The 53,206-nt window shown below is 38.9% G+C and overlaps 1 protein-coding gene across 1 annotated transcript; it reads right to left on the bottom strand.

Annotated features, from left to right (window-relative positions):
• Positions 1 to 5,426: 5,426 nt before the first annotated feature.
• Positions 5,427 to 44,740, bottom strand: GARS1 (glycyl-tRNA synthetase 1). Its single transcript, XM_063605667.1, has 17 exons — positions 44,525 to 44,740; positions 40,776 to 40,877; positions 39,627 to 39,729; positions 38,476 to 38,617; positions 36,547 to 36,635; positions 36,097 to 36,173; positions 29,935 to 30,080; positions 27,426 to 27,575; positions 23,604 to 23,766; positions 22,383 to 22,547; positions 18,166 to 18,278; positions 17,209 to 17,349; positions 13,353 to 13,438; positions 10,815 to 10,924; positions 7,954 to 8,047; positions 7,058 to 7,248; positions 5,427 to 5,724 (listed from the first exon to the last, which is right to left on the bottom strand). The coding sequence occupies exons 1-17, from the start codon at positions 44,738 to 44,740 to the stop codon at positions 5,599 to 5,601; spliced, it is 2,214 nt and encodes a 737-aa protein (XP_063461737.1). The 3' UTR covers positions 5,427 to 5,598.
• Between the last annotated feature and the right edge of the window lie 8,466 nt (positions 44,741 to 53,206).

The following is a 53,206-nucleotide window of genomic DNA, read 5'->3' as shown; positions in this document are numbered from 1 at the left end:
CAACCAAAAAGAGTCCAGGACCAGATGGATTCACAGCTGAATTCTACCAGAGGTACAAGGAGGAACTGGTACCATTCCTTCTGAAACTATTCCAATCAACAGAAAAAGAGGGAATCCTCCCTAACTCATTTTATGAGGCCAGCATCATTCTGATACCAAAGCCAGGCAGAGACACAACAAAAAAAGAGAATTTTAGACCAATATCCTTGATGAACATTGATGCAAAAATCCTCAATAAAATACTGGCAGACCAAATCCAGCAGCACATCAAAAAGCATATCCACCATGATCAAGTGGGCTTCATCCCTGGGATGCAAGGCTGGTTCAATATACGCAAATCAATAAATGTAATCCAGCATATAAACAGAGCCAAAGACAAAAACCACATGATTATCTCAATAGATGCAGAAAAAGCCTTTGACAAAATTCAACAACCCTTCATGCTAAAAACTCTCAATAAATTAGTATTGATGGGACGTATTTCAAAATAATAAGAGCTATCTATGACAAACCCACAGCCAATATCATACTGAATGGGCAAAAACTGGAAGCATTCCCTTTGAAAACTGGCACAAGACAGGGATGCCCTCTCTCATCACTCCTATTCAACATAGTGTTGGAAGTTCTGGCCAGGGCAATTAGGCAGGAGAAGGAAATACATGGTATTCAATTAGGAAAAGAGGAAGTCAAATTGTCCCTGTTTGCAGACGACATGATTGTATATCTAGAAAACCCCATTGTCTCAGCCCAAAATCTCCTTAAGCTCATAAGCAACTTCAGCAAAGTCTCAGGATACAAAATCAATGTACAAAAATCACAAGCATTCTTATACACCAACAGCAGACAAACAGAGAGCCAAATCATGAGTGAACTCCCATTCACAATTGCTTCAAAGAGAATAAAATACCTAGGAATCCAACTTACAAGGGATGTGAAGGACCTCTTCAAGGAGAACTACAAACCACTGCTCAAGGAAATAAAAGAGGATACAAACAAATGGAAGAACATTCCATGCTCATGGGTAGGAAGAATCAATATCGTGAAAATGGCCATACTGCCCAAGGTAATTTACAGATTCAATGCCATCCCCATCAAGCTACCAATGCCTTTCTTCACAGAATTGGAAAAAACTACTTTAAAGTTCATATAGAACCAAAAAAGAGCCCGCATCGCCAAGTCAATCCTAAGCCAAAAGAACAAAGCTGGAGGCATCACACTACCTGACTTCAAACTATACTACAAGGCTACAGTAACCAAAACAGCATGGTACTGGTACCAAAACAGAGATATAGATCAATGGAACAGAACAGAGCCCTCAGAAATAACGCCGCATATCTACAACTATCTGATCTTTGACAAACCTGAGAAAAACAAGCAATGGGGAAAGGATTCCCTATTTAATAAATGGTGCTGGGAAAACTGGCTAGCCATATGTAGAAAGCTGAAACTGGATCCCTTCCTTACACCTTATACAAAAATCAATTCAGGATGGATTAAAGACTTAAAAGTTAGACCTAAAACCATAAAAACCCTAGAAGAAAACCTAGGCATTACCATTCAGGACATAGGCATGGGCAAGGACTTCATGTCTAAAACACCAAAAGCAATGGCAACAAAAGACAAAATTGACAAATGGGATCTAATTAAACTAAAGACCTTCTGCACAGCAAAAGAAACTACCATCAGAGTGAACAGGCAACCTACAAAATGGGAGAAAATTTTCGCAACCTACTCATCTGACAAAGGGCTAATATCCAGAATCTACAATGAACTCAAACAAATTTACAAGAAAAAAACAAACAACCCCATCAAAAAGTGGGCGAAGGATATGAACAGACACTTCTCAAAAGAAGACATTTATGCAGCCAAAAAACACATGAAAAAATGCTCATGATCACTGGCCATCAGAGAAATGCAAATCAAAACCACAATGAGATACCATCTCACACCAGTTAGAATGGCAATCATGAAAAAGTCAGGAAACAACAGGTGCTGGAGAGGATGTGGAGAAATAGGAACACTTTTACACTGTTGGTGGGACTGTAAACTAGTTCAACCATTGTGGAAGTCAGTGTGGCGATTCCTCAGGGATCTAGAACTGGAAATACCATTTGACCCAGCCATCCCATTACTGGCTATATACCCAAAGGACTATAAATCATGCTGCTATAAAGACACATGCACACGTATGTTTATTGCGGCATTATTCACAATAGCAAAGACTTGGAACCAACCCAAATGTCCAACAATGATAGACTGGATTAAGAAAATGTGGCACATATACACCATGGAATACTATGCAGCCATAAAAAATGATGAGTTCATGTCCTTTGTAGGGACATGGATGAAATTGGAAAACATCATTCTCAGTAAACTATTGCAAGAACAAAAAACCAAACACCGCATATTCTCACTCATAGGTGGGAACTGAACAATGAGAACACATGGACACAGGAAGGGGAATATCACACTGGGGACTGTTGTGGGGTGGGGGGAGGGGGGAGGGGGGAGGGATAGCATTGGGAGATATACCTAATGCTAGATGACGAGTTAGTGGGTGCAGTGCACCAGCATGGCACATGTATACATATGTAACCTGCACAATGTGCACATGTACCCTAAAACTTAAAGTATAATAAAAAAAAAAAAAAAAGAAAAAATTTTCAGGAAAAAAGCATGAGAGTTATTATAAAGTTGTTAATTTCCTCATATACATAATAAATGAATACCGTGATTCTATATATTTTCCCTGATGGCTAATCTAAAAAAATTCTTAAATAATAGTTAAAAGCAGAAAAATAGAAAATATCTAATTGTATGTTTTTGTATTAGATGCTGATCATACTTTAATTCTATAATTCAAAATAGTATCACCCCATTTCTAAAATGACACTCTGTAAAATAATTTAAAGTGTTAATTATATGAGAAAATTACACATACATGTCTTCTTTAAACTTTTTTAAGTGGCTTTGTTTTCATTAGACTGTATTATTTTTAATCAGTATAGTTTAGTAAAGTTATTTTGAAAATAAAGAATTTTTGTTATCCTTTGTTTTTCTCACGTTTAATGTCAGTCTTCCAAAGAAAAATAAAATTTAGCACTAAGCACAAGAAAAAAAAAAAAAAAAGAAGCTGACCTTCCCCCATCATTATTTTTGGGAGAAGTAATAAACAGGAGTAACTTCTCCAAGATACAATGCTATTTATCTCGCTCTTGTTAAGCCCACAGTCCAGTACGTACAGGTATATAAATAATTTAAAAGGCCTCAAAGAGCATTAAGCCAGAAAGACCCATGCTTTAAATACACATTGGGCTTGAACAGAAGAGGTGTGTGCGTATGCATATGCAAACTCGTGGGTAAAGAGTCTCTTCATTTAGAAAACAGCACTTCAACTGCTTGTTCTTAAAATCAAGCAAACATGGTACAGACAGAACCAGAGAGCTCTGCTGCCGGCCCATCTCCCTCACTCAGGTATCACTTTAGAGACCTGCTTTAGAGCAGGTGAGCCAGGAGAAATCATGCATTGCTACCCAGGGGAAGGAACAAAAGAGGGCTTGCAGATTCAATATCCAGCCTCTACCTCATGACAAATGTATTTGCCAATGAAAAGGGAAGTGAGGCTTGGTTCCAATCCCTTTCTGATCCAAAGTATTAGGTTGGTGCAAAAGTAATTATGGTTTTTGTCCTTACTTTATTTATTTACTTTTTTGAGATGGAGTCTCACTCTGTGCCCAGACTGGAGTGCAGTGGCACAATCTCAGCTAACTGAAACCTCCACCTCCCGGGTTCAAGTGATTCTCCTGCCTCAGCCTCCCATGTAGCTGGGAGTACAGGAACGTGCCACCACACCTGGCCGATTTTTGTATTTTTAGTAGACGGGGTTTCACTGTGTTGGCCAGGCTGGTCTCGAACTCCTGACCTCAAATGATCCGCCCGCCTTGGCCTCCCAAAGTGCTGGGATTACAGGCGTGAGCCACCGCGTCCAGCCTGTCATTACTTTTAATGGCAAAAACCGCAACTACTTTGGCACCAACCTGATGATAGGTAACTCTCACTATGTATTTAATGTATCTTTCCCTATTAATGAGCTTAAACCAATGTCTGAGGCTGTGGTGACTGTTTGACTATGGAGGTACCTGCTGTAAAAGCAGCAAATAAATGCAAAGTTAGGGCAGCCCCCTGCCAATGTAAAGCTGCTAGAACATATGCCCAGTTACAAGCTATATTATATGGAATTCGAAGTGAGAGAAATCCCTAGAAAATGAAAACTCAGTTTATTTAAAATCTGGCTCCTAATTTAATAATGAATGCTCATAAAAGCAGAGACGGAAGAGAAATATGCTTCAGTATAAGGCTTTCCTCCCAAAGAGGTTTGTTCAAAAAAGAAGTCTATTCAAAAATTCGAGACTCATCCAAAGACTATTTATGGAAGACCTACTATGTACAGCACTGCAGTAGGCACCATTGGAGATGAGATACAAATGAGGGAAATCCCTGGGAGATTCCTACTTTACATCTAAGAAATGACAACTTCAATTGTTCTTCATACTAGAAACAAAAGGGCACACTGGAGATCACCACTCCTCTATCCAATACTGCAGGGGAGGAAGTGGGCACACTAGATAAGGTCATAGCTCTGCAAATAAACAGCTGCTCAAATTCACACAACCTGGAATTTTGCCTTACAAATAAGCATAGTGTTCTGAGTTTTCTATTCAAAAACATAAAAGAAGTAAAGTACCTTAAAACCTGAGCCAAAAACTGCTAGGCTAGAATCAAGACACTGCGATGGTCAGGAATTGCTAAATCAGACGAGACAGATGGGTTCCCCTAGCATCAGGAGCTTAATGATTTCCAGGCTACCAGTGGAGCTGAGTGCAAGCATGCCTTAAGATAGAAGGCAAATATGGCAAGGCCCTCCCCTCCTGGAGAATCTGCAAACAGTGGGGTTAGCAGCCCTAAAGCACCACTCCTGCCACCCCATCCTCACCTCAGGCTTTTCCAGAAGTCATTTCACCTGCTTGGAGACTGCTGTCACAGTACCTGCACACTGCGTCATTTTCTCAGAATAAGATAAAGAATAGAAAAGGTAAATCAATAGACATAAAGTAGAGGAGTGGTTGCCTGGGCTGAGGTTAGAATGGGAGTGAGGTAAATGAGCATGAGACTTATTTTGGAGTGATGAAAATGTTCTAAAATTGGTTTGTGGTGGTGGTTGCACAACTCTGTAAATATACTAAACATCATTGAACTGTACACTTAAGACAGGCTATTTTTATGGTATGTAAATTATACCCCAATAAAGCTGTTAATTTTTTAAAAAGTGTTAACTGTGTTTAACATTAAGCCATGAGCATGTCTACCCAAACGTGGGAGAAACAGCCTTGCTGAAAATGTAAAAACACAAGCAAATAGATCACAAGTTTGTTCAGGATTCCTTCAACTTTAATTGTGGGGGTAAAATCAGGCAGCCACTGAAGATAAAATACGGTCCCTGGGAGTAATCACAATGCTGTTTTCTTTTGTAAAGTGGACATAAGAGTTGTTTTTTTTTTTTTTTTTAGCGCAAGTGGTCAAAAGTTGTCAAAATTGTCCTCATTCCTCGATTGTCTCTTTTTTACCAGTCTCTTGCCCTTCAAACAGAGGATACCTGGCCTCCACATCAGCCCATGTGATGTTGCCATTGGCTAGGTCTCGGACTATGCTGGGCAGCTCAGAGATCTAGAGACAAGGAAAGAGAAGCCAAGTATCAACCAACTTGTTCAGATTTTTAAGAAGATTCATCCTGAACTCAGGAAACCTTACACAGAGCCAAACAATGTCATGCCAGGCATGGGTTCATGCTCTTCTAGCCCAAAACGCCCACCAGTTCCCCCAGACAACTCAATTCTGCCACAAAGCCTTTCCTAACTTTTCTAAATCTCCATGTCCCTTGAAGTTACTTCATGTGTATTAAATTTAACTATTAGAACAAACAGGACTCAGTCAAGTAACTCGTGTGAGGGAATTACATAAGACTGGCAAACTGGAGAGCTCTGACCAAGGCTACTGTTCCTCAGCCAAAACCAAACACTGGCTGCCACATAGCAATGGTTCTCAAACTTGAGTGCACGTCAGAATCATCTGGAGGTCTTGCTAAAACTAAAAAAGTTCTGCCTGCCCCCTCTGCCTCTCCACCCCCAGTTTATGATGCAGTAGGTCTGGGGTGGAGGTTTTGCTTATCTCATACATTTCCAGGGGATACTGATGCTGCTGGTCTAGGGACCACACTTTTGAGAACCACACCCAGATGGGGACACAGCTCCAGAGTAGCCAGATGGTCTCTAAAAAGTCAAGCTAGAAATTCACGACTTCTGGATTAGACTATAAACTCCTTCAGAAAAAAAAGCAGTCTTTTGCTTCTGTTTTCCCTATTACTTCTGTATCAAGCTAAGCACAGAACAGGCACTTGATGTATGTGCTCAAAGGTGATAAATTAGGCAGGCAGATGTCAATTAAAGCAGCTACTCTTTCCTTTCCCTTATCACTCATCCTTCCCCTTATCACTCATCCTTCCCCTTACCACTCATCCTTCCCCTTCTGTGCTTCTACCATCTCCATTACTGCCTTCCTATTGACCAAAACTACTGAAACATGATTCACTGTTTTGAATATATGAACACAGAAAAGCTTATACATACACATGTATACGTGTCTGTAAAAATAAAACATTAAAATGTCTAACCCCCCAAAGCCTACCAATAAAACTATGGCAACAAATTCTTAGGATCATATTTCTCTTGCCCAATAAACAAACAAGTATAAAAGCAAACTGCTGGAGAATAAGCCTGGAGCAACACAAATGTTTATAAAATATTAGAGAAGTGCTAATGGATATTTTCATAATTAAACCAGGGGGACTTGAGAATCTGGGCTCTGTCTGATACAAGCCGTTCATTAAAATTAAAAAGAAAAAAAAAGGAAAGGGAGCATAAACACATCAAAATCCAACACAAATCAGTAAGAAGCAGTACACATTTCTAAGGCTAAAAATGCCAAAGAGAAGGCCAGATACCTCTGCTCTTATCTGCCGCATTGAGTCACGGTCCCTCAGAGTTGCAGTGTGGGGGGTCTTGTTCACTGTGTCAAAGTCAATGGTGACACCAAAAGCCACGCCAATCTCATCAGTCCTGGCATAGCGCCTTCCGATTGACCCAGAGGAATCGTCTACTTTGTGAGATACTCCATGCCTGGTCAGGGCTTCCGCTATCCAAAATAAACAAAGTAAATTAAAAATAAAACAATGGAGTTAAGCCCAGTGTTATCTAACTACTGTCTTACAAGCTCAGGAGACTTATAAATGGGACCAAGACAAGAAAGCAACAAGTTGAGTTGCAAGAGAAAGAAATATCCCTAAAGTTTAATAAATCCCTTGCGGGAATCCAAATCTTCACTCATACCTCCATTTGATACAGCTATAGGGGGAACAAATATGGGACCAAGAGCCAAGGCCAGAAGGTGAGTCCTGACTCCACCACCTCTATTTTTATGGCTCTAAGCAGGTCAATGGACTCTCCCCATTTCCCAACTCTGAAATAAGTGGATGTGCCAGATGACCACCAGGATTCCTTTCAGGGCTGTGGATTCTGTGGCTGTAGATCCATTATGGTTGCTACACTCCACTCAGGTTCCCTCAATGAACTTGGCACCAAGGTCAGTATGAGAAGTAAATAATTTTTAAATCTGACTCTTGGGTCCTACCTTGACTCACTCAAATGCCAGAATAAAACATCTGAGCAAGCATATCCTCTCTCTTAGAAATAAGAGTACAGGCTAAAATCATGTACTCTTTATAAAATCATTTATATTCTTTATTCAGTCTATATTTTTATTGAAATAAATGATACATTTCCTAAAATTCAGTCTCCCTGATGGTGTTCCCATGGAGTTTACCCAATTGAATTTGCTTACATAATTCCTTGACAAATGGCATGAACTCCTGGTTTTGGCTCAGTGGGAGGACGGAACATTTGAATGGAGCGACTACAGCAGGGAAACTGAAGAACTGGATGGTTTAAAAAGAAAAAAATCCAAATATGTTAATTTGTAAATATCTAAATGCTAATATCCCAAACCAAAAGAGGTTAATATTCAGCAAGTGTTCAAGCATAACGTCATTACCAAAATGCCAGAAAACATGACATGAAAAGCAGTATGGCAAAAGAGAAGCAGAACCAGCATCAGAAACACCTGGTTTCAGCTCCGAATTTAGGCCAAGTCATGAACTCTTTCTGAACCTTAGTTTCTCCACCTAAAAAGCAGGTCTCTACCACCTGCTCTGCTTGCTTCACAAGCCCGTTACTAAAAAAGTCAAATGATGTGAAAGCATTCTGAAAGCTACTGTATATAAAAGACGGTAATTTTTTGGTTCCACAAAAAAGACTTTCTGTGGAGACTACCTAAATATTCAAACAAGTGGCAGTGACCCAAACCAAAGCCCATTCTGTCTTTTAAGAGAAAAACCTATGAACCTTAGTGACCAAGTGAAACAGAAAAGTTTAATTAGCTCACAAACATATGTCCAAAAGAAATAGTACAAAACAAAAAAAGATGTTCCATATACCTACACTAAAAAGTACAGCCTTCTTAAACTGCCCTGAAATAGTTTCTGAGTAACTCAGAAATCAAAGAAAGCAAAAATAAGGCTGGACACAGTGGCTCATGCCTGTAATCCCAGCACTTTGGGAGGCTGAGGCAGAAGAATTGCTTGACCCCAGGAATTCAAGACCAGCCAGGGCAACATGGCAAGACCCCATCTCTACAAAAACTAAAAAATTAGCTGGGCATTGTGAGGCGCACCTGTGGTCCCAGCTACTTGGGAGGCTGAAGCAGGAGGATTGCTTGAGCCCAGAAGTTTGAGGCTGTAGTCAGCTGAGACTGTGCCACTGCACTCCAGCTGAGCAACAAAGCGAGACCAAAAAAAAAAAAAAAAAAAAAAAAAGGCGAAAATATTCTGTGGAAGGCAAACCAATCAACCACTTTAGGTTGGAAATGGTTCGGCAGTTCTTAATACTTGTACAAAAGGTTCACTTGAAGGCAAAAACACAGAATAAATTTGTCCCATAAAAATAATGAATGACACAGGTTCCAGTTTAGCCTCTCACCCAAAGTTCAATTAACCTTTATTGCCAAGCAATGAATATCCCACTCTAAGTAAGGCCTGTATTCCACCAATATGGCTGCTCACATCACAGAAGGTTCAGAATTCTATTCCCTTCCTCCATCTTGTGATATTTCTATTTAAGAGAGTAATAGGGACCCGCCTTTATAGAAAAATAATTTTTAAAATTTCACTAGCAATGTTTTTATACCAAATTTATAGGCAAATGGATTGAGGAACTAGGTGCTAATAATTTAGAAACATTTTTGGCTTCCCACAGCCTAATCAAATTTCTCTTCATGATGGGAATTCATGCAATTCATAAAACACTGTGACTAATTTATTCTTGTTTAGCCCTTACGAAATTTCTATTAAAGCTCTAGTTATATTAATATTGCTAGATTCAAAGGAACAGCTAAAAGATTTTCTAAAACCTTTTTATTAGAAAAATAAGCAGACAAAGCTTGAAGCAGACTTGACATCTAAAAAGAACACATGCAGTTATGTTTGTCATCATTTCTCAAAAAGAACCAAGCCTTATGTTTGCGCACCTGGGGCCTAGCCCAGGTTCTTACAATCTGTTGAATGAATAGGGCTGCTCCTTCAAGGTTGGGAAATGAAGATGCAACTTTAGGGCAGAGAGTACCATACTAACTTTATTAGCTATGTATTACAATAGTGTGTCAGACTAAAGTACTGGTGCCGAGAACTCACTAGTTCATTCTTCGAGGTTAAATGTCCTAGAAAGAACCACAGGGTTGATGTCTAACATTACGTACACTCAAGCTTTAGAATGGCCAAGTGGATGACGCTGTTTCTTTCAATTAACCTGACATATACAACCTCTCCTTTCTAGCCATTCTTCTGGTTGGCTTTCCTAGTAATCTGCCCAGGAGTGTAACTTCTGCAGGCAGAGGTGAGGTAAAAATGGTGAAGTAAGGCAAGGAGATAAAGAGGAAGAAGGCAAGGAGCAGTGATTCAGAAGCATCAGACCGAAAAGAAAATTTGTGGGAGCTGATGAAGACTTCTTATAAACTTCTATCTTCAGCAATACTTGAATGCTAGGAAAGGCTATACCCCAGACAACTATTATCCCATTTATGATCTGTCAAGCTTTCACAGTGAAATCACCCAGGATTCTTATTTTTTTAAAAAAACCCCCAGATCCCTGGGTCTCAGACCTAGTGAATCAGCATCTCCGGAGTAGAACCTAGGAATTCACATCTTTACCCCAAAAGTACCCCAGACAAGTTCATGCAGTTTGAGAGGGTTCCCTTTGATACTTTACCAGAGTACAGATACAGCTTAGTGGTCTGGCTAAATTCTATGAGTTATCTCGTCCTTCCCAATTTTCTGAAACACAGCATATCCAGAAAGTACCATTCCTTCCATTGACATATATAGATTGTTCCCCAAAGTAATAGGTTCAGTCTAAGAATAGAGAGCACCAGGCAACTAAAACAATAGCTTCTAGAATAACCTAAAGCTCAAATAAGATAACACAGGAAACTGGTTTGTCTATACACACTTAAGCAAAGATGAGTGTTAATAGCACTAGATTATAGTAATAACTAATTGACCATTCTAGAGTCTTATTAATGTACTTCACAATGTAATTCAGAAAATTTTTATTTTCTGACACTATAACAGCACACTGTACACGACAACTTACTGTTCTCTGTTCATCTCCTTCTCGTACATGGAATGTATGTTCAAATACCGTATACATGATCCTACCCAGGCCGAAGGAAGGTTCAATTACATTTGGAACAACTTCTTCCACTGCAAAAGAGATAGAAATAACATTCTCTCAAATACCACATAATGCATTTTAGATTCTCTCTAAACAATTCACCAGCTGCGGTGGCTCACACCTGTAATCCCAGCATTTTGGGAGGCTGAGGTAGGTGGATCATCTGAGGTCAGGAGTTCGAGACCAGCCTGGCCAACATGGTGAAACCCCGTCTCTACTAAAAATACAAAAATTAACTGGGTGTGGTGGCAGGTGCGTGTAATCCCAGCTACTCGGGAGGCTGAGGCAGGAGAATTGCTTGAACCCAGGAGGCGGAGGTTGCAGTGAGCCAAGATCGTGCCATTGTACTCCAGCCTGGAAGACAAGGGCAAGACTTCATCTCAAAAAAAAAAAAAAAAAAGAAAGAAAAGAAAAAAATTCTTAGCACTAAAAATATCTCTATTCTAGATGGATTTTTATCTCTGTATATCAGAACAAAGAAACTAGAACATACCTAAAAACTATTTGCTGATAGGAAACATGCCTTTGAAGAGAAAGCTGGAGTGAAAAAACCTTTCACCAAATTCTGTTTATACTGTGTAAAAATGAAACCTGAGGTACTAGAATATTCCCTCACCAGTCGGCAAACTACGAATAGCAGCAGCTACACTTTATCTCTATTACCTGCCTCGGCTACCCAGAAAGCATAAAAAATCTAAGGCTTTTAATAAGATTTTGCTAGAATTTAAAATCTAACACAGCTGGCAAAATTCACAAAAACAATTCCTACACGCAAAAAGTATTACATGGTTTGTATTTGTTTAACTTTTTAGCTTGTTATCTTGATAAGAACTTGTTCAGAACCAAATTACTGGCATTGTATCACCAAGGTTCTGGGGTCAGGACGCCCTTAGGGGAGAGTTTGCTCAAAGAACAGCACTCCATCAAAGACATCTTACAGGGGCTCACAGCTCTTCCTGTGGGTAAGACAACACCCGTGGTATACAAAGGAAATATACTGATAATTATTACTTATTATGTGGAAAGGAAGAAGCACTGCTAAGCAATGTCCAGGTCTAAGATAACTGGTCATAACTTTGGAAGAGTTTATGTTTTTTGGGAAATGAGATCATTGGTACCAAAACTCACACACATACGGGAAAAGAGAGCCTGTTTGTCTATGATAAAGAGTTAATACTTTAGAAACATGATCAAGGCATTTTCCTCCCATCTTTCTGTGGTATCTGAGTAATGGTGATGTGCAGCTCTGAACCAGCTGCCAGGATCATGGCTATAAAGCCCCAGAGTATGATGGAAAAGCCCCAGAGTGTGATGGAGAAGCCCCCGCTTACTCCTAACATTGCTCACTGAAGCCTGGCTACAAGACAAGCCAAGAACAAAAGGAAAGGTATGCTCACTCTTTCCACTGGCAGTAGCTTCTCAAACACCCACTACTACTCCGTTTCCAGGAATTTCAATTCAGCCACAAATAAACTTCAGCATCCTTCATACGTGCTCCAAATTACTCATTGCCTAATTCACAGAATTTGTTCTACAAAAAAACATCTTCTTAACTTTTAAAAAAGCATGCAACAACATCACTGGTCTAAATTACTTTTTTTTTTTTTTTTTTTTTGAGACGGAGTCTTGCACTGTCGCCCAGGCTGGAGTGCAATGGCGTGATCTCAGCTCACTGCAACCTCCACCTCCCGGGTTCAAGGGATTCTCCTGCCTCAGCCTCCCGAGTAGCTGGGATTACACGTGCGCATCTCCATGCCTAGCTAATTTTTGTATTTTTTTTTTTTTTTTTTTTTTTGAGACGGAGTCTCGCTCTGTCGCCCAGGCTGGAGTGCAGTGGCGCGATCTCGGCTCACTGCAAGCTCCGCCTCCCGGGTTCACGCCATTCTCCTGCCTCAGCCTCCCGAGTAGCTGGGACTACAGGCGCCCGCTACCACGCCCGGCTAATTTTTTGTATTTTTAGTAGAGATGGGGTTTCACCATGTTGGCCAGGTTGATCTTGAACTCCTGACGTCATGATCTGCCCGCCTCGGCCTCCCAAAGTGCTGGGATTACAGGCGTGAGCCACTGCGCCGGGCCCCTAAATGACTTTTTAACAAGTTATTTTGCCAAAGAAGACAGGGAATGAGGGCCAGGCGTGGTCGCTCATGCCTGTAATCTCAGCACTTTGGGACGCGAAGGCAGGTGGACTGCTTGAGCCTAGGAGTTCAAGATCAGCCTGGGCAACATGGCAAAAACCTCATCTCTACAAAAAATACAAAAATTAGTTGGATATGGTAGCCTGCACCTGTAGTCCCAGCTAATTCGGAGGCTGAGACAGGAGGGAGGAACGCTTGAGCCCGGGAGGCAGAGGTTGTGCCACTGCACTCCAGCCTGGGTGACAGAGCGAGACCCTGTCTCAAACAACAACAAAAGCTTTAAGGAGCAGTGACTTTTTGTTTATTATTTTTACAAATTTACCATATAGTGTTTTCTGGAATCTCTTCACATTGACCATGTCTTTTGTTAACTGAAATGTTTTCCCTTCAGTTTCAATTGTGAATTCCCTACAAAGAAACAAAACACATTTTGTATTAGTTCAAACAGGCACCCCGTGCCTTAATTTAAAGGAATTTTGTAGATTGCTAAATTGTTTTTTATTTTTATAACTTGATCGACTCTCCAGATATATTAAGTGATGTCAAATTTAAATTATTTCATAAGAAACACCAAATTAAGCATTAGTCTAACAATGGCACCAAAAAGTACTCTGAGGAGTTACACCAAATTTTGACTAGTTTTATAAAATTCCACAAGTGACTTAATGACAAATTCCTTTGGTTTTGAGATCAAGGTAAAACCAAAAACAACTTTTTGAAAATTCAGTTTTAGAATAATAACAACTTTGTCAGAAATAGGCCTGCTGGTAAAAACACAAGGGTTCTCATTACTGTCCCAACAAATGTACAAATGAACCAGCATGCCATCTTACAGAAGTAATTTTACGATCCAATACCCACACTATTTTCAAAATAAATTTTGACATTTGTGTTGATGAAGATCAGTTTAAAAGAAGTTTCATGTTTCTGTTTCATATGGCAATATAAAATATTATCCCCCTCAAAATCACTGGCTGCCATGTATTTGTGTCCTGAGATATGCCCATTCAGTTTCAGGTTATAAGAATTCATCTTTATAAAGAGCTTCACGTAATACCTGTATTTCAGCTTAGGAGGTATTTCCTCACATTTTGAATATCAATTTGGATTTCTCTTCCCTCCCAAGCAATTCAGTGCTAGGATAGAGAGCCCTCATGTGGTTGTCTCAGAAGCTAGATAGTTGGCATATGTTACAACTGTATTTTGCTAGTTTCCACCTGTGATAATCTCATGCCTCATCTGACTGTTCACTGAATTCTTCCATTTTTACTATTCTGTCTGAAGTCTGTGTGTGCATGCATTCAAGGTTCCATTACATACACAGTGTCACATGCATCCTCTCTGTGAGCACAGTCTAAGTGTATCATAGTTAACAGCTATAAAAGAGTTGCAATTGGGTCAGGCGAGGTGGCTCACACCTGTAATCCCAGCACTTTGGGAGGTCAAGGTAGGTGGATCACCTGAGGTCAGGAGTTCAAGACCAGCCTGGTCAACATGGTGAAACCCCGTCTCTACTAAAAATACAAAAAATTAGCTAGGCGTGGTGGTACACACCTGTAGTCCCAGCTACTCGGGAGGCTGAGGCAGGAGAATTGCTTGAACCTGGGAAGCAGAGGTTGCAGTGAGCTGAGATCGCGCCACTGCACTCCAGCCTAGGTGACAGAGTGAGACTCCATCTCAAAAAAAAGAGTTGTAATTGACAAGGAGACAGCCATTATTTGAGAATAATTAATAAAGCAAACTGTGATAATGATAAGGATATTTAACTAGTAATATAACTTAGTCCATTTTAATGGGATTTGATATTGTTTTAGTATAAATAGATGTTAATTCTGGAAGACCAGAAATGTTTTTAAATTTTTCTGAAACAGGTATCTTCAACTTGCAAGAGTTCATCTTTGTCCCATCTGTTCTTTGTTCCTTTTCCTTTTCTCCCACCTTCTTGTGGAATATTTTTTCTTATTCTACTTTATCTCCACTATTGGTTTATTAGTTACACCCCTTTTTTGTGTGTGTTTTTTTTCCAGGTGATTGCTCTAGAGTTCATTCTATCCATTTTTTAACTTATCATAGTTTATCTTCAAGTAATATTACACCATTTCACATATAATGTATACACCTCACAAGAGTATATTCCCAATTCTTTGCTCCCACCCTTTGTGCTATTGATAGCATACATTTTACTTCCATGTTATAAATTCCATATTACTTTAAATACTCCATTATCTTTTAAAGAAATTAAGAGATGAGAGAGAAAATGCCATTTCTATTTACCCACATATTTATCATTTCTAGATCTCTCAAGTCCTCTGGGTACATCTAAACTTTCATACTTCTGCCTGAAGAAGTGCCTTTAACAATTCTCATAGTGGAGGTCTGCTGGCAATGCACTCTCAGAGCCCCGGACTGTCTAAAACAGAGGTGTTCAATCTTTTGGCTTCCCTGGGCCACACTAGAAAGAACTGTCTCGGACTGCACATAAAATACACTAACACTAACCACAGCTGATGAGCTAAGAAAAAAAAAAATGCAAAAAAACCTCATAATGTTTTTTGAAAGTTTACGAATTTGTGTTGGGCAGCATCAAAAGCCATCCTGGGCCACATGCAGCCTGCAGGCCGCAGGTTGAACAAGCTTGGTCTTAAAGTACTTCCTCTTCATTTTTGAAAGATATTTTTGCTGGGTGTAGGAATTTTGTCTTAAAGCACTTTAAAAGATTTCATTCCATTATATTGTGATCCGCGCAGTTTTTGATATGAATTCTAATCATTCTTATCTTTGTTTGCTTTTATGTAATGAGTCTTTTTCCCCACTAGCTGCTTTAAAGGTTCTTCTCTTCATCCCTGGTTTTTAGCTATTTGATTCTCACGGGTCTTCATGTGGTCATCTTCGCGTTTATCCTGCTTGGGGCTAAGCTTCTTGATCTGTAGTTTTAGCGTTTTCATCAAATTTGGAAATTTTCTAGCTACTGTATAACATTTTTTCTATACACCCTCTCCAGGACTCTCAATTACACATGCATTAGACTGCCTGATATTGTCCCACTGGACATCTTTTTCCCAGTCTCATTTTTTTCTATGCTTCATTTTGGATAGTTGCTATGTCTTTAAGTTCAATGACCTTTCTTTTGTAATGTTTAATCTACTGTTAATCCCATCCAGAGACATTTGCATTTGAGATATTGCCTCTAAATGTTTCATGTTGTTTATATATATAAAAAACATGTGTTTATATCCATATTACACATATATTTTTCCATTTCTCACCTCACATGTTAATGTTTTCCTTTACACCCTTGAGTACATGAAGCATATTTATAATAAGTGCTTTAACATCCTTATGTACTTACTGCATCATGTTTGTTTTTTCTGGGTGTTTCTTTTGACTGACTTTACTTCTCATTTTCCTGCTTTTTCATATATATAATAATTTTTATTGTTTGCTGGATATTGTAAGTTTTACATTGTTCAGTGCTGGATTTTGTTGTATTTCTTTAAAGGCTTTTCTCTATTTTTTTTTTTTTGTTTTTTTTTTTGAGACGGAGTCTCACTCTGTTGCCCAGGCTGGAGTGCAGTGGCACGATGGTGGCTCACTGCAAGCTCCGCCTCCCAGGTTCACGCCATTCTCCTGCCTCAGCCTCCTGAGTAGCTGGGACCACAGGCGCCCGCCACCATGCCCGGACAATTTTTTTGTATTTTTAGTAGAGACGGGGTTTCACTGTGTTAGCCAGCATGGTCTCGATCATCTGACCTCGTGATCCGCCCACCTAAGCCTCCCAAAGTGCTGGGATTACAGCCGTGAGCCACTGTGCCCGGCCTTCTCTATTGTTTATATTCATGCTTAAACAATTACAGAGAGTATTCTAAACCTCCAAAAAGGAGAGAGAAGTGACCTGAGAGATAGTAGATGTAGTTTCTAACCCTTCCTTCCTCAGCCTGGCTGGACAAGTCTCTTTGTTTAAGACAGTTACTAGGAAAAAAAAAAAAGTATATTCTATTTCAAATCTTTTTTCAGGCTATAATGTCAAAATCTCAGCAAAGACAGTCTTTTAAATGCAGCCAAGATACAGTACTTACCTGCAAAAAATCTTAAGAAATTAATCTCATCCTAACTTTCAGAACCTGGCAGATGACACAACTGACTGGAGCCCATGGAAGAGTAAACATCTGATATCTTACCCTTTCTCATTCAGCAGCATCTCCATTTCTGTAATGTAGCACTCATCACAAATGGCAAGATACTCCATCACCAGTTTTGCATCCTTCTTATACGCCTTACCAATTGCTCCCTTACTGGGTTCAAACTGAACAACATTGACTGTTTTGTATGAAGTAGTCAAGGAATCCAAAACTACAGCACTGCCTCAGTATTTCAGAAAATGAGCCTGAGAACAATCAATCATCAACTTAAAACCACGCCAGCTCTCTATCAGTACTCCAGATCCTGTTTATGCTGATTTTAAGGCAAGATGAAACACCTGTCCACAAAATCATTCAGACAACTCTCACCCAAAATTAACACCATCAATAGAAACTTTTCCAGTTACAGTGAGAAAAAAGAGATATTATCTAATCAGCAACGACCCAACCCATAGCATAAGAACTTCTGATAAGTATTTCTAAAATGCTCAAAACAAGATCTATTTCCTGTCACTGACCTACCCCTAAGAAATCAGCTCATAACTTCACTGCCTAGTAAAGAAAGAAAATTTCTATTTTGCTGATTTTCAGACCAAGCGAGCTAAATTATTATTTCAGCTACTATCAAATGGCACTCATCTTTTAATGGAAAAAGCTTTCACCAGGTACCCTTTATTTAAAGAGCATGTAGGTAGGTGCAGGTGTGAAGTGCGTTTTGGAAACAGCTGAGAAAAACTATTAACATTCTGAAAGATATTCAGAGCATTTTTCTAAATATGCTTCTTTTAAAGGCCAAACATTGAGTGGGCACACGTCAGACTACAAGTACAGAGAACAGGAAAGGAACAAAGGGATAGGTAAAATAATACTTTTAAACAAGCATTACTACAGTGTCTAAAACATCTCCATTTATCCATAGAACAAGGTAAAGACTTGGACTTATTCATTAGCAAGATGTTCACATGTGAATCCTGAGTTTTTGGAGTGACCAGAAAGGATATGGGTTCTTTCAGAGGTTTCTCAGCTACAAGTGGGACTTTGGTGGCTCGTGCATGACAGGAGAGGTCATAACAGGAACGATCAGCACATCCAACAATCTCAATCCAACCCTAAAAAGATATAATCAATAAAAACATTACTTACTTATTATTACTTATATTGGGTTCATTCACAAATGCATGCAGATTATAAACCTTTCATATATTCAATGATAATTCGATGACATAATCTTCATTCAAATTTTATAAATATTTGAAATGGGAATAGCCTCATATATCAGGCAGCTAATAAGCCTATAAAATATAATTCACACTGATCTGGGTGTGATGGCTCATGCCTGTAATCCCAGGTACTTGGGATGCTGAGGTGGAAGGATCACTTGAGGCCAGGAGTTTGAGACCAATCTGGGCAACATAGTGAGACCCCATCTTAAAAAAAAAAGAAAGAAAGAAAAAAATATATAATTCACACTGTACACAAAGTAGTCTTCCTTTCTGGATGGATTTATATTGTTATACTGAGTCTGTGGGGTAAACTAATATATTCTGGAATTTAATTATGGAAATTAAATGTGAACCTAGACAAAGCCTGTAAATTTGGTTCAAATTTGTGAACAGAAATCAAAATGAATTTGGCAGAAACCACTATTCTTTAGATGAAGTACCTACTGTTCTCACAACTTGATATCAGATGGCTGACTAAACACATACTTCAGCTGGCCATAAATGTGGGCATTTGGATTCAATTCACTTTCTTCACTGAACAAAAGAAAACTCAGTATAAGAGTGGGTAAAGTTCAGGTCACACAATAAAATTATATAAGAGCATTATGATCACATTGATGCCAGGTTCCCTTTCTTATAAATACACACATAAGATACTTTTAAAAAGCGAAATTTAAATTATTTTCAAAGAACCTGCAATGAATTGAATGCTTGTGTCCTCGACAAAATTCGTATATTGAAATCCTAACTCCCAATGTGATGGTATTAGGAGGAGGTGCCTTTGCGAGGTGATTAGGTCATGAGGATGGAGCCCTAATCACTGGAATTTGGGACCCCAGAGAGCTCTCTTGCCCTCTTTCACCATGTGAGGATACAAGAAGAAGTTGGCAGTATGCGACTGAGAATGGGGCCCTCACAAGGATCAGACGATGCTGGCACCCTGATCTCTGAATTCCAGCCTCCAGAACGGTGAGAAATCAATGTCTGTTGTTTATAAGCCACTCTGTATGTGGTGCTTTCTTATAGAAACCCCAACTATGACAAACTCTTAAGAACCCGTTATTTCAATAAGAACAAGAGTTTGTAAAGAGCTTATTTTGGTAGATACCTAGTTAGTCCTTCTCAAGAAGATTCATTTTTTTTTTGCCCTTGATCCAAAGAGTTTGGGGAAATTCAACCATCAAAACTACTAAGCTTGGCCAGTAGTTCGTGTCTCTAATCCCAGCACTTTGGGAGGCTAAGGCGGGTGGATCACCTGAGGTCAGAAGTTCAAGACCAGCCTGGCTAACACGGAGAAATCCTGTCTTCATGAAAATACAAAAATTAGCTGGGTGCAGTGCCATGCATCTGTAATCCCAGCTATTCGGGAGGCCGAGGCAGGAGAATTGCTTGAACCCAGGAGGCGGAGGCTGCAGTGAGCCGAGAGTGCACCACTGCACTCCAGCCTGGGTGACAGAGTAAGACTCTGTCTCAAAAAAAAAAAAGGAAAAAAAAAAAAAAAGAAAAAACTACTAAGCTTTCCAAGCACATGTTATCACATGGGGTGTCTGTAATAAAGCAAGCAAATATAAAACTCATATGAGCTCAGAAACTCCAACACAAAACAACAACAAAAGGAATTAAAGAACAAAGCCTAAAAACATGTAACCTGGCAATCTGACATTCCCTATACATGTCGACTGGTTAAGTATACTTATATTCTTAACCATATAGTTTGGTGGTTATAATTTACTGCAGATGTCAACTAACATTTATGTACTAAAAGGTAAAATTACAAAAACGTGCCTGAGAATAACAACGTTGGGATAGTGGTTACTTCTCTGGATGGAAAGAGAATTGGTGTGGCATTAACTGCAATGGTAAATTTTTTTATTAAAAAAATATATAAAGCACACAAAAAGTATTAAACTCTCTAAAGGAGTTCTCCCCTCTCCTTAAGAGCCTCTGGGACTCTGGAGCTTCTTGTTTCATTTAGCCCTGTTTTCCAGTGACTTTCCATTTTCTGATCCCTAACCCTCACAATGGCACTTAGATAAGGACGAGCAGGCATCCAGTGGGGTTTATAAAGCAGTACAGCATAACTGTTAAGAGCATGAGTCTGGTGTCAGACAGCCAGGTTTATATCCCAGCCTCACCACTCACTGGCTGTGAGACTTAAGCAAATTACTTAACTGAGACAGCAAGAACAACATCTGGTTTAATCTGAAATCAGAGTCAGAGCAAACTAAGAGAAGGAGCTGGGTATGAAACAAAAAGAAAAGTAATAATCTTTTCTCATACAAAAGGAAAAACATTTTATTGGTTTGATCTGAAAATAAAAAGAAGTCCCAGAAAATCTAAAAAGTGTAAAGAAATTAATGATCACCCATAATCCTAAAAATAATTACTATTATCATTTTGACATATGTCAAGCAAGCTTGCTAAGAAAATCCTAACAGATTACAGTAATTCTTTCTAATTCCACAAGGGAAAAATAATATATTAAAAACAACATCATTAATAGCCATTTATAAACATATGCATATTATTATGCATTTATGCATGCATGTGTTAGAACACGTAGAAAAATCATCTAGAGAAGGGAGACATACCCAAGACCATGGAGCTAAGCATGATCTTTTTTTGTCTGTTTGTTTGAGACAGGGCCTCACTCTGTCACCCAGGCTTGAGTTCAGTGGTGCAATCATGGCTCACTACAGCCTCAACCTCCTGGGCTCATGTGATCTTCCCACCTCAGCCTCCCAAGTAGCTGAAACTACAGGGGTGTGCTATCACACCTGGCTAATTTTTGTATTTTTTGTAGAGACAGGGTCTTGCTATGTTGCCCAGGCTGGTCTCAAATTTCTGAGCTCAAGCAATCCTCCCACCTCGGCCTCCCAAAGTGCTAGGATTACAAGCATGAGCCACCACACCCAGCCAGTTTGGACATTTTTTAAAAGCTGTTTTTTACAAGCTGTAAAAAACAACAAAGTTATGTGACAGAGACTCATAAAGCTAAAAATATTTACCATCTGGTCCTTTATAGAAAATGTTTGCTCAATACAGAGAAGAGACATAAAACACCTGGGGAGAGGCATATAAATGGAAGTTTAATTTTCTACATAATAGTCTTCGGAATTATTTTTTCCTTTTTGTTTTAAAAAAAGTAGTCATTACTTTTTAAAATATGACTAATTTTGATTTTTAATTTTTAAAAATCCATAAAAAGAAAGCCATTTTAAAAAGTAAAAACTGAACCAAGGGTATACTGGAACCAATGACCCTGGACTAAAGTCTCTTTCTATGTAGGTGAGGAAGCCTCTCTAACACCCAATAAGAGAAATGCCAAAAGACTCTCAGCCTTGTTTTAGATGCCACATTTCCTCCTGCCACCAATATAGACAGCATCTCCTATATGCAAATGCCTTTCGTCCCTCCGCTTCAATACTGATGTTCATGTTTGGTGGTGGAGGCTGGAGGGGTGACAGGGCACAGGGGCAGGAGGGTACCTGGAGATCGTCTGTGAATTTTGAGTTAAATACATAACATTTGAGGAAGGTAGTTCTTAAGCCAGAGATCAGAATCAACTAGTATATTCCCCAAAGCTACTACATAGCTCATTGAGCTAAGAGCACTATGACTTTCTTTATTCAACCTCTCCACCATTTCCACTGTTTGCTGGGACTCTTGCCAGGAAGGAGAGGCCAATGTGTCTTAGATCCACTCCAGGATATTGCCAGTAATGCTGCCAATACACTGTACAGCAGTGTACACATCCGCACTGTCCCATCATACACTAACTCTCTCTCTCAGCTATCTAAGACTACAACGAGCTCCTTAGGACACTTATAAAAAGGCAGGAGGCAACTGCTTTTTCTGTTTTGCTCAGGAAAAGATCTCTTTTCTTTTCCCTTTGTTCCTCTGTGACATAAAGTGCACAAAAATTCATTTGGTACCTGTGCTCCTAAGTTAACAATGTGAAAATCACATGGTAAACAGCACTCCACTTACGTAGGATGTTTTGGATTCTGCATCCCAACAGTCACAGGCATAATGGGCCATCTCATTCTCCATGTGCTGCCGGAAGCGGAGTTTATCTGGAGATATTCCAACCTTCGTGAGGTAGAGGTAGATGCGGCCAATGAAATAGCCTAATACTGTGTTATTAATCACACCCTAAATCAACCAATAAGCAAGCATGGAGGAAGAAAAGAAAACACACATTAATACTCTTCAAAGCCAAGATATCAGTTTCCATTGACTCACTCTACTGAAAAAGATTTGACACCCAACGCAAACTATTTTATCTTGCTTTCAAAACAATTTCAAATACTCAGAATGAGATCTTGGTTATTTTTTAATGGGTTAATGTCAAGATGATGATAATGGAGTTATTCAAAATCTGTCCAACATACTTACTGGGTCGGCAAAAATTCAGCCCAGTACCTCATACCTCTAAATCTATAGTACTAAAAACAATATTCATAATTGACACTAAAGAATGGCAAAGACATTCCCCTCTGAATTAACCAAAGTAATGACACATTGAGGGGATTTTAATGTATCCTTACCCACTGAAATTTGTGAACCCCGTAGAGTACACGTAATCATTTTAGTGTTTGCAAGGACCTTAGAAAACATCTAGCCCCATCTCCATACACTGCAGAGGTCTTCTCTGCAAAGTGGCTGACAAGCTATCGTCCAACCTTGCCAGGAGTATTTTCAGGGCCAGGAAGCTCACTGCTCCCTAAGGCAACTCATTCCACTAGTGGACAGCAGCTACTATTAGCAAGTTTTCACGCACTCACTTCTCCAGGCAAATATTTACAAAGTGCTTATATGCAAGGCTTTATTCCACTGCTATGGGTAATACAGAAGAGTCTGAAACCCAGATGGCTTGCTTTCTGTGGGTCCAATGCTGTCTCCCCCAAAGTAGTACATACTGTTGAGTCAGATTGGTGAGGCACAATGCAAACCAAGATCTATTTTCCAAGTGCTCTGCTAAACATTTTTTTTCATGCTAGCCCCAAGGCCCACAAATTGAGATGTTCAGGTGATTTTTCTCTTACTATAATAATACTGTATAATAAATTCTGTACAAAACCAAGTACTGTAAAAAAGCAAATGACTGCCAAAATAAAAATATCTTGTCACCCAGAACACATAGAATTTGCTAATTGCTGCAAACCCTGAACAGGCACAATCTAAGTTAAGTCACCTCCAGAATCCTACCTGTTCAACAGCATCTCCCAGGCGCATTTTCCGAGCGGACTGTCCGCTGACCTGGGCTTTTGCTGAATACAAATAAAGGTGAAGGTCTGCCACATTCTGGAACTTGGGGTGGTCTTTCTCACTGGGATCTACAAAGTGCTCAATTTCTGCCATTGTGAATTCTCTGAAAGCAAAAACGTAAGCGATAAATCTGTATATTTAACTACAAAAAACAAACAAACAAAAAACAAGGCCCCTATTTTCAACTGCATTCTAGTGATAAAGGCTCCATACTGTAGTGGTCTTTTTCACTAAACAGAAAGTTGGTTTCCTAAGGGAATGGCCAAAATAATTTTGAATTAAATTTGTCTGGGTAGTTGTTATTTTTATTTTTTTGATGTATTATATTTGTACAAATTTATGGGGTACATGTGAAGGTTATTTTTAAACACATTGATGAAAATTTTATTACTCACTATTTAAAATAAACATGATCTAACTTCTCTGAAGTATTAATTCCTTCCCTCCAGCTACATCCAAAAAGATTATTACTTTTAACTGAAAATAACTTGTTAAAGGCAGATTAATATAGTTTTTTAAATTAGGAAAACATACGCAAAAATCACATGAAAAATAAGAAATAAGATATTGAATAGTGACATGCAGATAAAATGGTTTTCCTTAAAGCATTAGCAAGTCTTTATAAGTATACACTAAATGAAGTTTCTTCATCCCATTTCAAAGAATGGGAAATTAAAAGCGAAATGAAATGGTTCTTTAGCTTTCATAGCAGTTTGATTTCTTCTTTTTTACTGCTACAAAAAAGTAAATGACTGATAATGGCATCATGCAGTTGGTTTCTTTGGAGCAAGAGCTTCTTAAATAAAGTGTTATTCAAGGCAAAGGATATAAGGCATGAATTGAACAAGCTAACATCAAGCTAATTACCTAACGATGAAGTGCACATAGTAATGGTTTCCCAAAGAGATTTCTCTGAATGCAATTTAGTAGCTATTTGCGGGGGAAGTGTTTCAAGTTAATTTTATGAGTCAAAATCAATCTCTCTTCTTTCAAGAAAAATCACATTTTCTGGTGTGCTTCCATGATTATCTCAGATGTTTTACAAGTAATGTAAAATTGCTTAAATGGATCCTAAAAATACATGAAATACACTGCAAAAGAGGTTTAATTTTTTTTTTTTTTTTTTTTTTTTTTTTGAGACGGAGTCTCGCTCTGTCGCCCAGGCTGGAGTGCAGTGGCGTGATCTCGGCTCACTGCAAGCTCCGCCTCCCAGGTTCACGCCATTCTCCTGCCTCAGCCTCCCGAGTAGCTGGGACTACAGGCGCCCGCCACCACGCCCAGCTAATTTTTTGTATTTTTAGTAGAGGCAGGGTTTCACTGTGTTAGCCAGGATGGCCTTGATCTCCTGACCTCATGATCCGCCCGCCTCTGCCTCCCAAAGTGCTGGGATTACAGGCGTGAGCCACCGCGCCTGGCCAAGAGGTTTAATTTTTAAATTTTATTTTTTAATAGTGTCTCTTATTTGGTCCTGCTGCACCTATGTTTTAGTTGTCTTTCAACAACTAGGAAACATCTTCTGCGCCCATATAAATGTGAGAGAAACAAACATGGTGTTTGTCCTCACATAGCTTATAATTGGGCTGACAGCAACTGAACATCTACAATGTGGGACAGGATAAATTACGGGCCCTGCCTAGAATCTCCAAAATGCTGCTGCCAAAGTCTTTCCATCTGTTCCGTCACAAATCTCAGCACTGTGTCTATAGTTAATGATTCACTGTATACCTGAAATCCGCTCAAAGAGTAGATGTTAAGTAGATCTCACCACTAAAAAAAAAAAAAGTAACTATGTGAGGTGATAATTATGTTAATTAGCTTGACTGTGGTAATCATTTCACAATATATAAGCATATCAAAGCACCACACTGTGTGACTTGAAATCATACAAATCATACAAAATTTACTCATCAATAATCTCAGCTCATAGATAGGAGGCAAGAATCATCAGAATTCTGAGTAACTGTATCTCAGTTCAGCAACTGTACCTGAAACTGTAGAGAACTAAAATACACACAGGCTAGGAAGACAGACAAGTCAATCAAAATAAAATAAATTTTAGAAAATCTTCATATGAACAATCTAATACCCCTAAACTAACAAAAGGAAATACAGCTATGCAAAGATTAATCACCAGAGAACTCTGCCATCAAGAAGAATCAGAACACTAAATAAACCAATCCTAGTCCTACCATGGAACAAAAGCCAGGAGGATGCTGACTCATGAAAAAATTAGTGGACTTCTGGTCAGAAACTTGCAAGGGACATAACAAAACTAGCCAGAATTCAGACATGACACTTTGAAGTGAAAATGACCAAAGAATCCACTGTTGAGAAGCCCCAGAGCCTTTCTACCAGTTAACCCCTGGGATCACTCCCAAGTTCCAAGCTGGTTTCCCTACTCACCACTTTTTTACTGCACAGGCCCCAGACACTGCCTTACTTCTCAGTCCTTCTCAATAATCTTCCCATAGCTACTCTGTGTAAACCCTCTTCGTAACACTGGCTTCAGACAAGGTCAGCCTTACGCAGCTTCCTCAGTTTGGGAAGGCATACTTGCTAGATATTGAAACGGTGAAAAACAAAAAAACAAAAACACTCAGACACTGGGAAATAAAACAAAGACTCAAATCTGACAAGTTTGTCATTGCCATCATACCTGGCTGAAGTTTCTGATGACCTCCTCTTTTTACATGAAAGCTCAGAGGGGTCATTCCCCCAACTTTCTCTAAGTTGGGCACATTCTTTCCTCTGTAAGTCCCTCCTTCCTAAACCGTAAACCTGAAGGGCCTAGAGATACAGTTTGCGCAGAACATAGGCATCTTCTCCCAGATGGCATCATGGGAACTAACAAGATGAGGCAGGTGCTGTGGATGCTTTGATCCAGAGTCAGTGACTGGGCTATGTTATGACCCAAGTCTGTAATTACAGTGAGTAAGAAGAGAAGACAGGAAATGGGTGGGCGTTGGGGCTGGGAAAACACTTTGGGGCCTTAGAAAGTTATGTTTAGCTACACCTCGTATTTTATATGGAATGTATTACTCTAAGAGATGATACCAGGAATAACATGTATAGAAATCACAAAAAACTGAAGTCATAAACAGCTAAGTCATAATAAATTTCTAAAGAAATGTGGAACTCACCAGCCCCAATATGCCTTCCCACACATCCCTGGATAGATCAGACAAAAGTAGGCTATTTGAATAGAGGCCAAGTGAGTGATGAGGGTAAGCTTGCTTGCTGGCCTTTCTGTCATATAGGCCCCCCAAATACCTGGACGGAGGTTGTTTCCAGAACTCCAGTTGGTTACTGATACATCCTCACCCCAACTTCAGCAATGTTGTCTGCCCTAGATATCTAGAACAATCCTTCTGCCACAACTTTCACCCTACCCCCACCCGACCCCACCCCACACTTTTATACACATCACCATTGCCAGTATTGCCTTGGTTTAGACAATCAAGATATTACCATCCTCAAAATATATGATGAACGAGGAAAAAGGTAATTTTGGAGCAGGTGAGACTCTTAAGACAGTCTCCACCCTCCTTCCTTTCCCTTCAAGTTCACTTTTGTCACTCAAAACTGCCTGTCATCCTGGAGATTACATTTAGAGATTCCAAATGTAAAACATGATTTTTGGAGAAAACAAAAATAAATTCATAATCAGGATTATGGAGCAGAATTGTTTCAAAACAGCAAGCTTTCATTTTCAATGCAATGCCAAGGTCATTCACTAATTTGTAAGAGTAACCTGAGCAGTACCTGACTCTGATCAGTCCAGATCGAGGGGAGATCTCATTTCTAAAAGAATTTCCAATCTGGGCAGCAGCAAAAGGCAACTTTCCTTGGTTGAACTCCAAAAGTCGTTTGAAATTCAAGAAAATCCCCTGTGCAGTTTCTGGTCTCAAGTACCTATAAATTTAAGTAAGTCAGTCTGTTACAAAGAAAGAAATTGTTTTCCAACAATCCTGAAATTCTAGATACAAATCCTAAAAGTCCTAAATATACCATTTTCACAACAAAGTTGAACAGGCCCTAAAATGAAGTTTTAGAAGTATTTTCCTCGGTAGCAAACATTTTCATAGCACGTATTAGAAAATGTATTAAGTAATTAGTGTGGCAGTACTACTTTGGCAATGCCATTTCATTTAATTACACCAGTGAGTCAAAACCCCACTTCTCAAAAAGCAGAAATAAAAATAAATTTAAAAACACCACCTCAGGCCGCGCACAGTCGCTCACACCTGTAATCCCAGCACTTTGGGAGGCTGAGGTGGGCGGATCACCTGAGGTTGGGAGTTCGAGATCAGCCTGACCAACGTGGAGAAACCCTGTCTCTACTAAAAACACAAAATTAGCCAGGCGTGGTGGCACATGCCTGTAATCCCAGCTACTCAGGAGGCTGAGGCAAGAGAATCGCTTGAACCTGGGAGGCAGAGGTTGCAGTGAGCCGAGATCACACCATTGCACTCCAGCCTGGGCAACAAGAGCGAAACTCCATTCAAAACAAACAAACAAAAAACACCACCTCTCCCATAGTGCCCCTTAAACCCCTGATGTCTTCTAAGTCATCATGTACATGGAGGCAGATGACAATCTTAGGTCCTTTGGAAAATAATACCCATGCCTATGTTTAACCCACATATTAAAACTTAACTGAGGGGCTAAAAAGAAATCAGTATAGGCTCACATTTAACATCAGCACTCACTTATCACTAACTATCACTTCACCAAGCCAGGTAATTTTCAATGTTTTTCAAATCATTTTATTATCTGCTGTATTTTATATTTTCAACCAGAGGCTTCCGCATTTCTCTGTATTTTAAAGATATAGTCAAGCAAATACACTACTATAACCACTGCCCTCTCAATTTCCTAGAAGATATTCTGTGCAAAACATCCACTAAGGAAGCGCTCCCAATGGCCTACTTCAGAATTAGTATTTTACTAAAATAACTTTAAAACCAAGGGCTAAAAACCCTAAAATTGTACCCTCTTCTTACTTAACAGACCAACTCTTTTGATTTTTATGGCCCTTTCCAGATTTCATCCAAATGTAAGTAAAGTTTATACATATATTTACAGTTAGTATGTATAAAATCATGTATTACCTATTTTATACTTCCCATTTTCTAAATAAAGGCACAAATTTCTCACATTTAATAGTGACAGAATATTATCCTAAACTAATCCACTTTACCATAATTTGTTTAACCACTCTCAAATTACTGAATAGGTTATTTCTACTTTCAATTTATATACTTCTTCTAAGTATAATTTCCTTTCCTTCTGAATTATTTCCTTAGATCAATTCCCAGAAATGGAATGTCTGGGTCACAGGTTATGTCTCATTTTATGACTCTCTGTACATATGGCCAAAATGAAAGGCTTGCCGCTGGCCTCGTTCCATGAAATATTCCAAATCAACCTGATGTCTCATTAGAATAATTAACTGCGACACATTTTGTCACAATTAATTTTTCTTATTCTTCAGTCCCTACTCTGGGAAACACGATCTATCTAGCTCATGTAGGAAAAACTTACTCTCTTACCCTATCATAGAAAAATATCTAAAGCTATGAAATGGAACACTGGCTAAGTCTGTTAAACAGTGGACAAGGAATCAGAAGATAAAGATTCCAATTCTGAATCATACTGTAAACTAACCAGATATTCTTTATCCGTGAAAACCACATCTTTCAAATCAACGGGCTATACCTATGCTGTCCAATATGGTAGGCCACCAGGCAGATGTCTATTTAAATTTCAATTAAGATGAAATAAATTTTAAAATTCAGTGCCTCAGAAGAACTGGACCCATTATGAGTGCTCAAGAGCCAAATGTGGCTGGTAGCTAATCATACTGGACAACACACATTACAGAACATTTCCATCACTGCAGAAAGTTCCGTTGGACAGTAGCATGCTAAACTAAATGGTTTCTAAAATATCCTTCAGCAATAAGTTCAACGGCTTTTAAAACCATTCTTCAACTGTCCCTTCTACCCTATGCAGCTATAACTAGAAGATATAGTGATCAGAGACTTTATTTTATGCTAAAAAAATACATATATACCAAAAAAGAAATTATATTCAGAAAGAATTTTTTAAAAGATTTATTTCTGCCATTATTTCTCCATAATACATTCATCTGTACTTCTGTATATCACTTTTTAAAAATTTTTCCTTCATAACATTGATATTTACCTTTTAATATAAGCAATTTTAAAAACTTCATTACATAAACAGGTAAACAATAAGTGATACATACCCAGGCATGTTTCCTCCAGGCCCAATGAAAGTCTTGAACATTAAGTTAAAAGACACTGGAGGGGATAGATCATTTCCAGTAATGGGAGATTTTACATTATAGTTCACAAAAAGATCCGCAAGTTCTTGCTGTCCATAGTTATCAAGCTAAACGACATATAAAGAAATTAGTGTAAAAGACAGAGAAAACAAGGCATAAGATATAAAGTATTATATATAACCCTAGCCATCCACTGCTACAATCACACAAAATTCAGGAACATCACAATTAACCTAACCTTCAGGACACCCACATTAAAACCATAACCAATTTATTCACTTTCCATTTATCAAGAGAGAAAAAAATATCCTTCTGGGACCTAAAACTCATATAGTCACTGTTTCAAAGTGAAAGATAAAGCAAAATACCTCTTATTCAATTATAACAGTTATTAGTTGGCAAGAATCTGAAATTACCTAAATAAGTTTTCAAAGCTGAATTTTACTACTCTGAACATATTTAAGGTGCATTTCTGCATTTCTCTGTATTTTAAAGATCCAGTCAAGCAAATGTACTATTAATAGCCACCACCCTCTCCTCAATGGAGTAATTAAATGTGCATTGAACTTTCCTTTCCCATTAGATATTAAGCGCCTAGAAGACAGAAGCTGTATCTTATTCACCTCACCATTTTCCAGTGTATTGCACATTCTATACATTGATCATCAGTGCCAAATCCTGTAAAATGATGTATGCCCTCCAATTTAAGAATTTCAAGTGACTATGACAAACCATCTAATAGTAAGCAATATTTAAAACTTAAAAGTCTCCTAACAGAAACAAAATAATTCAGTAAATCAATTAATGGCCATAAGAACTGAAGCTTTGAGTTCAGAAAGACCTGGGCGTATCTCCCAACTCTACACCACTTATGGGTTGTGTGACTAAAGATTAAGTTCTTACCTAACCTCTCTAAGAACAGGGGAGAACAGCTTCTACCTTGCTATGCAGGAATATGATGAAGATTAAACAAAACATGTAAAGTATTTAGCACAGGCAGGACCTGGTACATAATACCTACTCAATAAAGAGCAATTATATTTGCTACCCTCATAAATCCAATGGTATTTCCACTCCATAAAAAGGCAACCCACTCACACTAACAACATGTTCCAGATTTGAAGGTGCAATTTAAAATATTAAGCCTTCTAGACTCTATTTCTACAGAATTTCTAGGAGGAATCCACAAAATAACATTATACAATTACCCAAGAGGCTGGATCAATGAGGAAACGGTTCCAGTGAACTTCAAGACATGGGTACCATAAATATAAGCTGGTCCTACTACAGTAGAAAGTTAAAGAGCCTGAGGAACATCTATTTCCCAGGTAATTCAAGAATATATAGTGTTTTCCAATAAAAGGCATAATTTAAAAAGAAATCAGGAGGAAAAAGATTCTGCCAATACAGATAGAAATCAAAACCCCTGGGAAAGGGAATCTGGCAATATCTAACATTACTATATTTGTATTTATCCTTTGTCCCATTTCTAGGCATCTATCCCAAAGACACAATAGCAAAAACATGAAAAGATATAAGCACAAGATTATTCAATGCAGCACTATCTGTAATGTTAAAGATGGGAAATAACCTAAATGTCCAGCAGTGGCCAACTGGTTATGTAAAATATATCCACACAATGCCCAATTATGTAGCTATAAAATGGAAGGAGGCAATCTCTATATACTATGAGGGACCAATCTCTGAAATATTTTGTTATGTGAAGAAAACCACAATGGAGAAAAGTGTGTATGGAATGCAACCATTTATCTAGAAAGGAGGGCATACAAATATCTATATGTCTTTGTTTATATTCTATTTTTTTTAAAAAAGGAAGTTGTTTTAAGTTAAAAACTGCTCAGGAAGCAGGGAAGTGGAAGGAGGGAAGGTAAAGGGAAGAGAAAGATAGTAGACTACTTAAATATACCTTGTTTTTTAGATTTGCCTTTAGAGGTATAAAAAATGCTTTATATGATTATAAAACAAATTTTAACTTTTTTATTATACTTTAAGTTCTAGTGTACATGTGCACAACATGCAGGTTTGATACATAAGTATACATGTGCCATGTTGGTTTGCCGCACCCATCAACTCGTCATTTACATTAGGTATTTCTCCTAATGCTATCCCTCCCCCAGCCTCCCACCCCCCGACAGGCCCAGGTATATGATGTTCCCCACCCTGTGTCCATGTGTTCTCATTGTTCAATTCCCACCTATGAGTGAGAACATGCAGTGTTTGGTTTTCTGTCCTTGTCAGAGTTTGCTGAGAATAATTGTTTCCAGCTTCGTCCATGTCCCTACAAAGGACATGAACTCATCCTTTTTTATGGCTGCATAGTATTCCATGGTATATATGTGCCACATTTTCTTAATCCAGTCTATCATTGATGGACGTTTGGGTTGGTTCCAAGTCTTTGCTATTGTGCTATATGATTATAAAACAAATTTTTAAAAAGGAAACCCTGAATACTGAAAATAAAATGAAATATATGGACTAACTGCATATCTAGCTGATGGCATAACCGCACAGAGAGAATGACTCCAAGTGACTTTAAATACAGTTATCAGACTGTAAGACTACACAGTGCTGGCATATCCCTAAAGAAAAGAACAATAAAAGTGTTTTTAACTGTTTTCAACATTCATATTGCTGATGGTGGTGTTGGTATTGTCATTCTGAGACTGTTAATGTATACAGTGGGAGATAAGGCATGTCAATCATTACGTTTTGTTGCTGAGAACTGTGATTTTTGGTAAGGGTAAAGGAGAGAGATTTAAGATTAATATAGTAAAAACCCCATAAACCTAACTTTAAGTTAACCATTAAGTATCTATATTAACTCATGAAAAGTTTATCTTTTAAAAAATATCAACTTCCTAGCTCAGATCACTGACAAGGTTTATAATTAGTGATCAATACCATCCCCACTAATAAGTACCAAGTACCAGGGCTCCTTGGAGAAATGTCTGATTCCAAGTCTGGGACAGGAAATGTACAAGATGAGATGGCAATATCTTGTCATATTAAAGGAAGTTTTCAGAGACTACAAGGGCTGTGTCAAAAGGACTCAGCAGAGAACTCCTAGTCACCAAAGACTGGACAATTTTAACCATCAATAAGATAACTGCAACTGACTGAATATCAAATATTTGAATCTAAAGTTCACAACAGTAGGAGGAAAAAAGGAAAAGGCAGGCAGGAACTCGTGCATTTCTGAAGGATGTTAGGGAACCAGCTAATGGAAAACAGGTTTAAAAAGACAAGGGGTGGGAGAATGGATGAAGCACTTATTCTCACCTTTCTTTACAAATCGTGTCTCAGTTAAATCAAATAGTTGATAGAAAAAGTTTTTTCATATAGAAAGTCTAGCTAAAAAAAAAAAAAGAAAAAGAATAACAACGACAAAAATCACCATTTTGAAATCCCCTCATCAGTTAATGCATCTAAACAATGGACATCAATGGCCACAGCCCACAGAAGAGCTAACCAGGTACTATGTAGCTCTGGACAGAAGTCCATAACACCACTTAACCAAATGTCTCGCCAAAAATACCTGGTCAAGCTTCTAAATCTAATAGAGAAAAAGATGAACATGTGTAACCTCACTACAATAACATAATTAGCCAAATCCAGACAGTAGAAAACAGTAAGGAACAAATGACTCAGCTTCTTGAAAAAAATTTTAATGAAAATGCGGGGGGGAAAAGGGAATGAAGGAAGGCCATACAGATTGGAAGAGATTTAAGAAACATATCAACCTATCACAAAGTATAGACTTTATCTGGATCCCAATTCAAATTTTAAAAACTGGAAACATTTAAGACAGCCTAGAAAACATGAACACTGATCAAATATTTGATGATATTAAATTATTAACATTTCCCAAGGTAAGAGGATTGAAAAGGATTTTTTAAATCTTTTATTTTTAAAGGATTTTTCTCTTTTAGAGATAGATAATGAAAAATTTACAGGTATAATAAAATAATGTTTGAGATCTGCTTCAAAAAAATTCAGGCTGGGCACCATGGCTCACATGTGTAATCCTAGCACTTTGGGAGGCCCAGACAGGAGGATTCTTGAGCTCAGGAGGTCCTGGCTGCAGTGAGCCATGTTCGTGCCCCTGCACTCCAGCCTGGGCTACAGAGTGGGGCTCTGTCCCCACCCTACCACACACAAAGAATTAGGGGAAAGAAGTCAGGAAAGTGAGAGGGGAATAGATACAAAAAAAATCTAACAGTGAAGCAGGGTGATAGGTACATAATTGTTTATGTTTTTATTTAACATATAAAATTTCGTATGTTTTGAATTTTTCATAAACAAGTTAAAAATGGTTTTTAAAACTGGAACATCCAGAGATGGGCCACAAAACAGACAGAGAAGAGAAACAAAAGAATTCGTTCTGAGCTGTTAAATCCACATAATAGGAGTAGAGGTCTTCCTACCACAGAAGGTGAATCAGGGCCTTTTAAAGAAACAATGATGCTTCATAAAGCTGAAAAGGAGTCAGACACTAAGGTGCAGAAAACGCTACTCTTGTGCTTAAGCAACAGATGGGCTTTCAGCCAGTGAATCCACCAGGGCCATTTCTGAGTGCTACACCATTTCCCATGGGTCCCTTACTTTTCATTGAAGATTATATTGACAGCTGTACATGCATCTGATATGGCAAGTCAAAAAACAAATTGCTCTCCTAGAACACAGACCTGAAATAAGAGAGAAGGCCAATGCTCAAACAATAAATTGACTTGTCAAATCAACTAGTTACTTCCCAACTCTGACAATGTACTTGGAAATGAATAATACTGTTAAGATCAAAAACATATACACAAAACCTCAGTAAATCTAAAATTCTGAATGGAAAATTTTAGGGATACTTAGAGGCATTTTCCATTTTTTCTAATAAAGGGCATGTCTTTGGAAAAGAAAATGAGATGAACGTGTGGCTTCAACAGTATCAAAATGTAAGAAATAATTTTCTAAACCATGAGTAATTACTAAAACAATGAGCTTCAAGCAAGGGATAAAATTACACTCCACAAGTATCCAAATAAATCAGCAGATGATTCAACAGCCAAATTAAGAAAGTTTTCAATGTAAATGAAGAAGGAGAAATTATTTTAGCTATGTTGGAAAGTTAACTATCACAGAGAAAAAAAGCATGCTAAAAAAAAAATTAGGACAACAGTGGAAAAGTATCCAGTAATTCCCATGAAAAACAACATATTAGGGAGTTCTATATTCAGGCAGTGAGAGAGAGAGAGATCGGTGTAAAGAAAATAGGTATAATCACAGTACTGGTTTTTTGTTTTTTGCCCAAGGAAGTAAATAAAATTGAAGAGGTGAGCCTCAGTAGACCTCATGACTAAACATGGTGTTGGAGAAATGTACTTTGCCTAAATGGAATAGCCAACAGATGAGGTGAGACACCAGCAACATATATACATGAGCACATGCATCTTCCCAGGGAGACGTGCAGTTTTGATCACATTCTTAGGGTGGTCTGTGACCCAACAAAAGGATAAGAACTACTTCTAATAGAGAAAGTATTCCTGCAATTGGTAAAAGGTCAGAATAAATTATCTCTGTGGTCTCTTTTTTGTCTTCTCTAAAATTTGTCAGCTTAAATATTATACAAATTATAAAACTTTAGGCCTATAGGCAAACTGAGAAAAGCAAGGACAGAAAAGTCAGGACCTGCTCATGAGGTTCCAAGAATAATAGCATGAAATCAGGCTCCAAGCAGAGGCAGATCAAGTAGCCAGTGAGAAAGTGCTCATCAAGTTATCTGCCCCGAAATCTCCACACCAGTGCTGAACACTACCCATCATCAGTCACTCCTGTGGTTTTAGCTATTAAATCCAGAAAAGTAGTTTCCAAGGACAGACAAATTGAATGCCTATTAACACCGACTTGTTAGTTTGGGCTGAAATAAAGGCTTAGTCACAAAAGAGAGAAGAAAATAAAAATGCAAAAAAAGATATGCTATAAAGGACAGAATTAACCTCTGCTTCGTTACAATGTGGCCAGGGTCAGCATAATGGGAAATGCAACAGTCACTAAACACTGAAAGAAGGACAGCGACCACCTAGGTTACTCTGATAACATCTCTAGAGTACTCACCTGGGCCAAAACACTTTCCATTTCTGATTTCTTTTCGACAGAACACTTCTTATCAGACATCAATTTCTGTAAATGAGCTGTAAGAACAGTGTTGACATATATCAATCAATGGGAAAAAGGACAATGCACTTTTCAGTTTCAATGCTAGACAATTAAAAAGTAAATCCAAGGATAAAGTTCTTAATTTACATGAATCCCACGGTTGACTTTACAACAGCAGTCATGGTATTGTCTTGATTCATTTGCTAATTAGAAAAATTATCTGTATATAACTAATTATCTACATATAACTTTTTTAAAAAATAAGGGACTTGATCTATATACTTAAGATCTGTGCACTTTGCTCTTTGAATGTTATGCCTCAATAAAAAATTTAATGAAAAACATCTGAGAGAAAGTTTAAACCTTTTATTTTGATCAATCCTACCTGAAGGAGATGAAGAACCTCACCTTTTAATAGATGGTCAGCACGAAAACATTCTCCATTTTTTACATCTTTCACCATGAAGTCAGCAAATTTGTCTACATGGCCAGAGGTCCTAAATTAACAAATGCCAAACCAATTTGTCATTCTCATACAAATTACACATAGATATTACCTTATAAGATAATTCCCCATCGATGTTTATATCCATCTGAAAGATGGAAGCTCCCATATCTATAGTAATGATGTATCCATGACAGTAATGTATGCCAGAGAAAATTCTTCCTCAAATCTATTTCTCACCCTCTCCCACATTCTTCCTTCCCATAAGAAAAAAGACATTAACTAGACAATAAAAAGACAATTCTTTTCTACAAGTTGTCATGAAGTCTGTACTATTCTTCAGGATCAATTAATCCATGCCTATGCCATTATTATTAGTGATCTAAGCAAAGGCCAAAATCACTGGGAATTTGACTAGTTAAGAATTCATAGCAGCTCAGTATAGACATTGAACCTTAAGGAAAGTGTTTTCTGCCACTGAAACCTGTACTGACATTGGTATTATCTCTACAAAGTTCCTATTGGTGGAACAAGTAGCTAAAATGACAGGTAGTCCTGATCTTATAGAGCCATCATTCAGAATTCCTCCTCTTAATTGGCTGAAATTATTAAGAGAACCTAACGGATGCCAATAGTAAAAATTAGCTCTCCACCAGTCAACCTTAAATGAATAATGACGAGTTACAAAATGGCAAGAATTCCTCTTTCAGGCCGGGCGCGGTGGCTCACGCCTGTAATCCCAGCACTTTGGGAGGCCGAGGCGGGCGGATCACGAGGTCAGGAGATCGAGACCACGGTGAAACCCCGTCTCTACTAAAAATACAAAAAAATTAGCCGGGCGCGGTGGCGGGTGCCTGTAGTCCCAGCTGCTCTGGAGGCTGAGGCAAGAGAATGGCGTGAACCCGAGAGGCGGAGCTTGCAGTGAGCAGAGATCGCCCCACTGCACTCCAGCCTGGGAGACAGAGCGAGATTCCATCTCAAAAAATAAATAAATAAATAAAAGAATTCCTTTCAGTTTCACATTCTGAAATTCTGCCCTACTTTGGGAGGCCGAGGCGGGCGGATCACGAGGTCAGGAGATCGAGACCACCCTGGCTAACATGGTGAAACCCCATCTCTACTAAAAATACAAAAAAAAAAAATTAGCCAGACGTGGTGGTGGCTGCCTGCAGTCCCAGCTACTTGGGAGGCTGAGGCAGGAGAATGGCGTGAACCTGGGAGGCAGAGCTTGCAGTGAGCCGAGATCAAGCCACTACATTCCAGCCTGGGCGACAGAGCAAGACTCCGTCTCACACACACACAAAAAAGAAATTCTGCCCTACTTTCAATAACGTTGGTAGGAATAATCTAAGTTTCTGCATTGAAACTTTAAAACAAATAGTATTTAATTGAAAATCTCTACAAATATACCTTTGCTCAGAACTTGTATTAAGGAAATAATCAAGGATATACCCAAAAATCCATCTATCAAGATATTCGGTGCAGTCAAAAATGAGAAACACTTTAATGCTTTCAATATGGCACAAACTAACATATTATGGCACTTCCATAAAACAGAATACTATGCTATCATTAAAAATGCTTTAGATGAATAGTTAATGATATGAGTATATGTTCATCAATATTACATGAAAATAAGCAGTGTACTGCTAACACTGAAATACATAGGGACGTACAGAAAAAACAGATAGGAAGGACAAACACAATCATCTTAACATGGCTATCTGTGAGCAGAAGGTATACATTTCTTTGTTTTTCCATATTTTTCAGATTTTCTACATGAAATGAGTAGTTCTTTATAATCAGGAAGTTATTTAGATAAGTATATTAAATAATTTAATAAGTGATTTTATTTAAAGTAGGATTCCCCCCACTCCAAAGTAAGATCTCACTTTAAAACTGGCTCAGGGGTGAGCATGGTGCAATCGATCTCCAGGATCTGTTCCTCTTGGATAAAGTGCTGCCTCCAGGTCTGAATAATATTGTTCTTCAAAGCACAGCCAACTGGCCCAAAGTCATACAGACCACTAACACCTATAGAATATGAGAGGAAAACACGTACTTTACCTTGTTACTCTGAACAAATGAAGGCAAGGAGACATGAGAAACTGATATCTATACTCCCTAAAAGTGTATTCAAGTCAAGAATGCAAATCCCTCAATACTGAAGAACCTTACTTTCAGCTAGCTGATGGAAGTAAAATAAAAAAGCTCTTACGCCATTTACTAATTCTATATTTGTAATTTCAAGTAGGACTAGCCCAAAATCTACAACAAAAGTTCCCCCTTAGAGAACAGAATGAAAAAGCAGATTACAGTTTTCTGCCGTAAAAATTACAAAATAATTTCTCACAACATCTGATAACAATGATCTATAATTTTAGCATCCAATTCTCTAATTTATTCCTGGGTGTTTGAGGCACTATTTAACCTCAAAAGGGTAAACATTTACAGATCCACTTAGCCAAACTCAAGTCAACTTTCAGTGGCAAAGTACTATATGTCTAATGTTGTTGTAATAATCCGTTGACTATGAAAAATATAGTTTTACATTTCATCAGTGAATTGTATTTGCCTATATACCTTCATATGGCATTCACAGTGATTTATCTACATCCCTGGGAAGAATGTTTTCTCCTGGCAGATGACCATAAAGAATAATCTAAGGACTGTTTTATCACTGCCCCTGTGTGAAGGGGCATAGTATAGTTAGCCAGTACTACAATGGCCCTCTGTTACTCTTCAGTCTCCATTGCATTTTAAAAAGAGTACATGAGTACACAGACACATCAAATACATACATGGGCCTCCAACAATTCCCTACATCCTAATCGAAAAAAGTGCTGTCCAGGAATAAATGCAGTGGGGAAAAATAACAGGTATCACACCAAATGGTGACTCCAAGCAAACAAAAGCAAAACATCCATCCTCTGCTTTGTGGCCTGATACAAGTGGATACCAACAGGCAAGCCATGTTCTTGGTTTAAGTACAATATTAGAGCCACTAACAACACAATAGTTCTTTTTGTCATTAATCCCTTACCTCCATAAATAGCAAAAGCTTGATCATAGAAAAACCTCCTCTTCAGGGTATCTTCCATTTTTGCTCGGTCTACAATATCATCTTTGGGCTGTAACGCCAGCTCCTGTTAGAGATTAAATAAAAAGTGAGTGAGTGGAGGGGTGGGTGGGAATCTGAACTTATATATCTGAATTTAGTTTATTCCTCACCAGAATTAAATATAAAATTTATCAGACAAGATTTTGATAGGTTAAAAACAATAGAAGCCATAGGTCTTTTTTTCCCTTTGAGTAATATAAAAGATATCTTTACTTAATCATTTAGGAAAATATATGATCATTTCCAAGATTACAAGACTAAGCTTGACCAGGTGCGGTGGCTCACACCTGTAATCCCAGTACTTTGGGAGGCCGAAGTGGGTGGATCACCTGAGGTCAGGAGTTCAAGCCCAGCCTGGCCAACATGGCAAAACACTGTCTCTACTAAAAATACAAAAATTAGCTGGGCTTGGTGGTGGGCACCTGTAATCCCAGCTACTTGGGAGGCTGAGGCAGGAGAATCACTTGAACCCGGGAGGCAGAGGTTGCAGTGAGCTGAGATCGCACCATTGCACTCCAGCCTGGGCAACAGAGTGAGACTCCATCTCAGAAAAAAAAAACAAGACTAAGTTTACTTCGATGTAGATACTGATAAGCAATATAAGCAATATTTGAATTGTCAGTGGATTGCTACAGCAAAATGGTTACTTTAAAACCCCAAAACAACTTAAGTTTGGTGATGGGAGATCTATTGTTTGAAAGGTCTGGGAGCAGGTATCAAATAAACAGACCTTTTCCTTAAAACAAACAAACAAACAAAAATCATTATTTTCAGGCATAAGAGAAGTCGTAAAGAAGAGCACAATCCTTTCCATGGAAATTCATGTAGCGTATTGAGTACAGCATTTGCAGGGTCAGGAAGGCTTTATTAAAAAGTTGACATTTTGAGTTGCATTTTGAAAGGATGAGGAGTCTACCAGGTAGAGGGAAAGGAGAAGGCAGCATTATGGATAAACAGATAAACCAAATGATACTTGTTCAGAAACTTTTCTAGGTCTCTCCCATCCAAAGAAATTAAAGATGAACAATCCTATACCTACTTATGTTCCTATTTTAGCATCCCAGGACTCACCTTTGCTTCCAGAACCCTCTTGCGGGCTTTGAGCTCAGCCACTGCTTTGTCTACGTCTACTTGGGGTGCTTTATCTTCTTTGAGTTTTCGCACAAGATCTCCCTAGCCAAGAAAGAGAATTTATATTCAGGATTGGTTTCAGAAGTCAAGAAATGTTAGGAATGTGTTTTTAAGCATGCCTTTTAAAAAGTCTATGTAAGAATGATGCAATTCAGGCCAAGTGTGGTGGCTCACGCCTGTAATACCAGCACTTTGAAAGGCCCTCCTCACCATCTGAGATCAGGAGTTTCAGACCATCCTGGCCAACATGGTGATACACCATCGCTACTGAAAATACAAAAATTAGCCGGCCGTGGTGGCGGGCACCTGTAATCCCAGCCACTCGGGAGGCTGAGGCAGGAGAATCACTTGAACCCGGAAGGCAGAGGTTGCACTGAGCTAAGATCATGCTACTACACTCCAGCCTGGGTGACAAAGTGAGACTCCGTCTCAAAAGGAAAAAAAAAAAAAAAAAAAAGAATGATGCAGTTCAAATGTTTATTATGTGAGTGGTCATTATGAATCAAGGTCTCTGCCCTCTTCATTTAATAATCTAGAAGAACACACGGGCAAGTTAACAAATAACTGCTCACATGGTGAATTTTTTCCTTTGGGTATAGAGGGGTGAAAAAGGAGGAGAGAAAAGCATTGATTAAAAAGTAGGAAAGAGCAAGATTTGTACTGAGAACACAGAAGAACCAATAAATTGACCACCTTCTTAAATCTCTCTCCTCTCGCTTACAAAAATAAAAACATTATTCAGTTTTCCTCCCACTTCTCTGACCATTCTTCTCAGTCACTGCTGGCTCATCTTCCTTTGCCTTTCTGTTTACAGTTGGAATTTTTTCCTTGCTAATATTTCTGAATTATTTTATTAACTTCCAACAACCTATACTAATTCTATATTTATAGTAATATGGTGGAATAGGTCATCTGAGTAAACAAACAAAATATTACCTATATAGGATGAAAAACTTTCAGCTGAGTAATTAAAGTTGTTAAATTGATATAGCCCTTGGGCACCCAACAGAGTTTCTAATTTCAGTGATCCATTTCCATACAATATGTGCTTCATTTTCACACTGTGTGATTGTTTTTGGTAGTCTCTTGTTCTTTGCTCATGTTTTTGAGTACTTCTTTTATTTTAAAAATTATCTTAAGCATTTTAAAAATATGTGATTATTCTAATACTTTTGGAGGATCTAATTCTATCATCATTTCCCCTAAGTCTCACTCAAGGTGGCTTGTTTCCTCATGGGTTTTTAAATTTTGAGTTTGGCACTTACTATTTTGGTAAACTTAATCTGTGAAAAATCCTAAAAGACCAATGTGGAAAGTCTGCTTCTTTTGTAATATGACGTTCTGGGTAAAGTATATGAAGAAAGACATATGTAGGTGGAAAAGGAAAAATAATTTTAAAAGCCGTTTCGGATAATTGTGGATATTCTTTGATACTACCTCAAAACTCTGACAAGTGGTAGCTTCTTCAAGGTTATTTCTAACTCAGAAACTATAGCAATGATTTTTTTGTACTGTTAGAATAAATCTATTAATGTATCTTAAGCTTTGAATGGCTCTTTCACCAATACCTGATTTCATAACATCATGCATTGGTCACCTGGAAAACACTGGTTCACTGAGTTATGCAGATTATCCAAATACTATCAAAAAAAAATCCACGTTTGTTAATATCACCACTCATCTCATCACAGATATCTTTAAGGACTGTGAAGCTGCCAAGCTCACAGCAAAAGATACGAGTCTTCCCAAATTCTAAAATTTCCCCAAAGTTTGAATTTTATTATTGGCCACAAATACTAACCGTTGTTTTCTTAAAGTGACAAACTCACTTCATTCATTTTCCAGATTAACAAATTTCTATGAAACATGTGCTACTAACAAGACCAGTCATTAAGTAAAAATCCCACTCCGGAAAGGTTTTCAATTGCACTTCACAATGGAGTTATCCAAAATGGATAGGGGTGACAGTGTGTCTCACTTCCCCATATACAAAAAATGGGTAAAATTGTATCATCTTTAAATTATTTTTCAGCTGACATAGGACTCAGTAATTCACACAATTAACTAACTGATACATGTGTGTTCTTGGAAAATTAGAAAAAAATATCCAAACTAACTTAAATCAACTAACTAGCATTTTCGGAAAATATCTTAAAGTACAAAACAATTAATAATCAAGACAACATAAACAATACACAAGACAGTAGTAGCATCGGAAAGCTGCCGCGATCAAAGTTTACTTTAGTTAACTAGATCCTGTCTTAACTACCGATGGATGATTTTCACTGCAGTTCCAGGCTAACGTGGCAGAGGGAGGGGTTTGGGTGTGGTGGTTTTTTTTTTTTTCTCCAAATCAGTTGTATGCTTCCTTCTAAAGGGAAGGATATTTTTTAAAATGGCAAGTTAAGAAAAGACAAAGGAACCACACCTAATTTTATTTGTGGAGTGGAAGGTGGGTGGAGGGAGACAGAATATGCAATCGGTGTTCTGACACCAATCATGAAGAAAAAAGTTAAGCCCGTGGTGATATTTCAAAATGAAAGGCTATTTATTAAAATCGGTCAGGCTCAAACCAGCGAAGAGGACAGATGGCAAAGTGGCTGAATTTGCGGCAGCTATGCCCCAATGAATTATTTCCGAGATAGGGTTCCACCCTCTGTAGCTAAGGCAAATTATTGCATCAGGCGCCCATGCAGGAGAAACCCGTTTGGTGTTTACTACTAAGTCATGATCTCCGGGGTCCTACTGCAAGCTCTGGCTCTCCCTAACTGGATATGGGAATCATCTGAAATAATCTTTTCCTTGACATCTCTAAATTCTAAACTCTATGGCAGTGCCCTAGGAAAAGGAGGTCTATATTAAATCACCAAGTCCTTCAGCCCATGAAACCTTCCCTCACCTTCGGGAAAATCAAATGTCAAAATATTCCATACTAAGGATGGCTGACTTCACTCCGCAACACTTAGTTTCCCAGGTTTACGATCTGAGGGCTCACTGGTTCCAAACGGCCTTTTCAGAAGCCAGAAAAGATGACAAGAGCAAAGGATGATGAGTTCACAGCATTAATAGAAAAGTTCGACACCTCCCCACATCCACGTTTCAATTCTATTTTCTCAGCCAATCATTCTGCTAAACTAAGCACTGAATGAAGGAAGATGTTAAGGGGGAAACACTATCAAAGCATCCTAAAGATTAAAGGGCCTGGCCGTAAGACGAAAGAACCGGCAGTTTTTCGGCTCATCATTGACCACTGAAAGAATTAGGAGGCTTTCCACCCAGGGTGCACAAAGAGTACAGCAGAGCCTGGAAAACTGAAATTAAGGTTATTCAGTTAGGAGGCGAGGACAACCAAAGGGTCACAGATCCCAGCCCCACTGGAAATAGAGGAGACGCGGGCTGTGACAGAATGGGGAAGGGAGAACGGAGCCGGAGAGGGACGCAGGAAGTCGGAGGGGTTCCAGGGAGTCATCCAAAAAGAAAGGAGGACGGAGGTCCGCGGGAGAGGAGGTGGCTGACGCACGGGGGACTTGGGACCAAAGTGGGGGAGGCGAAGAAGACGCCAGAGGATGAAGGGAAAGAAAGGGGTAACCGAAGAGGAGGACAGTTCCCCGGGGAGGAGGGAAGGATGACCAGAAGAAGGCCCTGGGAGGAGAGCCGGAGGCTTAGCGGAGAGCGCAAAACACCGGTACCTGCTGGCGCACTGCTAGCCTCAGAGGTGCCAGCACCTCCTCAGCCCCCGCGCCGTCCATGCTGCTCCGGGAGGCGGCGGCGGGCAAGGAGATCGGGGCGCAGGAGGCCGCGCTGAGGGGCCGGCGGAGCAGGAGCGAGGGCCAGGCTAAGAGCCGGGGCGGCAGCAGCAGAGCGGCGCGAGCACCTCTAAGCAGCACTGGACGCGGAGAGGGCATGAGCCTGCGGCCCTGGGCTGTCCAGAGAGAGTGGCGACGGAAGCGGCGCGCGCCGCCCGGCTCGGAGCATGATGAAATCGCCGCGTAAACGACGCGGCGCGCGTGCTGCCGCACATTCACCACCCCATGACGCGGCGCCGGGTCGCCGCCGCAGATTCGACACAAAACCCGGAAGGACCCCGCCGAAGGTTTTCTCCGGTTCGTGAGAGGGGTAGGTAGGGTTGCGAGCGAACAGATTTGCACAGAAGTGCGTCAAGCCACCCCAGCAGGGTGGATGTTCAGGGACACAGCTCTGAGCGAGACCTGCAGGCCGAGACACACGAGAACCTTCAAAGCATAGGCTTTTATACGAGTGACACCCCGGCCGACCTACTTGAACGGACACTTCTGTTTCTGTTCTTTCGCGCCCTGCGCCTTAAAAGGGTCGCAAAACATCAAATCAGATAGGGATCTTAGACTTCTGTTGCTCAAGTGCAGATGTTCCCCAGATAAGGAAATAGGCCCAGAGAGGTTAATGATTTGCCCAGAGTCACACATTCTTGGTCCGCCGATGTCAAGACAAAAGCTGGCGAACGGGGGAGGAGGAGTGAGAGGATAGAGTCACCCCAGGCTTTCTGGAGAAGGTAAATTCCAATCTGCCCTTGCGGAGTGAGCAGGATTTGAACCAGCAGAGATGAAGAAAGGCAAGAGGTGCCTGATAAGTCTTTCTGCTTGGCATAGCCTCAGTCTATCTGCCTCCTGTGGTTAGGCCCCAGCTGACCAACCACCCAGAGATGGCTTCCCCCCTCCCCACACACCCAGTTCCTCCTGCCCAAAGGGTGGAGGGCCTAGAAAAGCTGGGTTCCCCCTCCAGAAAAGGAAGAGAAAAATGATGTGTTGGTTATAAAAACAGCATTGCGCACACCTGCAAAAATGGCTAAAATGAAAATGATCGAAAATGCCAAGTGACCCTCTGAGACTCCCCTACACTGCTCAGGGGAGTGTTAACTGGTGCAGCCAGCCACTTGGGAGCTCTTCGGCAGTATGCACTGAAGCGGAGCACGTACGTCTCCCTGTGACCCACAATCCCACCCCAGGAGTGTGCAGGAGTAGACGGGCTCAGTATAATGAAGTCTCCTTTCCTAATAGTGTGAAAGTCCATGTTATTTCTCTTCCCGTTCCAGTGTGCAGTTCTGGAGAAGTACTTACAATTCAACATGAGCAGGGTGGGTTGCTTAAGAACCTTCTGCAATATTGAACAATTATATTTTTAAACACTTTTATTTCAAGATTTGATATTAATTATAATTTATTTGGCTTTTATTTTACTAGGCAATTTTGAATTTATTTTAATATTTTTGTGAAAAATCATTTTAAGTTTTACTTTTATTTTTATTTAGATTTTTATTAAAATGTTGAAATTCTATATCCTTTGAATAAAACTATTTTATTTCTAAAAAATTCCTTAGATCAATAATGTCTCATCCATTTTCATGTTAGGACAGTCCTGAAAGGACTCCAAATCCGTTCTTCCCTCCTCCCCGACCAATTCATCCTCCCCACTGCTGCTTCAGTCATTCTTTCTTTCTTTTTTCTTTTTCTTTTTTTTTTCCAGACGGAGTCTCGCTGTTTCACCCAGGCTGGAGTGCAGTGGCGGGATCTTGGCTCACTGCAACCTCCGCCTCCCGGGTTCAGGTGATTCTCCTGCCTCAGCCTCCTGAGTAGCTGGGATTACAGGCGTGCGCCACCACACCCAGCTAATTTTTTTATTTTTAGTAGAGACGAGGTTTCACCATGTTGGTCATGCTGGTCTCGAACTCCTGACCTCGTGATCCGCCCGCCTCAGGCTTCCAAAGTGCTGGGATTACAGGTGTGAGCCACTGCACTCGGCCCAGTCATTATTTCTGAAAGGCAAATCTGACTGTGTCCCTTCTCTTCTCAGGACACTTCAGTAGGCCCTTCATGGCCCTTGGAAGAATTTCCCAAACAGTTTTCTTTTGAAAACTGTGTCTGCACAATAATGATAATAGTTTATGTTTGTTGAGGACTCACTATGTACCAGTTAGTTCTAATTTATCTCATGGAATTTATTCACCAATTTAGTGAGATAGGTTCTATAATTATTCAGAATTTTCACATGTGGGATTCAAGGGACTGAGATATCAAACAGCTTGTCCATGGTCACACAACTAAGTGAGTGTTGGGCCAGAATGTGAGCTGGGGGCAGAGGCAGATTTTCTACATAGCTAATGAAGCTTCAAGTGAGTTTAGCCCCTTTCTCTGTTGGGCTCTTTAAGTGCCCTGCAAGAGGCCCTAGTATTGTGTATGTATGATCATATATTTTTCTTTCTTTATTAAAGTTCATTTATTTGAGGGAAATAAATTTTGCATACATTAAAATGAACAAAAATGTATAGTTCAATGGGTTTCGACAAAGCAATATCCTTTTGTAACCCCAACACCAAGCAAGATAAAGAACATTTTTCCCTGACTCCACAAAGTTCCCTTGCATGTCATCCCGGTCATCCCGCCCTCCACAACCAGGCGATCACTATTCTCATTTATTTTCCTCTTAGATCTAGACTGTTGTATAAATGAAATAATGTAATATGTACTCTGTGTCTGATGTCTTTAATTGACCATAATGTGTGAGAGATTAATCCATATTGTTTCACATATCAGAAACTTGCCCTTTTTTGCTCTGAAGTATCCCATTGTGTGAATATACTATAATTTATTAATTTATTCACTAGTTGATAGACATTTGGGTTGTTTCATATTGTAGACCATTATGAATAATGCTGCTGTGAACATTCTCATACATCTTTTTTTGTAGCTATATGTTTTCATTTCTCTTGGGTAAATATCTAGGTGCGGAATTACTGAGTCAAACAATAGATGCATATTTAATTTTATTAGATTGTCACAAGTTTTTCCAATGTGGTCGTATTATTTTATGTTCTTAAGAGCAATATATAAGAGTTCTAGTTGCTCCACATCCTTGTTAACATTTGATGTTGCCGGCCTTCCAGATTTTAGCTATTCTAATAGTTGTATCTCATTGTGACTTGTATGCATTTTCCTGGTGATTAATAGAGTTGATTGTGTTTTCATGTGCTTAGTGGTCATTTGTACCTCTTCTTTTGTGAAACATCCACATTTTTTGTCTTTGCTTTTTAATATTGAATTATAGGAGATTTAGATATGCTGGATACAGTCCTTTGCTAGGTACATGTTTCATGAATATTTTCTTCCAGTCTGTGGCTTGCCTGTTTGTTAATGATGGTTTTGATAAGCAGAAATTTTTAATTTTGATGAAGTCTAATTTATCAATTTCTTTTTTTTCTGGGTTCTAAAAAATCTTTGCCTACTCTCAGATATTCACCCATATTTTTGTCCAAAATTTTAGTAGTTTTATGTTTAGGTCTATGATGCATCTTGAATTAACTTTTGTGTATAGTTTTAGGTAAGAGTCAAAGTTCATTCTTCCCATATAGATATCCAGTTGCTACAGCATCATTTGTTGGAAAAAAGTAGGGCTTACAAAAAATTACTGCCATTGATCAGCTCTAGTGCCTTTGTCAAAAATAAGTTCACCATATAAGGTGGACCTATATCTGGGGTCTCTATTCTGTTCTAATGATCTATTTATCTATCAATCGTTATGCTAGTATCACACTTCCTTGATGACTATTGCTTGAGGATAATTCCTGAAGTCAAATAATGTATATTGTCTACCCTTTCTTTTTCAAAATTGTTTTTCTATTCCAGGTTCTTTCTATTTCTATATAAATTTTAGAATTGACTTATCAACTTTGTAAAAATAACTGCTGGAATTGTGAACCTGTAGTTTAATTTGGGGAGACTTCATAGTTTAAAGCACTGAATGCATTTTGATAAATATATTCCTAAGTATTTTATTCTTTGAGTCTTGTGAATGTTATTTTATTTTCCATTGGTTTGCTGTTAATGTAGAGAAACATAATTGATTTTGTATAGTGACATTGAGACTTTCACTTATTAGTGCTATTATTTGTTTTGTAGGGGCGGGGGTTGTAGATTCCTTAGGATTTTCTATATTAATATGCATATATTTTGTAAATAGAATCAGTTTTACTTCTTTCTTTCCAATATTTATGCCTTTTTCTTTTACTTGCGTGGTTGCGTAGTCTAGGTCATCTTGCACAATATTGAATAGAAGCAGTGAATGAACATCTTGCCTTGTTCCTGATATTAGAGGGAAAAGTGTTCAATGTTTCTCCATTTAGTGTAATGCTAACAAATTCAACTTGGTTTTGTCTTTCTTATATTCTGCTGGATTTTATTTACTAACATCTTGATAAAGATTTTTGCCTGTATGTTCATGAAAAATGAACGTACAGGCAATCAGTGTATTGTTTTCTTTTCTTGTATCTTTGCCAAGTTTTGGCCTGGCTTTATAAAATAAGAGTTTCTTTCTTCTCTATTTTCTGAAATTTCAATATTTGTAAGATTGTTATCATTTCTTCCATAACCATTTGATAGAATTCACCAGTGAATTCTGGAGTTTTCTTTGTGGAAAAGTTTTTTTGCAGATGCAGAGCCATCCATGCTTTCTATTTCATCTTTTGCCACTTTTGGTAAGTTTTGTTTTTCAGGGAATCTGGCCATTTCATATAAGTTATCAGATTTATTGTTTTAAAGTTGTTCATAATATTCCAGTAGTATTATTTGAATATATGTATAAGATCTGGAATGAAATCTCCTCTTTCATTCCTGATACCAGTAATTAGTTTTTTTCTCTCCCTCTCTTTTCTTGATTAGTCTTGCTAAAAGCTTACCAATTTTATCAATTTTGTTAAACATAAAAGTTTTGGGTTTGTTAATGTTCTCTATTATTTTGTCTATTTTCTATTCCATTGATTTCCACTTTATCTTTATAATGTTTCCCTTTTTACTTACTCTGGGTTTAATTTGCTCTTCTTTTTTAGCTTCTCAATATGAAAATTTATAAGCCTTTCTTCTAAGACAAACATTTGAAATTATAGATTTCCTTCTACTTACTGCTTTAGTTAAATCCACAAATTTTTGATACATTGTTTTCATTTTCATTTAGTTCAAAGTACTTTCTAATTTTCTTTATGATTTCTTCTTTGACTTACTCCTTGTGGAGAAAAGTGTTATTTAATTTCCAAATATTTAGGGCTTTTTAACATATCCTATTATTTTAATTGTTGCTTTCTAGTTTAATTCCTGTGTGATCTGAGAACGCCTTTTGAAATTTATTGACTTGTTTATGACTCAACATATGGTATATCTTGGCGAACACTCCATGTGTACTTAAAAATTGTGTATTATCCAGTTATCGTATGTAGTGTTTTATACATGTCAATTAGACCAAGGTGGTTGATAGTGTTGTTCAGATCTTCTGTATTACTTCAACCCAAATAACAGACAGAGGGAGATTCTCCAGAGATATTGAGCTTGTTTGAGATGTGCAGGGGACTTGCAAATCCAGGATATAGGGCTCTTGGGACCATAGGCATAACTGAAGAGGCTGAGGCAAGGGGAAGCTTTTAAAGGCAACAGGGAGAAGGACACATAATTTGCCTTGAAACAAAGAGAATATTGGTTACAGGGGCTTATCACAGGAGTTGAAGCCAGTTCATTAGTGAAGACAGTGTGTCAGGCAGGTGTTGTTGTACATTTGGCTAGCTATCATTGTGATTCATGTAGCAGTTTGGGAAGTCTTTGACAAAAGTTCTTATTACAGGCATGGGTGGGTAAGAGCTCTTCAGAGAATCTTTGTAATCGTGTTCTTATCATAGATATGTGTGCAACACCCCCCCCAACACTGCCCTGCTTCTCAGCCTCCCAGCCTTATTTATTTATTTTTGTTAGAGTTTGACATAAGTAATTCCACTTAGATTCTGACAACTTTCATGATCATTACTAATTTTTTATCTAGTTCTATCAGTAACTAAGAGAAGAAGTTAAAATATCTAACCATGACTGTTGATTTGTCTATTTCTCCCTTTAGTTCTTTCACGTTTGCTTTATGTATTTTGAATTTGTTATGAGGCATGTACGCATTTATAATTGTTATATCTTACTGGCAAATGACATTTTTATTATTATGAAATATTCTTCTTCATCTCAAAATATACTTTTTATCTTATAATGTATTTAGCCTAACATTAATATAGCCACTCCAACTTTTTTATGATTAGTGCCAATAGTCAGTGAGGACCTGTGGCCTCCTGCCAACAGCCATGGGGTTGAGCTATGTAGGAGGTAGATTTTTCAGCCCCAGTCCAGCCTTCAGATGACTGCAGCCCCAGATGACATCTCAAATCTAACCTTATGAAAGACCCTGATCCAGAACTTGCCAGCTAAACTTCTCCCATATTTTTGACTTTCAAAAACATTGAGACAATAAATATTTGTTGTTTTTTAAGCTGCTAGTTTTGGAGTAATTTGTTACATAACAGTAGATAACTAATACAGGAATCTTCCCTGAACTGAGTATACAATTCCTTTTCTTGAGAAGTGAGGTCCCTTCAAGGTGCCTCTTGGGGCTTTGACAGTGAGTGTCACAGCAGTGAGGTAGTATCCTCCCTGAATCTTCTGTGCCATATAAGAGCCCTGGCACCTGTCATATAGTCATTTAATCAACATTTACCCCTTGAGAAGCTGAGAGTTCCAAAGTGATATGGTTTGACTGTGTCCTCACCCAAATCTCATCTTGAATTCCCATATGTTGTGGGAGGGACCCAGTGGGAGGTAATTGAATCATGGGGCCAGGTCTTTCCTGTGTTGTTCTCATGATAGTGAATAAGTCTCACGAGATATGATGGTTATTATAAGGGGGAGTTTTCCTGCACAAGCTCTCTTTGCCTGCTGCCATCCATGTAAGATGTGACTTGCTCCTCCTTGCCTTCTGCCCTAATTGTGAGGCTTCCCCAGCCACGTGGAACTGTAAGTCCAATTAAACCTCTTTCTTTTGTAAATTGCCCACTCTTGGGTATGTCTTTATTAGCAGCATGAAAACAGACTAATACACAAGGCTTGATTTTTTTAGTCTTATTTCCTTAGGCTCACGCAGCCCTAGCAGGAGCCAACACAGGTAGGTGCACTGAAGATCAAGCCTCAGAATGCAGGATGAGTCAGCCCAGCCTGTGGGCCAGATGATCTGGCCTCATTAATCCTCTCTCATTGACTCCCTTTCCGGCCTGTGACCCATTAATAATGTTTTGCCCCAACTTCCAGCCTCCCTTAGCAAAGATTTGTTTCAGCCTCTGTCCTCCAAAAACGAGGAGGTGAGGTCTCTCGAATTCTGTGGGATAGTGTCAATAGCTGAAGCAGTGCAATTTGTTGTAAGATTTAATTCTCTTTTGATTTCGCTGGTACAGAAGCATCAGGAGGGAAGAGGTTTGTTTCTCTTCCCTCCCTCCTTGATTCCCAGGGCATAGGTAAGGGAAAACTTTATCTTCTAATCTGTTAAAGTAGGGTGGGGTGGGGGGCAGGCATTCAGGGGCTTGGAGAGTGAGAAGCAGAAGTGGCCAGAGTGACAAGATTTTCTCTGAGGTGAAAGCCTGTAGAATCAAGGCCTGTGGATGCCAGAATAAATGGAGACGTGTTCACTGACTGTGACAGTGCCAGGGTCTCAGGGAGAAATGGACATGTGTTGCTCTGGCGGAGACTGGGTCCTAGCGATGGGATTCTGAACCTTTGAAAGGACTCCTGTGTTCCAGCTTGACACTGAGTGACCAAACTTTTGGCTTTTTTTTTTTTTTTTTTTTTTTTTGAGACGGAGTTTTGCTCTTGTTGCCCAGGCTGGAGTGCAGTGGCACAATCTCAGCTCACCACAACCTCCCCCTCCCGGGTTCAAGTGATTCTCCTGCCTCAGCATCACTAGTAGCTGGGATTACAGGCACCCGCCACCATGCCTACAAAAATACCATGTATTTTTAGTAGAGACGGGGTTTCTCCATGTTGGTTAGGCTGGTCTCAATCTCCCAACCTCAGGTGATCTGCCTGCCTCGGCCTCCCAAAGTGCTGGGATTACAGATGTGAGCCAGCGCGCCCAGCCAACTTGTACTATTTCTAAGCTAATACAAGTCCATTTCACATAGATAACACATTACATTTCTACAGAAATCATTGTATTAAGCCTATTGAAATGCATCTTGCTGTTTTTTAAACTAAAGACCATGTATAAGTGATAGTTCTTTCGTATCAGTACATGAATCTGAGGAGACCCTGATTTTCAGTGGCCACAGGTCCTTAATCTGTTGTGATTTTCCCTGGCAGTGCTCAACAGCTGGGAGCTGCCCCATGGAAAGGGACTACTGGCCTAATCCCAGACTGGGGTTTGACTAAAAGGTTGCACCAGGAGGACAAAAGGGCAAGAGAGTAAGACCACCAGCAAAAGAATGACCAAAATGATAGACTTGGGCCATATTTTGGGCTAATCGTGCCCCCCAAAATATATATGTTGAAGCCCTA

The sequence above is a fragment of the Pan paniscus genome, chromosome 6 (assembly GCF_029289425.2).
Source record: "Pan paniscus chromosome 6, NHGRI_mPanPan1-v2.0_pri, whole genome shotgun sequence".
NCBI lineage: Eukaryota > Metazoa > Chordata > Mammalia > Primates > Hominidae > Pan > Pan paniscus.
The sequence above is the reverse complement of the archived record's forward strand: the minus strand, read 5'-3'. Positions and strand labels throughout refer to the sequence as shown.

What these genes read in the sequence shown, in the direction of transcription:
- GARS1 (XM_063605667.1), bottom strand. Translation starts at nt 44,740, where the DNA reads ATGCCCTCTCCGCGTCCAGTGCTGCTTAGAGGTGCTCGCGCCGCTCTG. An exon ending in AGCTTTTGCTATTTATGGAG is followed by an intron (nt 38,618 to 39,626) that starts GTAAGGGATTAA and finishes CATATTCTATAG; the next exon opens with GTGTTAGTGGTCTGTATGAC. An exon ending in AAGGAGATGAACAGAGAACA is followed by an intron (nt 8,048 to 10,814) that starts GTAAGTTGTCGT and finishes TAAACCATCCAG; the next exon opens with TTCTTCAGTTTCCCTGCTGT.